This window comes from Callospermophilus lateralis, chromosome 13 (genome assembly GCF_048772815.1).
Source record: "Callospermophilus lateralis isolate mCalLat2 chromosome 13, mCalLat2.hap1, whole genome shotgun sequence".
In the NCBI taxonomy this organism is placed as follows: Eukaryota; Metazoa; Chordata; class Mammalia; order Rodentia; family Sciuridae; genus Callospermophilus; species Callospermophilus lateralis.
Window position 1 is genome coordinate 1792737 of NC_135317.1, and position 72089 is coordinate 1864825.

Below are 72089 nucleotides of genomic sequence, written 5' to 3' on the forward strand. Positions count from 1 at the left end.
CATGTCCTTGTAAAGTCTTCCATGCTCTAACTGCCTCTACAGCAATTTGTGCGTATATGCCAGGATCATATGCAATTTGTTGCTGCTGATCCTCATAAGGTCTCTTTTCTAACAACAAATCTAGATTTCTCGGAGGATAACCAGCTGCTGCATTTCTCCTAGCCGTCTCTTTGCAAAATTCCTCATTGGCAACCTTCCATAATAGGTACTGACCTCCATTTAGCACAGCTTTTCACATATTAGCCCAATCTGCTGGCGTCATGTTCAAGGTGTCAATGGATTCGACCAAGCTTACAATGAAGTGTGCTTGAGGACCATAGGTTGTTACAGCCTCTTTTAGCTGCTTCACTATTTTGAAATTTAAAGCATGGTGAATTCGCTGCCCTCCTACAGGGCATGTTAATACTTGAGATCCTGTCTCAAGATCCGAAATATCAACTGTGGGGGTCGGGGGCCTCCCAGCACATGGAGGTGGCCTTGTTAGTTGGACATTTACATCCTCTGGTGACAGAAAGGTGTTAGTAGCAGTCTCCTTTTTTAACTTTGCCCCTGATGGCTTTTTCTGCTCTAAACTTGGTTCCTCTATCTTTGTCTGAACTGAAGGCTTTGGACTAAGCAAACCAGATATGAACATCCACAATGGCAATGTGCCAACTGGCATAGTCCCTGGGCTGCTCTTTTCTAATCTTTTTAAATCTTCACCATGATGGTTCCATTGTGATATATTTAATGACTCCTCCTTCAAAAGCCATGGGCTACATTTTTGTATTGTATCAACAAATTCCCTGACTGTCCTTGATATTTCTGAGATGCCTCCTTTCTATAACAATTTATTTAACACTCTTTCAGTTTGTTTTTTACTAATTTCTGATCCCGTATTTCTATTATAATACAACCCAACAAGATGACGCCAAACAAAACTGAGACAGAATGAATTAAAAAGGGAACAACAAAAAGTCATTATAGTTTTTCTATCCTCCTGACATGTGCATCCGTCCTTTGTACCTATCTGTTCCTCAGACGTAAATAGTTTTTTCTCAGATGTGAGTGGTTTATCTTCCATCCCACTCATCTCCAGGGACAGGCAACTTAAAACAAAAGTGAAGCAAAACAAAGGAGTAATCTTAAAATGGCTACCCATCCTTTCACCTTGCCCACAGGGGCAAGCAGTTTACCTTATCACTCACCCTCAGTCGTTCCCCATGCGAGCCACCAAATGCTGCAGTCTGGCTGGGCATGACTCAGGAGGCACTTGTCAAAAAAAAAAAAAAAAAAAAAGAACTTTATTTTTAGAACCACACACGGCAAACAAAACAACTCCTCAGGAAAAACCCTCAGAGCCCAACTGCCACTACTGACTTCCTTATAAAGTCTCTCTCACACACATAAGCCTCTCCACCTGCCACAATCCTACTGCTCTTGAGGCCGAATGGCTGGGTCATGTGGGTGGAGCCAAAAAAGTCCCCCAAGGAGCAGCTCCATGGTCTGAAAGGGCAGGGAAACAGCCCAATGAGCATCACCACAGAGGAGCCAATCAGCTAGATGATGCTGGGGTCGCTGTGTGCCAATAATCAGCCGGCAGCTGGAAATTTGCTGGCAGCTGGAAGTTTGCTGGGGCCCCTTCAGCTGTGGCTCTCAACAAATTCCTGTCTCCTTTCTCTGCAGCCTATTCAGCACATGTATTTTTATATGCACATATAGTATTCTATCTGTTATCACATGTACATTTTTGTGAGGTGGCTGACTTGGCAGATAAAAATTATGAGAAGAGATCACTCCTCCTAAACGTTGTTGGAACTGAAAATTCAAAATATGGATGAGCTTCCTAGTAGAACAACATTATAAATAAATCCATTTTCAGTGAAATAAATATTTTTGCATCTGTGGATTACATATATATTTCATGATGAATTTTGATTGGCATACATATTGCTAGTTTTTAATGTCTTTTTTTGTATATATATATATATATATATATATATATATATACACACACACACACTCTACAAATTTTTCAAAATATGAAATATATGAGTCTTATTATACACTCCTTAAAATCATTCATATTTATGTATGTGAATTTATGATCAACTTTTCACAAGATAAGTCTCAGAAATATTCATCAACCTGAAATACATATTTGTTACCTAGTACTGAAAGCTAACTTCAGTGGATGGCGCATACAAATCCTAATATTTCTACAGTAATACCCAGTTTAATATCAATGCAAGTAGTTTCCTATGGGACATGATGTGTATTTTCCGGTTCATTTTTATTCAACAGTGGTACATTACTATTTCCTCAGTTATGCACATCATAGGAAATATATTTCATCCACAAGTTCACAAATTTATACGCATTTGTTTCAATTTCAATCACTTCCTACTTCAGAACACATATATTCCTCCAGATTTTTTGACTGGTCTTTTCATGAGACTTCTTTTCAAACACATTATTTTCGATTTCCAAAATCAATTTTGAAGCAAAACTCACACACTCTTCTTGATAAACCATAACCCTAATGTTACCGTTAGGTTTATGACTGGTTGTAATGAATGTATGTAAATCAATTTAAGATTTCCTTTACATTTTCAGATATTAATTAAATCAATTATTTAAAGGTGGAACCAGTTATATTATTTGTTCACAGTATGGTCTATTCATGCATTATTTCTATATTCATAGACACATGGTACACCTCTTTGTTCCCCCAATACGAATTTATACGTCTTCAAAATATTGCTCCCAGTAATGGTGGAAGAAATACTCATGTCACTTGATCTACATATACATTTTATCACAGTAACATTCTGGACACAGAAAACAAAGGTCACTCTTATGATTGTACCAAAGCCTAAAAGGAAAGTGAGCATGCATTACTAAAAACATCCATGTCCAGGTTGCCTAATGCTCTCAAATGTAAATCCTATTGTTGACTATATATTTGTTTCTTCCTAAGATTATATATTCAATCTCAAGCCTGTTGAAAATATCTCATCCTTTCCCTCACTTTAAACTTTGCCTGATTTCTTAAAGTCTCTATTGACATCTGCTTTCCTACATATTTTCCCCAGTTCCCATTGTGACTGACTCTTCACATGTGATGATATTTACATTCACTTTCTACTTGAAAACCTGTTGCTAAAGAACTTTTGGTCCAAATCCTATACTCACTCTTGTTTCTAAACCTAGCAACTATCTTCCTAATCCTACGGACTTTCTTTTTTTAATTGGATGTTCTCTTCAACATTCAATCATCCAAGGTACAACGTCCTATGCCATTGAATATCGATTTATCTGAGACATCTGGGCAGGACATAACTCAAAGCTAAGTAACCCATTCAATGGCCCAATGCCCTTCTGGGCTTCAAATTGTACCTAGATTTTTGTTTTCATACTTGTATTTCACCTATATATTCTTGTAAATATCCCAGTATCCCAATACCATTATTCATCCTTCAGAATGATTCCTAACCGAAATCGAATATGTTATTAACCCTAACCATGGACTTTTCCCTCAATCTAACTTTACACGTGAGCATTGAGAGTGTGATCAGGAAAGTCTCAGTGGAGAAACCCTGCTTTGGGCCATTTGCTTACCTATTGTTCAGTTTCCCAGAATGTCAGGAAGTTCTTTGCCTCAGGTCACCCCTTTGTGAAGCCTGAAGAAAACTGTTTTCAAACGGAAATGAATGAGCATCACTTGTGGCTCTTTGGGTCAAATGAGTTCTTCAAGCCATGAAGAGGTGCTTGGGTTTTCTCATGACACCAAATCACATAACTAATCTATACCTATCAGTCAGTAGTAGTCAGTCAATATTGCTCCCAAAAATGGTGGAGAAATACTCATGTCACCTGATCCACATATATATATTTAATCACAGAAATATTCTGGACACAAAATTCAAAGTTCACATTTATGATTGTACCAAAGCCTAAATGGAAAGTGAACATGGATTACTAAAAATATCATGTCCAGGTTGCCTAATTCTCTCAAATGTCAATCCTATTGGTGACTACATATTTGTTTCTTCCTAAGATAATATATTCAACCTCAACCCTGTTGAAAATGTCTAATTTTATTACTCACTATATACTTTGCCTGATTACCTACTGTCTCTATTTATATCTGCTTTCCTACATATTTTTCCAGTTTCATCATTGTGACTGACTCTTCACATATGCTGACATTTAAATTCATTCTCTAACTGAAAACCTATTGCTAAAGAACTTTTGTTGCAAATTCTACACGCACTCTTCTTCCTAAACCTAACTACTATCTTTCTAACCCTACCGACTACCCCTTTTTGACTGGATGTTCTTTTCTACATTCAATCATCCAAGGTACAAGGTCATATGCCATTGTATATCGATTTATCTGAGACATCTGTTCAGAAGTTAATTCAATGCTAAGTATCCCAATCAAGGGCCCAATGCCCTTCTGGGATTCAAATCATACTAGGATTTCTGTTTTCATGCATACATTTCACCTCTATATTCTTATAAATATCGCAGGTTCCCAATACCATTATTCATCCAGCAAAATGATTCCTAACCCAAATCAAACCTGTTATTAACCCTAACCATACAGTGTTCCCTCAATCTTACTTTACAGAAGAGCAGGGAAAGAGTTGGTCTTATAATACTGGAATGTAATGGATCTTCCACCTGGTGATAACCTCAAATGTCCATGCAGAAATGATCCCTGGAGAAGATGTAGGCAGCTATGAAGGACCTGAGAGAGCAAAAGTCATCTTCCATGGCAAACAACTTGGTCAGGATAAAGGGTTGTGTCTGAATCAGCTTCAATTCTTAAAGCAGAAAAGATGAGCAAAACCAGGCCTGTGTGTAGATCTGTTCCTGGGAGATTATGGTTAATATATGATTCAAACTTGTTAAAGTGTCACAGGAAGTAGGGCCAGCCTCCATCTCATGGGAACCTTGAAAGCAACAGTTTGGACAAAGTGGTTGCCAAGACAGTGACCTCATTCAGTTCCTGAAGGAAGTGACCTCACCTCACTTCCTTGGTGATGGAACTCTCTGAACTTGGGATCCAGGATACCAGGCACCCATAGCCAGTCCCAGTCCCAGTCCCAGTGGTCTCACTTGTTTGGATTTACCAAGGACAGAGTCAGTCTTTCTTGGTACCTACAGATGGAGGAAGGCCAAATGCAAGAAAGCTCTGAAGCGGAGCTTTTCCTGAGAAAGCAAGTAGAGGCTCACCACTGGCTCCTGACAACATCACAGAGTTGGCCAAGGAGACCAGATCTAAGACAGGACAGGCCATTTCGAGAGAACATTATTGGCCCACAAGTCAGAGGACACTCCGGATAGTCACAGACCTACCTGGGCGAAGGAGGTGCCTTTTTGTTTGTGGTTATGGGTTTGTGGTCTTGTGTCATGTTCTTAGAAAAGGTAGAAAAGTCGGTTTGTTTGGTTTGGAGTGGACTGTTTCTAGTAAGTCGTTTGACAAGGCGAGTGTTTCTATGTCTGTGTATCCCATTGTGTCCGTGGTTGTAGACATTAAAAAAAATGCATCAATGGATGTGTCCTATCTAGTAGAAAGCTTCACAGCATTTATCCAGCCGAATTGATGAATGGACTGTAGCTTGCCTTATGGATGGGCAACACCTACTATCTTTCTAAGTTCCTGTTTTCTTCCTGAATTCTGGCCACTCTCAAGAATAAGCCCATGGTTTTGTATCCAAGATATGTACCCCCTCCTAACTCTGTAACATGGCCATGAACTGGAAAGCTGAAGTGAATGGCAAGCATCTCAGAAAACTCAGATATCAGTGTGACCAGGAAAGTCTCAGTGGAAAAACCCTGCTTTGGGCCTTTTGCTTACCTATTGTTCTGTTGACCTGAATGTCAGGAAGGTCTTTGACTCAGGCCACCCCTTTGTGAAGCCTGAAGAAAACAGTTTTCAAATGGAAATGAATGGGTATACCTGTGGCTCTTTGCTTAATTGCTTTGGAAAGGAATTGTCTGAATCAGCCCCTTGGCCCTGTGTGAGGCTGTGGCTTAGATTCTCAACACCTGATGGATTTAAAGAAATTTCCATGTGTGCATCCCAAACCAAAATGTCCAAAAGAGCAGTCTTTGGGATGAAGTCTCTCGCCTTCTTCTGTAAGGTTCCTGACCTCCATCAAGTGAGAATAGGGATTCTTTGGGTGAAATGAGTTCTTCAAACTTACAGAGGCTAGGCTATAGGTGCTTTGGTTTTCTTATGACTCCAATTCAAATAAAGATTCTAAACCCCACGGTCAGTCGGCCTCAAATTGGAGAAGTGGACCTGAATTAATGACAGGAGTATTTGATTACTCCAGGTTCACAGCAAGTGTCCAGGCCACCCTGACTTTAGGCAAATGAGAGGAAAGGGATCATATTTTGGACACTGTCTTGGTCTGCACCCCTCATGGAAACCTCCAGCCAGAGGTTATGATGAGTGTCTATATTAAAGAAGATGAGGGCCATATGGGAGTGTTTTGGTTTTATTTGTGGTCATTTGTGTGGTGGTTGGAAGAGATGACTGGGTCCACCTGGGCTTGAACTCTGGTATGATTCCCCTTAGAGACTGAGTTTTAGAACTGACCTCAGAGAAGTATTGCAATAAATAGTGTTGCGATTTTAGGAGGCAATGCATGAGAATCGCCCTTGGAAAATGAGATCTATTCCCAGTATGGCTTTCCACAGAGCTTGGGAAATCTAAGCCACGATATCCCAATATTTTATTCTTAAAGACTTTGCAGCCATAGTTGAGATTCCAAACACTCATGGACCTCACATTTTAGACCTCAATGGTCCTGGATTCATGTGACCTTTTGGCCACTCTTTGGAAAGGCTTGCCTGTGAGAGTTCTCCAGAGCTTTCATTTAAATGAGCTTCCTCACCATTTAATGGTTCCTGAATGAATTGAAACCCACAGTGCCTCGAATTTCATCCTTGAAAAATGGCGATATAAATACTATGAAACTTTTGAAATTCCCATGACCAGGTGGCACTGGAGAACCTGTGGATGTCCGGTCGCTGATCATGAGTGTACCAGACAGGGCCTTGATTGACTGGGTTTCGTGATAATGGTGTAGAACAGAGATGCCAATAAGTTGGAGACTATTGAGTAGTGAGTGTAGAGCAGTGGACTGTAGGTGAGTGAATAAATATTTTTGGTAGGACCACCTGGATCTGCCATTGGCTTCCAGAGACATGTGACTTACATGGTGCAGGCAGCAGATCCTTATATGTAAAGGCATCTTGTTATATGGAGAGGTTTCAGGGCAATGTTCAGAATCAGGTTGCTATAGTCAAGGGGAAAACTATTTGGAATAGAAGCATGGTTTGTACATTCTCTTGGAGACCTTGACAAACCACATGTGACAGAACTCCCTCCAGCATTTTGTCCCAGTTCAACTCCTTTTTTTCGTGAAGCCAATACCAGATTCCCAGTGCAGCAGTAAGAAACACCACGAAAAGTGGAGGATGACCAACTGACTTCACAGACAACACGGGGAGACACTTAGCTCCCAGTGGCCACAGTTTACCGACAAAGAGAGAATTCAGAACTGCTGTCTCAGGTTCATTAGGAAATAAGAAACCATGTCATCCAGGTCACATAAATGCAGACCCAGATTTCATGGGGTCACTACAAATGAAGCTAATTCTCCTAACAATTACATATATTTCATGTGCCCAACCTCAGAGGAAGTTTCTCAAGAAGTCTTTAGGCCAGCACAGCTCCATGTTTGTGGAGTGTTTACTCTCTCCCTTACTTTTGGAAACTGTTCTACCACCTCCAGTGTTGTGAACTCCTGAGCATTTTCCATTCCACATATGTATTCACATATTTTCTAACTCCTCTCAACTAATTGTGTCTTACTTGGAGCAATGGTTATGTCAAGGCTTCGTTCTGGATGAGAGTGGGAAGATTTTTGTGTAGCACATGTTTGCATACACATTAGATTCATTTTCCTATTTTCCATTTGAAATACTGAATCCCTGACACTAACCCATACCCTACTAGACTCTGACTACTAATCCTAATATAATAGAGAAAAAGAAACCTAACTAAATAGAAATACAGGCCTTTCATAGGAAGCATGGTGTATGCTTGGATTTGCCTTCTGCTTTATCAAGAGTATGTGTTATAAATCTAGTCAAGTTTTCATTGTAGTATTTCTCCATGAGCTTTTAAAGTTAACACATATGTAAATTCCTGTCTCTCTTTCTCTGTAGCCTATTAAGTACATGTATTTTTTTATGCATGTATAGTATCCTACCTGGTAACACACATATATTCTTGTGAGCTCACTGACTTTGGATATAAAAATTGTGAGAAAGGATTACTTTCCCTAAATACTGATGGAACTGAAAATTCAACCTATGGATGAGCTTCCTAGTGAAAAACATTATACATAAATACATGTTCAGTAAAATGAATATTTTTGGATATGTGGATGAATTATATTTCATGATGAATTTCGATTGGCATATATATTGCTAAATATTAATGTGTGTGTGTGTGTGTGTATATATATATATACATATATATATATGTATATATATATATATATATATATATATATATATATATATACTCTCCAGATTTTCCAAAATATGAAATAAGTGTGTCTTATTATACATTCCCTAAATTCATTCATGTTCCTGTATGAGTCAGTCTTTCTTGGTACCTACAGATGTGAGGAAGGCCAAATGCAAGAAAGCTCTGAAGCAGGGCTATTCCTGGGAAAGCAGGTAGTGGCTCCTTGCTGGCTCCTGACAACTTCACAGAGTTGGCCAAGGAGACCAGATCTGAGACAGGACAGGCCATTTTGGGGAACATAGAATGGCCCAAAAGTCAGAGGACACTCCGGATAGTAACAGACCTACTTGGGGGAAGGAGGTGCCTTTGTGGGTGTGGGTGTGGGTTTGTGGTTTTGTCTCATGTTCTGAGAATAGGTAAGAAAGGCGGTTTGTTTGGTTTGGAGTGAACTGATTCTAGTAAGTCGTTTGACACGGCGTGTGTTTCTAGGTCTGTGTATCCCACCATGTCCGTGGTTGTAGACATTAGAAAACAGAAAGCTTCAATTGATATGTCCTGTCTAGTAGAAAGCTTCCCAGCATTCATACTTCCCAATTTATGAATGGACTGCGGCTTGCCTTATCAATGAGCAACCCCTGATATCTTACTAAGTTTCTGTTTTTTTTCTGAATTCTGGCCACTCTCCAGAATAGGCTCATGGTATTGTGTCCAAGATATGTACCACCTCCAAACTCAGTGACATGGCCATGTACTTGATAGCTGAAGGGAATGGCGAGCATCCCAGAAAACTCAGATATCTGTGTGATCAGGAAAGTCTCAGTGGAGAAACACTGCTTTGGGCCTTTTGCTTACCTATTTTTCTGTTGCCCTGAATGTCAGGATGATCTTTGCATCAGGCCACCCATTGGGAAGCATAAAGAAAACAGTTTTCAAATGAAAATAATGGGCATCACATGTGGCTCTTTGCTTAATTGCTTCGGAAAGGAATGTGTCTGAATCAGGCTATAGGTCCTCTGTGAGGCTGTGGCTTATTCTCAGCACCTGATGGATCTAAAGAAAGATCCCATGTGTGCATCATAAACTACATTGGCTAAAAGAGCATTCATTGTGGAAGAATTCTCTCGCCTTTCTCTGTAAGGTTCCTGACCTCCATCAAGTAAGAATACGAACCTTTGGTTCAAATAAGATCCTCAAAGCCCTGCAGAAGCTAGCCCATAGGTGCTTGGGTTTTCAACTGAATCCAAATCACATGAAGAATCTATACCTGGTACTGGGGATGTGGCTCACGCCGTAGTGCGCTCGCCTGGCATGCGTGCGGCCCGGGTTCGATCCTCAGCACCACATACAGACAAAGATGTTGTGTCCGCCAAATACTAAAAAAGAAAAGTATTAAAATTCTCTCTCTCTCTCTCCATCTTTCTCACTCTCTCTCACTCTTTCTAAAAAAAAAAAAAAAAAAAAAAAAAAAGAATCTATACCTGACAGTCAGTAGGCCTCATATTGGAGAAGCAGAGCAGTATTAACAGCAGGCCTATTTGATCATTCCTGGTTCCCAAGACGGGTGTCCAGGCCACCAAGTCTTTATGCAAATTAGGGGAAAGGGAGGTTATTTTGGACACTGTCTTGGGCTGCACCCCTCATGGAAAACTCCAGCCAGAGGTTATGATGAGTGCCTGTATGGACGAAGATGAGGGCCATGTGGGAGTGTTTTGGTTTAAATTGTGGTCATTTGTGTGGCGGTTGGAACAGATGCCTGGGTCCACCTGGACTTGAACTCTGGTGTGATTCCCCTTAGAGAATGAGTTCTGGAACTGACCTCAGAGAAGTATTTCCATAGATTGTGTTGGGATTTTACGAGGCCACGCATGAGAGTCGCCCTTGGAAACTGAGATGTAGGCCCAGGGTGGCTTTTCCCAGAGCACTTGAAATCTCAGCCAGGATATCACATGATTTTATTCTGAAAAACTTGGCAGCCATAGTTGAGAGTGAAAACACACATGGACATCACATTGTAGACCTCAATAGGCCTGGATTCATGTGACCTTTTGGCCACTGTTTGGGAACCTTCCTGTGAGAGTTCTCCAGAGATTTCATTGAAATGAGCTTCCTCACCATTTAATGGTTCCAGAATAAATTGAAACCCACAGTGCCTCCAACTTCCTCCTTGAAAAATGGCTAGATAAATACCATGAAATTTTTAAAATTCCCATGACCAGGTGGCACTGGAGAATCTTTGGATATCCCGAGGATGATCATGAGTATACCAGTCAGTGCCTTGATTGCCTGGTTTTTCATGAAGATGGTGCCGAACAGAGATGCCAGGAAGTTGAAGCCTGCTGAGGAGTGGGCATAGAGCAGTGGTGGGCAGGTGTGTGATAAAACATCTGTGGTGGGGCCATGTGGATCTCCCATTGGCTTCCAAATGGCTTGTGACTGACATGGTGCAGCCAGCAGTCCCTTCTATGTAAAAGCATCTTGTTATATGGAGAGGTTTCAGGGCAATGTTTAGAATCAGGTTGCTATGGTCGTGGGGGCAAGCTATGTGGAATATAAGCCTGGTTGATGCATTCTCCTGCAGACCCTGACCTACCACACGTGACAGATCTCCCTCACGCACTGGGTAACAGTTGAATTCTTTGTATTTCGTGAAGCAAATACAAAAATTCCATTTCAGCAGCAAGAAACACCACAAAAAGTGAAGGATGCCCAAATGGCTTCACAGTCCACATGTGGATAGACTTAGCCCCCCGTGGCCACAGTTTACCCTAAAAGAGAGAATTCAACATTGCTGCCTCATGTTCATTGGAAAATAAGAAACCATGACCTCCAAGTCACATAGATGCAGACCCAGATTTGATGGTCTCACTACAAAGAAAGCTAAAATTCCCGACAACAACAAATATTTCAAGTGCCCAACGTCAGAGGCAGATTCTCAAGAAGTCTTTAGGCCAGCAGAGCTCCATGTTTGTGGAGTGTTAACCCTGTCCCTTACTTTTGGAATTTCCTCTACCACCTCCAAGGTTGTGAACTCCTGAGCATTTTCCTATCCAAATATTTATTCACAGATTTTCTAACTCTTCTCCTCTAATTTTGTCTTACTCTGGGTGATTGTAATGTCAAGGCATTGTTCTGGATGAGAGTGGAAAGATTATTTTGTACCACGTATTTATATACACATTGGATTTATTTTCCAATTTTTTATTCGAAATACTGAATACCTGAATCTAACACCTACCCTACTAGACTCTGACTACTAATCCTAATAAGATGGAGTAAAATAAGTCAAAAGAATAGAAATACAAGCAGTTTAGAGGAGGCATGGTGTATAGTTGGAATAGCCTTTTGCATTATATAGGGTAGGAGTTATGAATCTAGTCAATAATTTGTTGAAATAGTTCTCCATGTGTATTAAAGTTAACAAATATGTAAATTCCTGTCTCCCTTTCTCTGTAGCCTATTCAGCACATGTATTTTTATATGCAATTTTAGAATCTTACTTGATACCACACGTACATTCTTGTGAGTTGGCTGACTTGGCAGATACAAATTGTAAGAGATCACACCTCCTAAATGCTGTTGGAACTGAAAATTCAACCTCTGAGTGAACTTCCTAGTTGAACAACATTATACATAAATCCATGTTCAATAAAATAAATACTTTTGAATCTGTGGATGATATACATTTCATGGTGAATTTTAATTGGCATGTATTATGCTATTTTTAATGTCTGTGTGTGTGTTTGTTTGAGAGTGTGTGTATATATATACATATATATATATATATATATATATATATATATATATATATACTCTCCAGATTTTTCAAAATATGAAATATTCGTCTTATTATACTCTCCCTAAACTCTTTCATATTCAAGTATGTGGATTTATAATCATATTTTCACAAGATTATTCTCAAAAATATTCATTCACCTGAAATTCGTATTTGTTTCCTAGTACTGAAAACTAACTTCAGTGAATGGTGCATACAAATCCTAATATTTCTAGAGTAACTAACCCAGTTTAACAGCAATGCAAGTAGATTCCTATGGGACATGATGTGTATTTTGACGTTCATTTTTTTTTCAACACTGGAACATTACTATTTCTTCAGTTTATGCACATCATAGGATATATATTTCATCCACATTTATAGGCGTTTGTTTCACTTTCAATTACTTTCTTCTTCACAACACATGTATTCCTCCATGTTTTTGACTGCTCTTTTCATGAGACTTCTTTCCACACACTTTATTTTCATTTTCCATGATCACTTTTGAAGTAAAACTCACACAGCTTTCGTGATATACTGTAACCCTAATATTACCTTTAGATGTATTGCTGGTTGGAATTAATGATGGTATATCAATATAAGATTTCTTATAAGATTTGAGATATCCATTCAATCCATTATTTAAAGTGGGACCAGTTATATTATTTATTTAAAATGTAATCTATTCATTCATTATCTCTATATTCATACTCACAGGGTACACCTCTTTATACCACCGATACTAATTTATAGGACTTCAAAACATTGCTCCCAGAAATGCTGGAAGAAATACTCATGTCACCTGATCTATGCATACATTCTATCACAGTAATATTCTGGACAAAAAATGCAAAGGTTACACTTATGATTGTCCCAAAGCCTAAAAGGAAAGTGAACATGGATTAGTAAAGCATCCATGTCTAGGTTGCCTAATGCTCTCAAATGTCAGTCCTTTTGGTGACTACATATTTGTTTCTTCCTAAGAGTGTATATTCAAACTCAACCCTGTTCAAAATGTCTAATCCTATCAGTCACTTTATACTTTGCCTGATTTTGCAATGTCTCTATTATTATCTGCTTTCCTACATATTTTTCAAAGTTCATCATTGTGACTGAATCTTCATATGTGCTGACATTTACATTCACTCTCTAACTGAAACCCTATTGCTAAAGATCTTTTGGTCCAAATCCTATACTCACTCTTCTTCCTAATCCTACCAAATATCTTCCTAATCCTACCGAGTATCCCTTTTTGACTGGATGTTCTCTTCCTCATTCAATCATCCAATGTACAAGGTCCTATGCCATTGTGTATGGATTTATCTGAGAAATCTGTGCAGTACGTAATTCAACACTAATTATCCTAATCAAGGGCCCAATGCCCTTCTGGGCTTAAAATCCTAGATTTCTGTTTTCATACATATATTTCACCTATATAATCTTATAAATATCGCAGGTTCCCAATACCATAATTCATCCAGCCGAATGATTCGAAACACAAATCGAACATGTTATTAACCCTAACCATACACTCTTCCCTCTATGTAACTTTACAGAAGAGAAGAGATAGAGTTGGTCTTACAATACAGGAATGTAGGAGATCTTCCACTTGCTGAGAACCTCAAAGGTCCATGCAGAAATTATCCCTGGAGAAGATGTAGGCAGATATGAAGGACCTGATTGAGCAAAAGTTATCTCCCAGGGTAAACAAACTGGTCATGATGAAGGGTTATTTCGGAATAAGCCTCTCTCTTCTTAATGAAGAGAAGATGGACCAAACCAGGCCTCTGTGCAGAGCTGTTCCTGGGTTCCTGTGGTTGAAACACCATTCTAACTTGTGAAAATGTCAGAGCAAGGAGGTGCAGCCTCCATCTCATGGGACCCTTGGAAGCAACTGTTAGGACAAAGTGGTTGCAAAGGTAGTGACCTCATTCAGTTCCTGAAGGAAGTGAACTCGACTCACTTCCTTGGTGATGGAACTCTCTGAACGTGGGGTCCAGTAAGCCAGGCATCCAGAGCCAGTGCCAGTGTCCAAGTCCAAGTGGTCAAACTTGTTTGGATTTACCAAGGACAGAGTCAGTCTTTCTTGGTACCTACTGATGTGAGGATGGCCAAATGACAGGAAAGTCTGAAGAGGGGCCTTTCCTGAGAAAGCAGGTAGTGGCTCAACACTGGCTCCTGACAGCTTCACAGGGTTGGACACGGAGACCAGATCTGAGACAGCACAGCCCATTATGGGGGAATATATTATGGCCCACCAGTCAAAGGACACTCCGTTTTGTCACATTACTACTTGGGACTCTGTGGGTGTGGGTGTGGGTGTGGGTTTGTGGTTTTGTCTCATGTTCTGAGAATAGGTAGAAAAGTCGTTTTGTTTGGTTTGGTGTGAATTGTTTCTAGTAAGTCATTTGACAAGGCAAGTGTTTCTGTGTCTGTGTATCCCACTGTGTCCATGGTTGTAGAAATTAGAAAATAGAAAGCATCAATAGATGTGTCCTCTCTAGTAGAAATCTTCCCCGCATTCATCTTGTTCAATTTATGAATGGTCTGCAGCTTGCCTTATGGATGGGCAACACCTACTATCTTCCTAAGTTTCAGTTGTCTCCCTGAATTCTGGCCAATCTCCATAATAGGCTCATGATTTGTTTCCAAGATATGTACCACCTCCAAGCTATGTGACATGGCCATGTACTGGATAGCTGAAGGGAATGGAGAGTATCTCAGAAAACTCAGATATCAGTGTGACCAGGAAAGTCTCAGTGGAGGAACCCCTTTTTTGGGCCTTTTGCTTACCTATTCTTCTGTTGGCCTGAATGTCAGGAAGGTCTTTGCCTCAGGCCACCCCTTTGTGAAGCCTGAAGAAAACAGTTTTCAAATGAAAACGAATGGACATCAACTGTGGCTCTTTGCTTCATTGCGTTGGAAAGGGATTGTCTGAATCAGACTCTTGGCCCTGTGTGAGGCTGTGGCTTAGATTATCAGCACCTGATGGATCTAAAGAAAAATCCCATGTGTGCATCCAAAACCAAAATAGCCAAAAGAGCAGTAATAGTGGATGAAGTCTCTCACCTTCCTCTAAGGTTTCTGACCTCCATCTTTAAAAATAGGGATCCTTTGGGTCAAATGAGTTCTTCAAAGCCCTGCAGAGGCTAGACCATAGGTGCTTTCTAATGACTCCAACTAACATAAAGAATCTAAACCCCCCATCATTAGGCCTCAAAATGGAGAATGAGAGCAGATCCAGCTATGATGGTCTCACTACAAAGGAAGCTAATGCTCCTGACAACAACATAGATTTCATGTGCCCAAACTCAGTGGCTGTTTCTCAAGAAGTCTTTATTCCAGCAGAGCTCCATGTTTGTGCGTGTTTACGCTGGAAGCTCCTCTACCAACTCCAATGTTGTAAACTCCTGAGCATGTTCCATTCCAGATATATATTCACAGATTTTCAATCTCTTCTCCTCTAATTGTGTCTTACTTGTGGTAAAGGTTATGTCAAGGCATTGTTCTGGATGAGTGTGGGAGGATTTTTTGTAGCACATATTTGCCTACTCATTGGATTCATTTTCCAAATTTCCTTTTGAAATACTGAATCCCTGATACTACCCCATACCCTAGTAGACACTGACTACTAATCCTAATATGCTGGAGAAAAATTACCCAAACAGATTGGAAATTCAAGCAGTTCAGTGGAGGCATGAACTTGGACTTGCCTTTTGCATGATAAAGTGTAGCTGTTATAAATCTAGTCAATTTTTTGTTGAAATAGTTCTCCATGTGTTTTTAAAGTTATCAAATATATGAACTCCTGTCTCCCTTTCTCTTTAGCCTATTCAGCACATGTAACTTTATATGTACATATAGATTTCTTCCTGGTGTAACATGTACATTCTTTGAGGTGGCTGATTTGGCAGACACAAATTGTGAGGAGAAATCACTCCTACTAAAAGATTTTGGAACTGAAAATTCAAACTATGGGTGAATGTCCTAGTTGAAAACATTATACATAAATCCATGTTCAGTAAAATAAATATTTTTGGATCTGTGGATGATATGTATTTCACGATGAATTTCGATTGACATATATATTGCTACGTTTTATTGTCTATGTTATATATATATATATATATATATATATATATATATATATATATATACACTCTCTCTCCAGATTTTTCAAAATATGAAATATATGTGTCTTATTATACACTCTATAAATTCATTCATGTTCATGTATGTGGATTATTATAAACATTTCACAAGATTATTTAATCAGTTGTTTAATTTTTATGGATGCTTGCTCTATTAAAAATAAGACTTATTAAACACAAAGTATGGGTAAAGTTATGTTTTAAGAAATTTTTGTTTCTTCAACACAATGACTGATTTTTACAATCTGATACAGACTTTAGTACAAACTTATACAGACCTTAGTAAATCAATGAGGTATCAAACAAAAGGACTCATGAATGAGTAATCCCATATGAAATTTACTTTACTTATTTATCAAAATATTTGAAAAATGTATTGAACAGTGTAAACCATTTTTTTGTTGTTGAATTAAAATTCCTAGAACAAATGCATATTAGACCTTTTGTAGACATTAATATTTTATTAGATTTTTGAACACCTATAAAAACTTGTAAGCTTACATTTAAAGACATTTATTGTTATCTGTTTATCCAATTTAAAGTGAACCATTTAAATCACGTGAATTAAAGATCTTTGGATCCACTTTTTAAAATTTGTTTTTTTGAGCGTTCCTTTTTTTTTATGAGCACTCCTTATATATGTTAATTTGTATATCATATAAATGATATACGGATATATGTATATATAGACATACAACACATAACAAAAGTTTGCACACATAATAATAGTAAAGCCCTTGTAGCTTTTCACAGGTGAAATCTCCATTGCAACATTTCAAAAACTCCACTGTTGGTCAAAGGTAGTACTGATCTGAAAAATGTTAACCAAGGTCTCTAGGATCAAAATCATGAGCTCAAAAAAAACAATACAGAATCTAAGGAAAAAAATAAGAGTCCTAGAAAAAATGACTGGCCAGTAATTTGTAAATACCATACAATTAAACTTTTTTTACATCTTAGAAATCAGAGCAGTCTCTTACTGAGCTTGCAGGATACTTTCATTTGCATTTCAACATAAGTCCTGGCTGAGGTCTGGAAAGAGCAGGGAAAAACTACTATTCTGAGCAGACACCTCAGGCCTAACGCATTTTAACCATAATTTTCAGGTTCAGATGTTGAAAATTATGATACAATTTTAAGATACAATTCACAAACTTTTATATCTTTACATCTTGTTTTTTCAACAGATACCATACTATGATTTACTATCCTTGTCCAAATTAATGCACTGATACACACTGTGACATTTTCCCAGGCTACCCAATTAAAAATTGGTGAAAAAATTACTGAATGTTTGGGAAGTTACTTGCCAACTTGGAAGTAGAGTTCTTTAGTTTTCCATCCTAAGTATTTAAGTTCTCTGGCATGAATTATCTGAAATCATAAACTACACAATTACCTAAACCGGACTTTTAACTGCAAGATTGTTCAATGCTTCAAAAACCCATTCATATACCAGATTGTTACAATGAATCTCATCATTTAGACACACATTCAGCTAAGATCATTCCCATGAAACAATTTATAATATCAACACATTATTGTACATGTCTTAAGGGGCCAGAAACAAAGACACAAAACAGACAGAAAGGAGCTCCAGACTATGGCTGACAGGACAGAAGCCTTTAAAAAAGAGCAAATAAGAGAAAAATCTCCTACACCAGTGGCATGATAGATGTCCCCACAAGGGATCAGATGTTTTCACAGAGGGGCAACATGAAATGTAATATCAAGGGTCTCCATGGTGTCTTTACTGCATTTAGTGTCCCCTTTTTTTTTCCTCTTTTTTTAAGAAGACAGAGGTGGCATAATCCTTACAGTGCAGGGAAGGAAGGAGAAAATTCCCTGAAGCAACAGGGCTTCGGCCTCTGGTTCGGTTCCACCCCAAGCACGCTCTATCTCCTAACATTTCAGTAGTCAGCTTTCTCAAAGTTCCGGGGTCAGGGAGGGTATCAAAATTTGTAACTTAAATTCGTTTCTGACCTTGAAGCCACGTCTTCTTAAAAAAAAGGAAAAATAAGGGACATAATTGTTAAATGACCCACCATGGGAGACCTTGATATTACATTTCATGTTTGCCCCTCTGTGAAACAATCATGTCTGGGACATCTATCACTGGTGTAGGAGATTTTTCTCTTGCCATAAGGTTCTGTCTTGATCTGGAGAAACAAGGAGTTTTAAAAGAGTTTCACATGTTAACCTGGGAGATACTCAGTTCTTAGGTCCCCAGCAGGCATTGTCCTGGGCAGTGCGTGGGCTCCAGGCAGCCAGCTAGAGGCTTCTCTCATCCTGCTTAACAAACGGAGGTAAAGTTTATCGCAGTTCCTTAAAACACAGTCCAAAGGAATGTCAGGCTTACGTGCTTTATTACCCATTTTCACGTCGAATATCCTTAAGTTTATACCAAAGAAATCACACAACAAAACACACAAAAACAAACAAACAAAAAAACATATAGAACACAGAACTAAACACAAAGAAACAGAAACTTGGCCAAGAAACAGAAAAACGGAGGAGCAATGCAACGTCATGCTAAAGCTCTGGGTTAGGAGCTCCTGCGTGCCCATTGGCACCTCTCTACCCTTTCAGGGAATTCCCTACAGAACAGAACAGAGGACAAAAGGATTCTCGTTACTGTCCCTGTCAGAAGTATATGTGACCCTCCCCAGACCACCTCTCTGTTATCAGAAGAGATCTCCCTTAACCGGATATCAGATGTTATATAGGCGCCACTTACCTATGGAGGCCTCCTCCACCAGGTGCTTGCTAAAACTTTTAGTGAGATGGTTCACTGCAGTGTTCCCCAGACCGAAGTCTCACTCCAAGGCCTTGGAACTTGGATGTCCAGCCCGGAGTCCTGGAGGAAACGCCAGCTTCAGAATTTCCAGCAGTCTGGTCTGGTGATCTGGTTGGGTCATTTCACTGGGGAACTCCAAAATGTTAGACCAGGATGCAAAAAAAGACCACTGACTGCAAGTAAAATCAAATTGAGGCAAGCTTATTATTTCAACCGTCCGGGCTGCCTCTCCCTCTCAAAACGGCGAGAACAAGACAGCAAACCCACCTTTCCTACTGCCCAGCTTTATTGCCCAGAAAGTTCCACAAAAGGGGGGTTATAGAAAACATAACTTTGACAAGCATCACACTAATTGTAGTTTATTTTATTTTATTTTTTTGCTGGCCCCAACAGTAGAAATTATGAGGACCATTAGAGCCTCAGAGAGGATCGTTGTCTGGCCAAGAAAGGCCAATATTTATGAGGTGTCACTAAAGTTTCAGAGAGGGCTGAGTTCTGGTCAGAGAGCCAGGCATGGGTGAGTTCAATGCATGGGCAGGCATTCCAAGCAGGTTCACAATTTGCAGTAATTTATAGTAAACCCAAAATTACCTTTTCATGGCTTTGTGGAAAGATGGCTCGCAATTTTAATGAAAGATCATGTTGGGTGATCAACTCTGTCCCTTACTTTTGGAAACTCCTCTACCACCTCCAAGGTTATGAAATCCTGAGCATTTTCCATTCCAGATATGTATTCACAGATTTTCTAACTCTTCTCTTTTAATTGTGTCTTACTTGGTGCGAAGGTAATGTCAAGGCATTGTTCTGAATAAGAGTGGGAAGATTATTGTGTAGCACATATTTGCATAAACATTGGATATATTTTCCAATTTTTCATTCAAAATATTGAATCCCTGCCACTAACCCATACCCTACTAGACTCTAGTCAATTTTAATTGAAATAGTTCTACATGTGTCTTTAAAGTTAACAAATATGTGAATTAATGTCTTCCTTTCTCTGTAGCCTATTCAGCACATGTATTTTTATATGCACATATAGAATTCTACATGATATCACACGTACATTTTTGTGTGTATTGCCATGAATTGTGTTGGGATTTTAGAAGTCCATGCATGAGAGTAGCCATTGGAAACTAAGATCTTGGCCCAGCTTGTATTTCCACAGAGCACTGGGAAGCTCAGCCAGGATATCACATGATTTTATTCTGAAAGATTTGGCAGCCATAATTGAGAGTCAAAACACACATGGACCTCACATTGTAGACAACAATGGAACTGGCTCCATGTAACCATTTGGCCACTCATTGGGAAGCCTTGCCTCTGAGAGTTCTCCAGAGCTTTCTTTAAAATGAGCTTCCTCCACTTTGATGGATCCTGAATTAATTGAAACCCACAGTGCCTCCAACTTCATCCTTGAAAAATGGCTAGATAAATACCAAGAAATTTTTGAAATTTCCATCACCAGGTGTCACTGGAGAACATTTAAAATCCTGTAATTGATCATGAGTGTATCAGAAAGTGCCTTGTTTGACTGGTATTCATGAAAATGGTGTAGAACCGAGATTCCAGTAAGTTGGAACCTGCTGAGTAGTGGTACTAGAGCATTGGTGTGCAGGTGTGTGATAAAACATCTGTGGTGGGGTCATGTGGATCTGCCATTGGCTTCCAAATGGCTTGTGACTGACATGGTAACATTGTATGTAAAGGCATGTTGTTATATGGAGAGGTTTCACGGCAATGTTCAGAATCAGGTTGCTACAGTCAAGGGGGCAAGCTATGTGGAATAGAAGCCTGGTTGGTGCATTCTCTTGCAGACCCTGACCCACCTCATGTGACAAAACTCCATCCAGCCCTGTGTCCCAGTTGAACTCCTTGTATTTCTTGAAGCAATTACCAAACTCCCAGTGCATCAGCAAGATACTCCATGAAAAGAATAGGATGACCAAATGGCTTTACAGTCCACACCTGGAGACACCTAGCTTCCAGTGGGAACAGTTTACCTACAAAAAGGGAATTCTGTACTGCTGCCCCATGTTCATTGGAAAATAAGAAACCATGTCCTCCAGATCACATAGATTCAGACACAGCTTTGATGGTCTCTCTAGAAAGGAAGCTAAAGATCCTGACAACAACATATATTTCCAGTGCCCAAACTCAGAGGCAGTTTCTCCAGAAGTATTAGGCCGGCATAGCTCCATGTTTGTTGAGTTTTTAATCTGTCCCTTACTTATGGAAACTCCTCTACCACCTCCAAGGTTGTGAAATCCTGAGTATTTTCCATGCAAGATATGTTTTCACAGATTTTCTAACTCTTCTCCTATAATTGTGTCTTACTTGGAGTGAAGGTAATGTCAAGGCATTGTTCTGAATGAGAGTGGGAAGATTTTTGTGAAGCATATTTTCATACACATTGGATTCATTTTCAAATTTTTCCATTCAAAGTACAGAATCCCTGACCCTAACCCATACCCTACTAGACTCTGACTACTAATCCTAATATAATGGAGAAAAAGAACTGAAACAGAATTGAAATACAAGCAGTTCAGAGGAAGCAAGGTCTATAGTTGGACTTTCCTTTTGCATGATAAAGGGTAGGTGTTTTAAATCTAGTCAATTGTTAATTGAAATAGTTCTGCATGTGTTTTTAAAGTTAACAAATATGTGAATTCCTGTCTCCCTTTCTCTGTAGCCTATTCAGCACATGTATTTTTCTATGCACATATAGAATTCTACCTGGTAACACACGTACATTTTTGGAGGTGGATGACATGGCAGATACAAATTGTGAGAAGAGATCACTCCTCCTAAACACTGTTCAAACTAAAAATTCATCCTGTGGGTGAGCTTCCTAGTAAAACAACATTATACATAAATCCATGTTCTGAAAAATAAATATTTTTGCATCTGTGGATGATAAATATTTCATGATAAATTTTGATTGGCATATATATTGCTATTTTTAATGTTTGTGTGTGTGTTTAGTATATATATATATACACACTCTCCAGATTATTTGAAATATGATATATATGTGTCTTATATACACTCCCTAAATTAATTCATGTTCATATATGTGGATATATAATCAACTTTTCACAAGGTTATTCTCAGAAATATTCATTCACCTGAAATACATATTTGTTTCCTAGTACAGAAAACTAACTTCAGTGAATGGTGCATACAAATCCTAATATTTGTATAGTATCTGACTCAGTTTAACATCAATGCAAGTATATTCCTATTGGACAAGATATGAACTTTGACGTTCACTTTTATTCAACCCTAGTACATTAGTATTTCTTCAGTTTATGCACATCATAGGATATATATTTCATACACAATTATACAAATTTATAGGCTTTTTTTCACATTCAATCACTTCCTTCTTCAGAACACATGTATTCCTAAAGGTTTCTTGACTGGTCTTTTCATGAGACTTCTTTCCAAACACATTATTTTCGACTCGCATAATCACTTTTGAAGCAAAACTCACAACCCTTCATGATGAACCATAACCCCAATATTACAATTAGATGTATAACTGGTTGGAATGAATGATTTCATATCAATACAATATTTCTTATATATTTTAAGATATCAATTCAATCCATTACTTAAAGTGGAACCAAATATATTATTTATTCACAGTGTTGTCTATTCATGCATTATTTCTATATTCATAGACAGAGAGTACACCTCTTTGTTCCCTTTATACTAGTATACACGTCTTCAAAATATTGCTTCCAGAAGTGGTGGAAGAAATACTCATATCACCTGATCTACATATAAATTTTATCACAGTAAATTTCTGGACACAAAATGCAAAGGTCACACTGCTGTTTGTACCAAAGCCTAAATGGAAAGTGAACATGGATTACTAAAAACATTCTTGTCCAGGTTGCCTAATGCTCTCAAATGTCAATCCTATTGGTGACTGCATATTTGTTTCTTCCTGTAATAATATATTCAAACCCAACCCTGTTGAAAATGTCTAATCCTATCACTCACTTTATACTTTGCCTGACTTCATAATGTCTCTATTGATATCTGCTTTCCTACATCTTTTCCCCAGATCATCATTGTGACTGACTCTTCACATGTGCTGACATTTACATTCACTCTCTAATCAAAACTCTATTGGTAAAGAACATGTGGTTCAAATCCTATACTCACTCCTCTTCCTAAAACTACCGACTATCTTCCTAATTCTAATGACTACGTCTTTTTGACTGGATGTTCTCTTTGACATCCAATCATCCAAGGTACAAGGTCTTATGCAACTGTATATCAATTTAACTGAGACATCTGTGCAGAACGTAATTCAAAGCTAAGTATCCCAATCAAGGGCACAATGCCCTTCTGAGATTCAAATTTTACCTCTATATCTGTTTTTATACTTATATTTCACCTATATATTCTTTTAAATATCGCAGGTTCCCAATATCATTATTCATCTCACAGAATAATTCCTAACCGAAATCGAACCTGTTATTAACCTTAAACATACACTGTTCCCTCAATTTAACTTTACAGAAGAGCAAGGACAGAGTTGGTCTTACAATACAGGAAAGTAGGGGAACGTCCACCTGCTGATAAACTCAATGGTCCATGAAGAAATGATCCCTGGAGAAGATGTAGGCAGCTATGAAGGACCTGAGAGAGCAAAAGTCATTTTCCATGGCCTGAAAGACACAGTTTTCAAATGGAAATGAATGGGCATCACCTGTGGCTCTTTGCTTAATTGCTTTGGAAAAAGATGTGCCTGAATCATCCTCTTGGCCCTGTGTGAGTCTGTGGCTTAGATTGTCAGCACCTGATGGATCTAAAGAAACATCGCATGTGTGCATCCAAAACCAAAATGACAACAAGATCCTTCACAGTGCATGAAGTCTCTTGCAATCCTCTGTTATTTTCCTGACCTCCATCAAGTGAGAATTGGGATACTTTGGGTCAAATGAGTTTTTCAAAGCCCTGCAGACGCTAGCCCATAGGTGCTTGGGTTTTCTCATGACTCGAAATCACATAAAGAATCTATTCCTGACAGTTAGTAGTCCTCAAATTGGAGAACCAGATCATTATTACCGGCAGGCCTACTTGATCACTCCTGGTTCACAGGAAAGGTGTCCAGGCCACCCTGACTTTAGGCAAATGAGGGTCAAGGAAGCTTATTTTGGACACTGTCTTGGGCTGTGCCCCTCATGGAAACCTCCAGCAAAACGTTGTGATGAGTGTCTATATGGAAGAAGATGAGGGCCATGTGGGAGTGTTTTGGTTTTAATTGTGATCATTTGTGTGGAGGTTGGAAGAGATGACTGCATCCACCTGGGCTTGAACTCTGGTGTGATTCCCCTTAGAGACTGAGTTCTGGAACTGACCTCAGAGAAGTATTGCCATAAATTGTGCTGGGATTTTAGGAGGCCACGCATGAGTGTTGCCCTTGGAAACTGAGGTCTTTGCCCAGGGTGGCTTTCCACAGAGTCCTGAGAATCTCAGCCAGGATATCACATAGTTTTATTCTGAAAGAGTTAGCAGCCATAGTTGGAAGTCAAAACACACATGGACCTCAAATTGTAGACCTCAATGGGCCTTACTTTATGTAACCCTTTGGCCACTCTTTGTGAAGCCTTGTCTGTTAGTGTTCTCTGGAGCTTTCATTGAAATAAGCTTCCTCACCAGTTAACTGTTCCTGAGTGAATTGAAACCCCAAGTGCCTCCAACTTCATCCTTGAGAAATGGCTAGATTAATAACATGAAATTTTTGAAATTCCCATGACCAGGTTGCACTGGATATCTCTGGATGTCCTGTTGCCGATCATGAGTATATCAGACAGTGCCTTGATTGACTGGGATTATGAAAATGGTATAGAACAGTGATGCCAGTATGTTGGAGCTTGATGAGCAGTGCGCCTAGAGCAGTGGTGTTCAGGTTTGTGATAAAACATCTGTGTTGTGGACATGTGGATGCGCTATTGTCTTCCAAATGTCTTGTGACTGGCATGGTGTAGCCAGCAGTCCCGAATATGTAAAGGCATCTTGTTTTATGGAGAGGTTTCAGTGCTATGTGAGATAAAACCTTGTTGGTGCATTCTCCTGCGGACCCTGACCCACCACAAGTGACAGAACTCCCTTCAGCACTGTGCCCCACTTGAAACTCTTGTATTACATGAAGGAAATACCAAACACCCAGTGCAGCACCAAGAAACACCAAGAAAAGTGGAGGATAACCAAATAGCTTCACAGTCCACATGGCGAGACACATAGCCCCCACTTGCCACAGTTTATCTACAATGAGAGAAATCAGCTCTGTTACCTCATGTTCATTGGAGAATAAGAAACCATGTCCTCCAGGTCTCTAACCGAAACCAGTCAGAGGACACTCTGGATAGTCACAGACCAACATGGGGAAAGTTTGTGACTTTGTGGCTGTGGGTGAGGGTTTGTGCTTTTGTCTCATGTTCTGAGAACAGGTAGGAATGGCCGTTTGTTTGGTTTGGAGTGAACAGTTTCTAGTAAGTCCTTTGACAAGGCAAGTGTTGCCATGTCTGTGTATCCCACTGTGTCAGTGGTTGTAGACATTAGAAAAGAGAATGCATCAATGGATGTGTTCTGTCTAGTAGAGAGCTTTCCAGCATTCACCTGCACAATTTATGAGGGACTGCAGCTTGCCTTATCGATGGGCAATACCTGCTATCTTCCAAAGTTTCTGTTTTATTCCTGAATTCTGGCCACTCTCCAGAATAGGCTTATGGTTTTGTGTCCTAGATATGTACCCCCTCCAAGCTCTGTGTCATAGCTGTATACTGGATACCTGAAAGGAATGGCGGGCATCTCAGCAAACTCAAATATCAGTGTGACCAGTAAACTCTCAGTGGAGAAACCCTGCTTTAGGCCTTTTGATTACCTATTGTATTATTGCCCTGAATGTCAGGAAAGTCTTTGCCTCAGGCCACCACTTGTGAAGCCTGAAGAAAACAGTTTTCAATTGGAAATAAATGGGCATCACTTGTGACTCTTTGCTTAATTTGCTTTGGAAAGGGATGGGTCTGAATTAGCATCTTGGCCCTGTGTGAGGCTGTGGCTTAGATTCTCAGCATCTGATGGATCTAAAGAAAGTTTCCATGTGTGCATCCAAAACCAAAATGGCCAAAAGGGCAGTCATTGTACATGAAGTCTCTCGCATTCCTCTGAAAGGTTCCTGATCTCCATCAAGTGAGAATCTGGATCCTTTGGATCAAATAGTTCTTCAAACCCTGCAGAGGCTAGAACATAGATGCTTGGGTTTTTGATGACTCCAATTCACATAAAGAATCTTTACCCCACCGTCAGTGGCTTCACATTGGAGAAGCATAGCAGTATTAACCGTAGGCCTATTTGATCACTCCTGATTCACAGGGAACGCGTCCAGGACACCCTGAATTTAGGCAAATGAGGGTCAAGGGAGCTCATTTTGAACACTGTCTTGCGCTGCACCCCTTATTGAAACCTCCAGCCAGAGGTTATGATGATTGTCTATATCGAAGAAGATGAGGGCCATGAGGTACTGTTTTGGTTTTAATTGTGGTCATTTGTGTTGCGGTTGGAACAGATGACTGGGTCCACCTGGGCTTGAACTCTGTTGTGATTCCCCTTAGAGACTGAATTCTGGAATTGAGCTCAGAAAAGTATTGCCATGAATTGTGTTGGGATTTTAGTAGGCCACGCATGAGAGTCGCCCTTGGAAACTGAGATCTAGGCTCAGGGTGCCTTTCCACAAAGCCCTGGGAATATCAGCCAGGGTACCACATAATTTTATTCTTAAAGACAGGGCAGCCATAGTTGAGAGTCAAAACAAACATGGACCTCACATTGTAGACCTCACTGGGCCTGGCTTCTTGTGACCTTTTGGCCACTCTTTGGGAAGCCTTGCCTGTGAGAGTTCTCCAGAGCTTTGATTGAAATGAGCTTCCTCACCATTTAATGGTTCCAAAATGAATTGAAACCCACTGTGCCTCCAACTTCATTCTTGAAAAATGCCTAGATAAATACTAAGAAATTTTTGAATTTCCCATTACCAGGTCACACTGGGGAACTTTGGATGTCCTACGTCTGATCATGAGTATACCAGACAGTGCCTTGATTGGCTGGGATTTATGAAAATGGTGTAGAACAGAGATACCAGTAAGTTGGAGCCTGCTGAGTGGTGGGCCTAGATCATAGGTGGGCAGGTATATGATAAAACATCTGTGTGGGGCCACGTGGATCTGCCATTGTCTTCCAAATGGCTTGTGACTGACGTGGTGCAGCCAGCAGACCTTTCTATGCAAAGGCATATTGTTATATGAAGAGGTTTCAGGGCAAAGTTCAGAACCAGGTTGCTATGGACAAGGGGGCAAGCTATGTGGGATAGAGGCCTGGTTCGTTCATTCTCCTGAGAACCCTGACCCACCACAAGTGACAGAACTCCCTCCAGATTTGTGTCACAGTTGAACTATTTGTATTTCGTGAAGCATATACCAAACTCCCAGTGCAGCAGCAAGAAACACCAGGAAAAGTGGAGGATCACCAAATGGCTTCACAGTCCACACGGGAAGACACTTAGCCCCCAGTGGCCACAATTTACCTACAAAGAGAGAATTCAGCACTGCTGCCTCATGTTTATTGGAAAATAAGAAACCATGTCCTCCATGTCACATAGATGCAGACACAGCATTGATGGTCTCACTAGACAGGAAGCAAAATTCCTGACAACAACATATATTTTAAGTGCCCAACCTCAGAGGCAGTTTCTCAAGAAGTCTTTATGGCAGCAGAGCTCCATGTCTGCAGAATGTTTACCCTGGCCCTTACTTTGTGAAACTCCTCTACCACCTCCATGGTTGTGAACTTTTGAGTATTTTCCTTTCTAGATATGTATTCACAGAGTTTCTAACTCTTCTCCTCTAATTGCGTATTACTAGGGGCAGAGGTAATGTCAAGGCATTGTTCTGGATGAGAGTGGAAATATTTTTGTGTAGCACATATTTGCATACACATTGGATTCATTTTGAAATTTTCCATTCAAAATACTGAATCCCTGACACTAACCCATACCCTACTAGACTCTGACTACTAATCCTAATATGATGGAGAAATATAACCCAAACAGAATAGAAATGCAAGCATTTCAGAGGAGGTGTGGTGTATATTTGGGCTTGCCTTTTGCAATATATAGGGTAGGAGTTATAAATCTAGTCAATTTTTTTATTGAATAGTTCTCCGTGTGTTTTTAAAGTTAAAAAATATGTGATATCCTGTCTTCCTTCCTCTGTAGCCTATTTAGCACATGTATTTGTATATGCACATATAGAATCCTACCTGGCATCACATGTACATACTTGTGAGGTGGCTGACTTAGCAGATACAAATTGTTAGAAAAGATCACTCCTCCTAAACGCTGTTGGAACTGAAAGAAATGCCTATAAATTTGCTAACTTGTGGAAGAAGTATATAGCCTATGATGTGCATTAACTGAAGAAATAGTAACGTATCAGGTTTGAATAAAAATGAATGTCAAAATAGACATCATGGCCCATAGGAATCTACTTGCATTGATGTTAAACTGGGTCAGTTACTGTAGAAATATTAGTATTTGTATACACCATTCACTGAATTTAGTTTTCAGTACTAGGAAACAAATACGTAGTTCAGGTGGATGAATATTTCTGAGAATAGTCTTGTGAAATTTTGATTAGAAATTCAAATACATGAACATTAATGAATTTAGGGAGTTTATAAAAATATCCATATATGGGTTCTTCAAGGCCCTGCAGAGGGTAGCACATAGGTGGTTGGGTTTTCTCATGAATACAATTCACATAAAGAATCAAAAACCCACAGTCAGTAGGCCTAAAATTGGGGAAGCAGAGCAGTATTAATTGTAGGCCTATTTGATCACTCCTGGTTCACAGGAAGGGTGTCCGGGCTACCCTGACTTTAGGCAAATGAGGAGCAAGGGAGCTTATTTTGGACACTGTCTTCCGCTGCACCCCTCATGGAAACCTCCAGGCAGAGATTATGATGAGTGTCTATACGGAGAAGATGAGGGCGATGTGGGAGTGTTTTGGTTTCAATTGTGGTCATTTGTGTGGCAGTTAGAACAGATGACTGGGTCCACATGGCCTGAACTCTGGTGTGATTCTTCTTAGACACTGAGTTCTGGATCTGACCTCAGAGAAGTATTGCCATGAATTGTGTTGGGATTTTAGTAGGGCACGCATGAGAGTCGCCCTTGGAAACTGAGATATAGGCCCAGGTTGGCTTTCCACAGAGCACTGGGAAAATCAGCCAGGATATCACAAGATATTATTCTGAAACACTTGGCAGCCATAGTTGAGATCAAAACACTCATTGACGTCAATTGTAGACCTCAATGGGCCTGGCTTTATGTGACTTTTTGGACACACCTTGGGAAGACTTGCCTGTGAGATTTCTCCAGTGTTTTCTTTCAAATGAGCATTCTCACCATTTAATGGTTCCTGAATGAATTGAAACCGACAGTGCCTCCAACTTCATTCTTGAAAAATGGCTAGATAAATACCATAAAATTTTTGAAATTCCCATGACCAGGTGGCAGGCAGAACCTTTGGATGTCTTATTGCTTATCATGAGTGTACCAGACAGTGCCTTGATTGATTGGGTTTCATGAAATTGGTGTAGAACAGAGATGCCAGTAAGATGGAACCTGCTGAGTAGAGGGCCTAGAGCAGTGGTGGGCAGGTGTGTGATAAAACATCTGTGGTTGGGCCATGTAGATCTGCCATTGGATTCCAAATGTCTTGAGATGGACATGATACAGCCAGGAGACCACTATAAGTAAAGGCATCTTGTAATATGCACAGGTTTCAGGGTAATTTACAGATTCAGGTTGCTATGGTCAAAGAGGCAAGCTATGTGGTATTTAAGCCTGTTTGGTGCATGCTCATGCATACCCTGACACACCACACATGACAGAACTCCCTCCAGCAGTGTGTCCCAGTTGAACTCCTTGTATTTTGTGAAGAAAATTTTAAACTCCCAGTACAGCAGCAAGAAACACCAGGAAAAGTGGAGGATGAGCAAATGTCTTCACAGTCCACACGGGGAGACAGTTAGACCCCAGTGGCCACAGTTTACCTACAAAGAGTGAATTCAGCACTGCTGCCTCATGTTCATTGGAAAATCAGAAACCATGTCCTACAGGTCAAATACATGCAGACCAACTTTGATGGTCTCACTACAAAGGAATATAAATCTCATGACAACACCATATATTTCAAGTGCCCAAAACCAGAGGCAGTTTCTCAAGAAGTCTTTAGGCCAACAGAGCTCCATGTTTGTGGAGTGTGTACCCTGTCCCTTACTTTTGGAAACTCCTCTACCACCTCCATGGTTGTGAACTTCTGAGCATATTCCATTCCAGATATGTATTCACAGATTTTCTAACTCTTCTCATCTAATTGGGTCTTACTAGGGGCGACAGTAATGTCAAGGCATTATTCTGGATTCGAGTAGGAAGATTTTTGTGTAGCACATATGTAAAAACACATTGGATTTATTTTCCAATTTTCCAATTGAAATACTGAATCCCTGACACTAAACCCTACCCTACTAGACTCTGGTTATTATTCCTAATAAGATGGAGAAAAATTACCCAAACAGAATAGAAATACAAGCAGTTCAGAGGAGGCATGTTGTATAGTTTGACTTGCCTTTTGCATTATATAGGCTAGGAGTTATAAATTTTGTCAATATTTTGTTGAAATACTTCTCCATGTGTTTTTAAAGTTAACACATATGTAAATTCCTTTCTCCCTTTCTCTGTAGCCTATTCAGCACATGTATTTTTATATGCACATATATAATCCAACCTGGTATCACACTTACATTCTTCTGAGGTGGCTGAATTGGCAGATATAAATTGTGAGAAGAGATCACTCTTCAAAATGCTGTTGGAACTGAAAATTCAACCTATGTGTTAAACAATATTATACATAAATCAATATTCAGTAAAAAAGAATATTTGAATATTTTTGGATCTGTGAATTATATATATTTCACTGTGAATTTCAATTGGCATATATTGCTACTTTTTAATGTCTGTGTGTGTGTACCCACTCTCCTGATTTTTCAAAATATGAAATATATGTGTCCTATATACACTCCCTAAATTCTTTCTTATTCATGTATGTAGATTTATAATCAACTTTTCACAAGATTATTCTCAGAAATATTCATCCACCTAAAATGCATATTTTTTTCCTAGTATTGAAAACTAACTTCAGTGAATGGTGCACACAAATCCTAATATTTCTAACGTAACTGACCCAGTTTAACATCAATGCAAGTAGATTTCTATAGGACATGATGTGTATTTTGATGATCATTTTTATTTAACACTGGTACATTACAATTACTTTAGTTTATGGACATCATAGGATATATATTTCATACGCAAGTTCACAAATTTATAGGCATTTCCTTCTCTTTCAATCACTTCCTGCTTCAGAACTCATGTATTTCTTCATGTTTCTTGACTGGTCTTTTCATAAGATTTCTTTCTAAAAACATTATTTTTATTTTTTATAATCACTTTCGAAGCAAAACTCACACACCCTTCATGATAAACCATAACCCTAATATTACCATTAGATGTATAACTGATTGGAATGAATGATTGTAGACGTATAACTGATTGGAATGAATGAATGTATACCAATACAAGATTTCTTGTATATATATTCAGATATCATTCAATCCATTATTTAAAGTGGAACCAGTTATATTATTTATTCACAATTCATGCATTATCTCTATATTCGTAGACACAGGGTACACCACTTTTTACCCCCAATACTAATTTATAAATATTCAAAAAATTGCTCCCAGAAATGGTGGAACAAATACTCATGTCAACTGATCTACATATACATTTTATCACAGAAATATTCTGAACAAAATATGCAAAGTTCACACTTATGATTGTACCAAATCCTTATTGGAAAATAAACATGGATTAGTAAAAACATCCAATCCAAGTTGCCTAATGCTCTCAAATATAAATCGTATTGGTGACTACATATTTGTTTCTTCCTAAGATTATATATTCAAACTCAACCCTGTTGAAAATGTCTAATCCTATCACTCACTTTAGACTTTGCCTGATTTCCTAATTTCTCTTTTGGTATCTGCTTTCCTACATATTTTCCCCAGTTCGTCATTTTGACTGAATCTTCACATGTGCTGACATTTACATTCGCTTTCTAACAGAAACCCTATTGCTAATGAACTTTTGGTGCAAATCGTATACTCACTCTTCTTCCTAAACCTACTGACTATCTTCCTGATCCTACCGACTATCCTTGTTAGAGTGGATGTTCGTTTCTACATTCAATCATGCAAAGTACAAGGTCCTATGCAATTTTATATCAATTTAACTGAGACATCTGTGCACAACGTAATTCAATGCTAAGTATCCCAATTGAGGGCCCAATGTCATTCTGGGCTTCAAATATTTGTTAGATTTCTGTTTTCATACATATATTTCAGCTCTATATTCTTATAAATATGGTAGGATCCCAGTACCATTATTCACCCAGCAGAATGATTCGTAACATAAATCGTACATATTTTTAACCCTAACCATACACTGTTCCTTCAATCTAACTTTACAGAAGAGCAGGGACAGTGTTCGACTTACAATACAGGAATGTAGGGGATTTTCCACTGGTTGCGAACCTCAAAGTTCAATGCAGAAATGATCCCTGGAGAAGATGTAGGCATCTTTGAAGGAACTGAGAGAGCAAAAGTCATCTTCCTTGGCAAAAAACCTGGTCAGGATGAAGGTTTATGTCTGAATCAGCCTCTCTCTTCTTAATGTAGATAAAATGGACCAAACCAGGCCTATGTGAAGAGCTGTTCCTGGGTGCCTATGGTTAATATACCATTCTAACTTGTGAAAGTGTCTCAGATATTAGGGGCAGCTTCCATCTTATGGGACACTTGGAAGCAACTAGGACAAAGTGGTTGCCGAGGCAGTGACTTCATTCAGTTACTAACAGAAGTGACTTCGCCTCACTTCCTTGGTTATGGAACTCTCTGAACTTGGGAATCAGGAAGCCAGGCACCCAGAGCCAGTCCCAGTCCTAGTCTCAGTGGTCTCACTTGTTTGGACTTACCAAAGACAGAGTCAGTCTTTCTTGGAACCTACTGATGTGAGGATGGCCAAATGCCATGATAGCTCTGAAGAGGGGTCTTTCCTGAGAAAGCAGGTAGTGGCTCAATACTGGCTACTGACAACTTCACAGAGTTAACCAAGTAGACCAGATCTGAGACAGGACAGGCCATTTGGGGGAAATATAGCATGGCCCACTAGTCAGAGGACACTCTGGATAGTCACAGACCTAGTTGAGGGAAAGAGTTGCCTTTGTGGGTGTGGGTGTGGGTTTGTGGTTTTGTCGCACTTTCTGAGAATAGGTAGGAAAGGCGGTTTCTTTTATTTGGAGTGAACTGATTCTAGTAAGTCCTTTGACAATGCGAGTGTTTTTATGTCTGTTGATCCCACTGTGTTCGTGGTTGTAGACATTAGAAAAAAGAATGCATCAATGGATGTGTCCTGTCTAGTAAAAGTCTTCCGAGCATTCATGCTGTCCAATTTATGAATGGACTGTGTCTAGCCTTATCGATGGGCAACACCTGCTATCTTCATAAGTCCCTTTTTTCTTCCTGAAATCTGGCCACTCTCCAGAATAGGCTCATGGTTTTGTGTCCAAGAAATGTACCACATCCAAGCTCTGTGTCATAGCCATGTACTGCATAGCTGAAGGGAATGGTGAGCATCTCAGAAAACTAAGATATCAGTGTGACCAGGAAAGTCTCAGTGGAAAATCCCTGCTTTGGGCCTTGTGCTTTCATATTGTTCTGTTGCCCTGAATGCCACGAATTTGTTTACCTGAGGCCAAGCATTTGGGAAGCCTGAAGAAATCAGTTTTCTAATGGAAATCAAAGTGAATCACCAGTGGATTTTTGCTTAATTACTTTGAAAAGAGATGTTTCTGAATCAGCATCTAGGCCCTTTTTGAGCCTTTGGCTTAGATTCTCAGCACCTGATGGATCTAAAGTATGATCCCATGTGTGCATTCAAAACCAAAATGGCCAAAGAGCAGTCATTGTGGATGAGGTCTCTTGCCTTCCTCTTTAAGGTTCCTGACCTCCATCAATTGAGAATATGGATACATTGGGTCAAATGAGTTCTTCAGAGCCCTGCAGAGGCTAGCACATAGGTGCTTGGGTTTTCTCATGACTCCAATTCACATAAAAAATCTAAATCCCACAGTCAGTAGGCATCAAATTGGAGAAGTGGAACAGTATTAGTGGCAGGCCTATTTGATCACTCCTGGTTCACAGGAAGGGTGTCCAGGTCACCCTGACTTTAGGCAAATGAGGGGCAAGGGAGCTTATTTTGGACCCTGTCTTGGGCTACGTCCCTAATGGAAACCTCCATCCAGTGGATATATTGAGTGTCTATATGGAAGAAGATGAGGGCCATGTGGGAGTGTTTTGGTTTAATTGTGGTCATTTGTGTGTAGGTTGGAAGAGATGACTGGGTTCACCTGGGCTTGAACTCTGGTGTGATTCCCCTTAGAGCCTGCATTCTGGAACTGACCTCAGAGAAGTATTGCCATGAATTGTGTTGGGATTTTAGTAGGCGACACATGAGAGTCGCCTTTGGAAACTGAGATCTAGGCACAGGGTGGCTTTCTACAGAACACTGGGAATCTCAGCCAGGATATCACATTTTTTTTTTTATTCTTAAAGATTTGGCAGCCATAGTTGAGAGTCAAAACACACATGGACCTCACATTGTAGACCTCAAAGAGCTTGGCTTCATATGACGTTTTGGCCACTCTTTGGGAAGCCTTGCCTGCAAGTTCTCCAGAGCTTTCATGGAAATGAGCTTCCACAATACTTCATGGTTCCTGAATGTATTGAAACCCACAGTGCCTCCAACTTCATCCGTGAAAAATGACTAGATAAATACCATGAAATTTTTGAAATTCCCATGACCAGGTGGCACTGGAGAACCTTTGGATGTCCTGTTGCTTATCATGATGTATATTTTGATGTTAATTTTTATTCAACACTGGTACATTACTATTTCTTCAATTTATGCACATCATAGGGTATATATTTCATCCACAATTTATCAAATTTATAGCCATGTGTTTCACTTTCAATCACTTCCTGCTTCAGAACACATGTATTCCTCCATATTTCTTGACTAGTCTTTTCATGCGACTTCTTTCCAAATCATTATTTTCCATTTCCATAATCACTTTTGTAGCCAAACCCACAAATTCTTCATGATAAACCATAACCCTAATATTACCATTAGATAAATAACTCATTGAAATGAATGTATGTATATCAATATAAGTTTTTCTGTATTTTTTCAGATATCAATTCAATCCATTATTTAAAGTTGGAACTAGTTATATTATTTATTCACTATATGGTCTATTCATGCATTATCTCTATATTCATAGTCACATTTTACAACTATTTGTACTCCCAATTCTATTTTATACATCTTCAAAATATTGCTCTCAGAAATGGTGGAAGAAATACTCATGTCTCCTGATCTACATATACATTTTATCACAGTAATATTCTGGACACAAAAAGCAAAGGTCACACTTCTGATTGTACCAATGTTAAGGTCATTCGAGCGTCAGAGGAAGTGACCACCAAGAGACTGTCTCATGCAACAGCAAAGGGTTTTTTGGGGTCCAGCATGCTGGAGCTCAGAGTTCACTTGAAAAGAGAAGAGAGCCCTGAGAACAGCTTAAGCAGAGGTTATATACTTTCCTTAGAGAGGGCAGGGAGGGAAGTTTATTGATGGGTCAGGCGAGTAGGCGGTTTGCGTGCAACTGGGTGAGGGATTACATTCTACACTTTGGCATTTTGGGGACAGCACATTCTGGGAACAAGATTAGCAAAGAGTTCTCACGATTTCAACAGTGTTTTTTTAAGCATACAGAACAACAGGAAGTGACAAAAACCTATTTTATTAACCTTTCATTCCCCACTTCTTCTGGTTACTTTTAATCGTAAAAGTGATCATTGGGTGGTGTCATATTTTATGTCTGCTTGTGAGGTGTATTGTTGTCTGATTACCAAAAGTTTAACTTGTCCAATTTGAACTTGGAGAAATGAAACTTCACAATGGAGCAAACAGGGTCCTACAGTTAGCAATGAATGAGGATTATAAATGGACCGGCCAGGGCTGATAAAAGTGTAGTTAACCAGGGGGACTATGTGAATGAGGACTCAAAACACCCTTTTTGGACCTCTCTCTCTCGTTGACACTTTTCAAGGCGTCTTCTTAATTTACTCATAGATTCTTTTACAACAAGTATGGTCCGCATAAAAACAACATTCTTCCCTCAATGCAGCACAAACTCCCCCTTTTCTCATGAAGAGGAGGTCCAACCCTCACCTGTTCTGTAAAACAACTTCAGAGAGAGAGGTTAAAGATTCCTGTAAAGCTGTGATGGAGGTTTTGAATATATTTAAGCTTTTAATTGGGTCATTTGTTTTGTCCCATATACTAGGGTAGTGGTTCCTGTGCCCACCCCTGCAGCAACTTTTATTCCTAATAGGATTTCTAAAGTGAGGGATACAGGTTCCTGCAAGAACCGGGTTGTATGCCCCCCCTATTTGATCTTTAAATGATCCTGCACATTGATAGAGCACTCTGGGAACCATCTGCACCATTACATAATTAATCACATCTGTTGACCATTTTATGAAAACATAAACAATGTTTAAGTACATAGAATTATACTGTTGTAGGTATGGAAAGGCAAGGAACTTAAGATAGAATGTAAGACAGGGAAACAGTCCTATTTAGTTGCAACCTGATTTAGAAGGCATTGCTTCTGTTGTAATCAATAATTCCCATGAACCCCAAGTTTAGGTAGTTTCAGAATTTTGTACCCAACATGTAAAGTAAGGGGCTCAGAAGTTCACAGTCTTCAGAAGTTCACAAAAAGCAGTTTTTGTTTCTGTTTTTTTTTTACCTCTGTTCTGGGCAAGTTACATTTTTAAGGACACCTGGGTGGGGGAGAGCTTTTTTCTACTCTTTTTTTTCCTCCCTGCCAGCTGTTACCGTGGAGCCCAGTTGGTAACTTCTTTATCTTACAAATTTAGCAATCTCTGTGAAGCCCCAGCTCAAGCCAGGGGCCATGTTCACATATTTTGTGAAAAACTAGTAAGGGGGTGTCTAGCTTAGGAGTGCTGATTTTTCCAGCCAGTGGCCCAGTAAAACAGGCAACACGAAAAGAGAAAGTTTATCTACATTGAACTCATTTATAGGGATTCTTTTGCTGAAAGTATTAAAGTCAGCCATGGTGAAGACTTCTGGAGAAGGTCAGTTAAGACTTTTCTGGGGCCCTGGTATAGAGGGGGATGACGGGGAAGGTGTGGGGTGAAAGCAGCTCCATGGATATGAGTATGAGGAAGGAGAGATGTAAAAGAATAATGGAAAAGGGGTTTGGGATTTTCCTAGCAACAAAAACTTGAGCAGTAGAACAGATAGAGCTGAGGGGAAAATGGGAGTGTGTATCCCCAAAAGACTCTGAGGGACTTAAATTATAAGTAACCTGTTTTCAGTGATGACAAAACAACTTTAAAGACCATTTTCATTATATCTTGTATAAGGATCTCAGGGTTCTCCTCAGCTGGTTTGAGTTTTGGAATAGCTGGTAAGAGACCTGGTGGGACCCGGTATGGGCACTGACAGGAGAAGAGAAGAGTGAGTGGGTGGACGGGTGACTCAATACTTGCTACCTCAGCAAAGGGGGCAATGGTCTGAGAACCGGCGGAGGTTTGGGTTTTTCATCTAGTAATTGGAGGGGAGAAATCAGGTTGCTGAGATGGAAGTGACACCAGAGAGACTGAAGCAGAAGCCTGTGGGTGAGGATCTATTCGTGAAGCATAGTTCAGGATTTGAGCAAAGGAAGGAAAGGGCCTCCACATAGGGGAATCTCCATTCACCCTTTCGAGCACTTGCAGAAGTCAAAAAGGTCACACAGAATTTGAGGATCTAGAGACACCTCTGGGGGCCATTGGTTTTGGTTGTCTAATTGGTAATATGGCCAATGCTGTGTACTGAATTTGATGAGGAGTTTGGCACCCCTGTATGTTCACATCCCCATGACTTACAGAAGAAGTCAGGTTTTCCCCCACACAGCCATGGCTGTTTGTGGCTTTGATAGTCAGATGGACAAACATTGTAATCTAGGCTAGCCAACCTACATCTGGCTCGCGTGTCCCTACATAAATAATGTTTTTTTCCATTATCTATGGTACAGAAGGGATTTAATGGAATTTTAGTGGGATCCTCTTCATCAGGGATATTCCAATAGGAAAGACCTATAGCCAGCTGACAAATGTCTGGATGGAGAGATGGCCACCAGTTCCCTAAGGGGGCTGTATGTGAGATAGTCCATCATTCTTATCCAGTAAGATTTGTGATCAGCCATCACTGCAGAACGGGCTGATGAGTGTTAGGACTACTGGTGGCCAAAGAGAGAGTCTATAGCCTTATCCACATGGCAAATACGCAATTTGAAGGGGTTACACTCTTTTCCAGTTTCCAGCCAGAGTCTGGACTGGGCTCAGACTTTAGATAAGAAGCATGGATCCAGGAAGTGATTCCGTCTACTTTTACCACTGTAGGTGTTATAAGTAGCACCTGCTATGGTCCTTTCCAGCGGGGTTCCAGGCATGACTCCTGATGTCATCTTATGTAGATGAAGTCTCTTACTTGATATCGATGTGGAGTCTTCTCGTCCCAAGTTTGGTAGGGTGTGGCCAGCTGTTTCCACAGGTATCTCTGAGTTCTTTCAAGAGTTTTAAGTCTTTAAAGCAAGGGAGTGTTGAAGGAATTGTTAGGTCTTAGAGTTGGGGTTAGGACCCTTAGTGGAGGAGGGGCCCCATAGAGAATTTCATAGGGGGTGATTTTACACAAAGAAACAGAGGGAGTATTTCTTGCATAAAACAGTGCATAAGGCAGGAGCATAGTCTAATCTTTTATGCCGGTCTCTAAGCTTAATTTCTTTAAGGTCTCTTTAATGGTTCTATTTATTTTTTTTTTACCTGTCCTGAGCTCTGGGGTCAATAAGCACAATGTAACTTCCAATTAATCCCCAGGGTCCTGGATAACCCCTGACTTACCTGGGCCATGAACACTGGTCCATCATCAGACCCTATTACCTTAGGCAGGCCGTATCTTGGAAAAATATCTTTCAGGTTATTCTTGACCACCATTTGCGCTTCTGATTTTTATTTTGTGGAAAAGGCTTCAATCCATCCTGAAAATGTATCTACAAAGACTAGGAGATATTTAAGTCCATACCTTGCTGGCTTAATTTCAGTAAAGTCCACTTCCCAGAATTGTCCTGGTCTGGTTCCTCATAGGTGCTTTCCTGCAGGAAGCTTGGAAGGGTAAGCATTAACCAATTGACAGACCCTACAGGTTTTTGTTACCCTTTCAGATATTTCATTTCACTGTGAATAGGTTAGTCGAAAACTCTGTTCTTGATCCTTCAGGAATGCCTGCAGTTTCTTTGAACCAAGGTGAATGAGTTGATGTACATTTTAACGTAGTGTAGGGCTTTCTGTGATTGCAGGCTGGGCTCAGTCAAGTTGAGGAGTTAAGTGTCAGTGTCCTTAGATGTTATCAGAAGCTTGCTGGTGCTCAGGGGTCCATTGGAATTGGGCATCCTCATTTAACAGCGGGTATAACAGAGCAGCTAAGAACACAAACCCAGGTATCCATAACCTGTAAAAGCCAGCAGTTCCAAGAAACTCTCTGAGTTGTCTCCTGTTAGACGGGGGTGGTATCTGCACAACGGTTTGTTTTCTGGGCTCAGTGAGCCATCATTCCCGCCCCTAAGGTAATAACCCAGGAAGATTACTTCTTTCTGGCAAATTTGGGCCTTTTTGGTAGAAGCTCTATACCCGAATTGAGCAAGCTTGGATAATAGTGCTTGGGTCCCAGACTCACAGTTTTCCTTGGTGTTGGCTGCCAGTTGCAGGACATCCACATATTGAAGCAGGGTGACTTCAAGGTGCGTGGTTCTGACGTTTTTGAGATCTCTGTGGAGGGCTGCATCAAAGAGAGTGGGGGAGTTTTTGAACCCCTGTCAGAGTCTAGTCCAAGTTAGTTGACCAGATGTTCCGGTTTCTGGGTCTACCCACTCGAAAGCAAACAGCAACTGACTATCTTTATGCAGAGACAAGCAAAAGAAATCATCTTTAAAGGCCAGAACAATATACCATTTTCACTCAGCAACAGCAAAGGATTTATTGGGGGTCCAGCATGCTGGGGCTCAGAGCTCACTTGAATAGAGCAGAGAGCCCTGAGAACAGCTTAAGCAGAGCTTATATACTTTCCTTGGAGAGGGCAGGGAAGGAAATTTCCTGACACGTCAGAGTGAGTGGGCATTTTGATTGCAACCGAGTGAGGGAGTACATTCTGCAGTTTGGCAGTTGGGGACAGTGCATTTTGGGAACAAAATTAGAAAACAGTTCTCAAGATTTCAACAGTGTTTTGTTAAGCATACAGAAAAATAGGAAGTGACAAGTACCTATTTTATTAACCTTTCACCAAAGCAAAATGGAAAGTGAGCGTGGATAACTAAAAAAAAACATGCAGTGCCCTGATTGACTGGGTTTCATAAAAATGGTGTAGAACAGAGATACCAGTAGGTATCTGCTAAGAAGTGGGCCTAGAGCAGTGGTGTGCAGGTGTGTGATAAAATATCTGTGGTGGGTCGATGTGGATCTGCCATTGGCTTTCAAATGGCTTGTGACTGACATGGTACAGCCAGCAGACCCTTATATGTAAAGGAATCTTGTTGTATGGAGACGTATTAGGGCAATGTTCGAAATCAGGTTGCTATGCTCAAGGGGGCAATCTATGTGGGATAGAAGCCTGGTTGTTGCATTCTCCTGCAGACCCTGACACACTACAAGGGACAGAACTTCCTCCAGCACTTTGTCCAAGTTGAACTCTTTGTATTTCGTGAAGCAAATACCATACTTTCAGTGCAGCAGTAAGAAACACCATAAATAGTGGAGGATGACTAAATGGCTTCACATTCCACACGGGGAGACACTTAGGCCCCAGTGACCACACTTTACATACAAAGAGAGAATTCAGCACTGCTGCCTCATGTTCATTAGAAAATAAGTAACCACGTCTTCCAGGTCACATAGTTGCAGACTCAGCATTGATGGTCTCACTACAAAGGAAGATAAAGCCCCTGAAAACAACATACATTTCAAGTGCCCAACCTCAGAGGCAGTTTCTCAAATAGTCTTTAGGCCAGCATACCTCCGTGATTGTGGAGAGTTTACCATGTCCCTTACTTTTGAAAACTCCTCTACCACCTCTAAGAATTTTCCATTACATATGTGTATTCACAGATTTTCTAAGTCTTCTCCTCTAATTGTGTCTTATTGAAGCCAAGGTAATGTCAAGGCATTATTCTGGATGAGAGTGGAAAGTTTTTTTTTTTTTTTTTTTTTTTGTGCAGCACATATTTGTATACACATCAGATACCTTTTCCAATTTTTCATTTGAAATACTGAATTCCTGACACTAACTCATAAACTACTAGACTCTGACTACTAATACTAATATGATGGAGAAAAATAACCCAAACAGAATAGAAATACAAGCAGTTCAGGGGAGACATGGTGTATAGTTGGACTTGCTTTTTGCATTATATAGGGTAGGAGTTATAAATCTAGTCAATTGTTTGTTGAAATAGTTCTCCTTGTGTTTTTAAAGTTAACAAATATGTGTATTCCTGTCTCCCTTTGTCTGTAGCCTATTCAGCACATGTATTTTTATATGCACATATAGAATCCTACCTTGTACCACATGTACATTCTTGTGAGGTGGCTGAATTGGCAGACACAAATTGTGAGAGGAGATCATTCCTCCTAAACGCTAGTGGAACTGAAAATTCAACCTATGGGTGAGCTTCCTATTTGGACAACATTATACATAAATCCATGTTCAGTAAAATGAAAATTTTTCATCTGTGGATGATATACATTTCATCGTGAATTCCGATACATTGGGATATATTTTGCTACTTTTTAATGTCTGTGTGTGTGTGTTTATATATATATATATATATATATATATATATATATATATATATATATATATATATATATATTCTCTAGATTTTTCAAAATATGAAATATATGTGTCTTACATACACTCCCTAAATTTATTCATATTTATATATGTTCATATTATGTATGTGGATTTATAATCAACATTTCACAATATTATTCTCAGAAATATTCATCTTCCTGGAATACATATCTGTTTCCTAGTACTAAACACTAACTTCAGTGAATTGTGCATACAAATCCTAATATTTCTGCAGTAACTGACCCAGTTTAAAATCAATGCAAGTAGATTCCTATAGGACATGATGTGTATTTTAATGTTTATTTTTATTCAACACTGGTACATTAATATTTCTTCAGGTTATGCACATCATAGGATATATATTTCATCCACATGTTCGCAAATATATAGGCATTTGTTTCATTTTCAATCACTTCCTCTTCCGAACACATGTATTCCTCTATATTTCTTGACTGGTATTTTCATGAGACTTCTTACCAAACACATTATTTTCGATGTCCATAGTCACTTTTAAATCAAAACTCACACCGTTCATGATAAACCATAACCGTATTATTACCATTAGATGTATAACTGGTTGGAATGAATGATTTTATATCAATATAAGATTTCTTATATTTTCAGATATCAATTCAATCCATTCCTTAAAGTGGAACCTGTTATATTATTTATTCACAGTATGGTCTATTCATGCATTATCTCTATATTCATAGACACAGTGTGTGTACCTCTTTGTATCCCCAATACTAATTTATACTTTTTCAAAATATTGCTCCCTGAAATTGGTGGAAGAAAAACTCCTGTCACCTGATCTACATATACATTTTATCACAGTAATATTCTGGACACAAAACGCAAAGTTCACATTAATGAATGTACCAAAGTGGAAATTGAAAGCGAACATGGATTACTAGAAACACCAATGTCCAAGTTGCCTAATGCTCTCAAATGTCAATCCTATTGGTGACTACATATTAGTTTTTTCCAAAGATTATATATTCAACCTCAACCATGTTGAAAATGTCTAATCCTATCACTCACTTTATACTTTGCCTGATTTCCTAATGTCCCTATTGATATCTGCTTTCTTACATATATTCCCCAGTTCATCATTGTGACTGACTCTTCACATGTTATGATATTTACGTTCACTCTCTACCCGAAACCCTATTGCTAAAGACCTTTTTTTTTTCCAAATTCTATACTCACTGTTCTTCCTAAACCTAATGACTATTTGCCTAATCCTTCCGACTTTTTCTTTCTGACTGCATGTTCTCTTTGAATTTCAAAAATCCAAGGTACAAGGTCCTATTCCATTGTATATCAATTTATCTGAGACATTTCTGCAGAACGTAATTCAATGTTAAGTATCCCAATGATGGGCCCAATGCCCTTCTGGGCTTCAAATCTTACCTAGATTTCTGCTTTCATACTTACATTTCACTTATGTGTTCTTATAAAGATCACACGTTCCCAATACCATTATTCATCCAGCAGAATGATTCGGAACCCAAATCGAACATGTTATTAACCCTAACCATACACTGTTCCTTCAATCTAACTTTAAGAAGAGCAGGCACAGAGTTGGTCTTACAATAAAGAAATATAGGGGATCTTCCACCTGCTGAGAACAACAAAGGTCGATGCAGAAATGATCCCTGTAGAAGAGTTAGGCAGCTATGAAGGACCTGAGAGAGCAAAAGTCATCTTCCATGGCAAATAACCTGGTCAGGATGAAGGGATGTGTCTGAATCAGCCACTCTGCTCTTAATATAAAGAAGATGGACCAAACCAGCCATGTGTGGAAAGCTTTTCCTAGGTGCCTATGGTTTATATACCATTCTAACTTGTGAAAGTGTAACAGGAAGTAGGGGCAGCCTCCATCTTCTGGACCCCCTGGAAGCAACTGTTAGGACAAAATGGTTGCCAAGGAAGTGATCTCATTCAGTTCCTGAAAGAATTGACCTACCTCACTCATTCCGTGATGGAACTCTCTGAACTTGGGATCCAGGAAGCCAGGCACAAAGAGCCAGTAAAAGTCCCAGGCCCAGTGGGTCCACTTCTTTGGGTTTACCAAGACAGAGTCTGTCTTTCTTGGAACCTACTGATGTGAGGATGTAAAATGCGAGGAGAGATCTGAAGAGGGGCCTTCCCTGAGAAAGCAGGTCGTGGTCAGCACAGGCTCCTGACAACTTCACAGATTTGGACAAGGAGACCAGATCTGAGACAGGACAGGCCATTTCGGGGGAACATAGTATGGCCCACCAGTCAGAGAAAATTCTGGATAGCCACAGACTTACTTGGGGGAAGATGGTGCCTTTTGGGTGTGGATGTGAGTTTGTGGTTTTGTCTTATGTTATGAGAATAGATAGAAAAGGCGGTTAGTTCAGTTTGGAGTGGACTGTTTCTAATAAGTCGTTTGACAAGGTGAGTGTTTCTGTGTCTGTGTATCCCACTGTGTCAGTGGTTGTAAACATTAGAAAAGAGAATGCATCAATGGATGTGTCCTGTCTAGTAGAAAGTTTCCCAGCATTCATCCTGCCCATTTTAGGAATGAACTGCAGGATGCCTTATCGATGGGCAACACCTACTATCTTCCTAAGTTCCATTTTTCTTCATGAATTCTGGCCATGCTCCAGAATTGGCTCATGGTTTTGTGTCCAAGATATGTACCACCTCCAATCTCTGTGACATGGCCATGTACTGGATAGCTGAAGGGAATGGCGACCATCTCAGAAAACTCAGATATCAGTGTGAACAGAAAAGTCTCAGTGGAGAACCCTGCTTTGGACCTTTTGCTAACCTACTGTTCTGTTGCCCTGAATGTCAGGAAGGTCTTTGTCTCAGGCCACCCCTTTGTGAGTCCTAAAAAAAAAAAACAGTTTTCAAATGGAAATGAATGGGCATCACCTGTGGCCCTTTGCTTAATTGCTTTGGAAATGGATGTTTATGAGTGAGCCTCTTGGCTGTGTGTGAGGCTGTGGCTTAGATTCTCAGCACCTGATAGATCTAAAGAAAGATCCAATGTGTGCATCCAAAACCAAAATTGCAAAAAGGTCAGTCATTGTGGATGAAGTTTCTCGCCTTCCTCTGTTAGGTTCCTGACCTCCATCAAGTGAGAATAGGGATCCTTTGTGTCAAAAGCATTCTTCCAAGCCCTGCAGAGGTGCTTGGGTTTCGTCATGACTCCAAATCACATAAGGAATCTATACCTGACAGTAAGTAGCCCTCAAATTGGAGAAGCAGAGCAGTATTAACGGCAGACCTATGTGATCAATCCTGGTTCACAGGAAGGGTGTCCAGGGCACCATGGGGTTAGGCAAATGAGAGGCAAGGGAGATTATTTTGGACACTCTCTTGTGCTGTGCCATTCATGGAAACCTCCAGCCAGAAGTAATGATGAGTGTATACACGGAAGAAGGTGAGGGCCATGTGGGAGTGTTTTGGTTTTAATTGTGGTCATTTTTCTGGTGGTTGGAAGACATGACTAGGTCCACCTGGGCGTGAACACTGGTGTGATTCCCCTCAGAGACAGAGTTCTGTAACTGACCTCAAAGTAGTAATTTCTATGGAAAGGGATGTGTCTTAATCAGCCTCTTGGCTCTATGTGAGGGTGTGGCTTACATTATCAGCACCTTATGAATCTAAAGAAAGATCCCATGTGTGCATCCAAAACCAAAATGGCCAAAAGTGCAGTCATTGTTGATGAAGTCTCTCTCCTTCCTCTGTAAGGTTCTGAAAGAATAAAAGAATTAGAAATTGAAACTTAAAGAACCAGGTTTTGTAAAGTTTCCAAACTGCACTCGGAACCTGAAATTTCTGTGGCAGTTAATCAATTCCCGGATCTGCCCGTTAGATGTGTGTTGAAATCCTCCCTGACCCACTAGTTACTTAACAACCCCTTCCCAGACACAGTGCAGCTCAGCATGTATACATCTCAGGGCTTCAACTAATCAGTTTAAATGTATACCCCTTCTCAGGGCTGACCAATCACCCCCTGCCCTACCTGTTCCCCCCAATGAATGTGCTAATCATGTTTTAGAGTTTTTATTTGATTTTCCCACAGTATATGATGATTTGCTAAAGGAGGCTATGATGTATGTAAAGTCCCTGCCCTCTCTAAAGAATGTATATATCCTCTGCTCAAGTTGTACTCAGGCCTCTTTGTTCTTTGCTAGTCTGAAGTGAGCTCTGAGCCCCAGCATGCTGAACCTTCAATAAACCATTTGCTGTTGCATGAGAAAGTCTCTTGGTGGTATTTTCCTCCGACGTTCGCCCCACCTTTTCATCTGGAGGCCCCAGGTGAAATATCCGGAAGCGTCGGACGAAAGACCCTATCGGGCTTCTCTCGGGGTAAGTATGGCGCCTCTATCTGGTTTCAGGTTTCAGGTTAGGGCTTGGCAAAGTGGCTGTCGGTGAAGAGCATTAGCTCTCTCCGACGGTGGCTGACAGACGTGTCACAGAGCCACAGGCCACGTCCCTGGGGGAAACTCCAGAGGACTAGGGAAATCAAGGAATAGTAGTTTCCTCAACTCGGTTATATTTTGCTTCAGGATTCGGTTTGCCATCCCATCAGGTTTTGCCGGCTACAGTTTTGTTCATTGTCAGGAACTCATGTTGAGTTTACTGCCTGTCTTTATTGTGTAACCCATCAGATTTTGCCAGTTACTCAGTTCTAATCTTTGTTTTTGACTCATGTTAAACATTTACTGTTTGTCTTTGTCTTTGTCACATTTGTGTCTTAACTGTCCCTGTTTGAGTAACTCCCATTATGGGACAAAGCACTTCGATGCCTCTGTCGCTGACCCTTGATCATTGAACTGATGTCCACTCAAGGGTCCAGAATCTTTCTTTTTCGGTAAAATGCCGGACCTGGCAGAGTCTCTGTGCTTCAGAATGGCCCATCCTCAAAGTCAGATGGCCCCCAGAAGGATCCTTCCGCTTCCCTCTAATCCGAGAATTCAGAGATATTTTCTTTCAGCCAGGACCACGTGGCCACCCAGATCAACATCCATATACACCTTCCGCCATGATTCTATTATTCAAACCTTCCACTCCTCCCCCTCTTCCCTCCATTCTCCTTGAGTCACAAGACTGGACACTCCTCCCCCTCTGTATCCTCTACCCTCGCTCCCCAACCCTAAAATGTTCCAGATGATCCTCCCGCCACTGACTCAGCCTCTCCACCGCTAGAGGCAATTGGGCCAGACCCAAGCCCTTCAGGGGACTTCCCCGCAGGAGCAGTAGCCCCTCCTCCCCTGGAGGATGCTGGGCCACCTAAAGGAACCCGCAGGCAACGGATAATAGAAAACTTGGAAGCCCCTGTGATGCTCCCTTTCCATCCCTACGGGCCCTTGAACTGACTCAACTGGGACCCCAACACCTTTGAAAGTAGGTAGCATCTGTCCACTTATCGCTGGGCTCTAACAGCGGGTCTCTGAGTGGCCGCCAGAGGGCCGACTAATTTGGCCAAGGTAAGAGAGATTATCCAAGGGCCTAATGAGTCTCCCTCTATGTTCCTGGAGAGAATTATGGAAGCATATAGGAAATATACTCCTTTTGATCCTCAGGCAGAGGACCAAAAGGCATCTGTTGCAATGGCCTTTATCAAGCAGGCTGCCCTAGATATTAAGAAAAACTTACAACGTCTAGATTTATTACAACATATGACCTTAAGAGATTTAGTCAGAAAAGCTGAGAGAGTTTATTATAAGAGAGAAACTGAGGAGGAGCAGGAACAGAGGAGAGAGTAGGAAAGGGAACAAAAGGAGGATGAAAGGAGCAAAAGGCAGACTAAAGCATTGGCTAAGGTTCTGGTCACAGCAGCAAATTGGCCAGAAGTTAAAAAGAAGGGAGACAGGATGGGATACCTGGGCCCACGCCAAAGGCTGCCCCAGGCCTCAGATCAAAGTGCCTATTGTAAAGAAAAAGGACACTGGGCCAAAGAGTGCCCCCAAAAGAAGCAGCCACGCCAGCCCACTGTGCTGACTCTAGAAGAGGACTAGGAAAGTCGGGGCTCGGATCCCCTCCCCGAGCTCAGGGTGACATTTGAAGTTGAGGGGACCCCAGTGAGCTTTGAAGTGGATACAGGAGCAGTATACGCAGCCCTTAAGACAACACTGGGCCCCCTATCAAATAAATGATCCCTAGTTCAAGGGGCTAATGGCAGTAGATATCAGGCTTGGACAACTAAGATGACTATGGTCCTAGGAAAGGGAAAAGTCCACCACTCTTTCCTAGTAATCCCAGAATGCCCAGCCCCATTGATGGGCAGGGATCTGATTACCAAACTCCGGGCTAGAATAACCTTTAACCCTAATGGTCCCCAAGTGTAGATTCTAAATCCTTCAGTAAAAACTCCCATGGTCACACCTTTGACTATGTCAGTAGAAGATGATCATCAACTCTTCACGCCCCATAGGACTGATCAAACAGTCAAACTACCCCAGAAATAGATAAAAGATTATCCTAATGCCTGGGCAGAAACTGCTGGGTTAGGTCTACCCATAAAACAACCTCCAATAGTAGTAGTATTAAAAGCATCTCTCTCTCCAATCAGTGTTAAACAATATCCTCTAAGCAAAGATGCTAAGGATGGAATAAGGCCGCATATTCAGAAATACCTGGCTCTTGGGGTCCTAAAGCCCTGTCAATCGGCCTGGAATACCCACTCTGCTACCAGAAAGAAATCCAGAAACTGGGGACTACCATCCTGTTCTCTCTCTCCAATCAGTGTTAAACAATATCCTCTAAGCAAAGATGCTAAGGATGGAATAAGGCCGCATATTCAGAAATACCTGGCTCTTGGGGTACTAAAGCCCTGTCAATTGGCCTGGAATACCCACTCTGCTACCAGAAAGAAATCCAGAAACTGGGGACTACCATCCTGTTCAAGACTTAAGAGAGATCAACAACAGAGTGCAGGACATTCACCCCACGGTACCCAATCCATATAATTTGCTTAGCACTCTGAATCCTGAGCGGGAATGGTACACTGTGCTGGACTTAAAAGATGCTTACTTCTGCTTGCCCCTACATAAGGACAGTCAGTTGCTGTTTGCTTTCAAGTGGATAGACCCGGAAACAGGAACATCTTGCCAACTAACCTGGACTAGACTCCCACAGGAGTTCAAAAACTCCCCCAATCTTTTTGATGAAGACCTCCACAGGAACTTCAATGACTTTAGAACTGCACACCCCAAAGTCACCCTACTCCAATATGGGGATGATCTGCTACTGGCAGCCGACACCAAGGAGAACTATGAGTCTGGGACCCAAACACTATTATCACATAAGGAATCTTTACCTGACAGTCAGTAGGCCTCAAATTGGAGAAGCAGAGCAGTATTAACGGCCGGGCTATTTGATCACTGCTGGTTCAAAGGAAGGGTGTACAGGCCACCCTGACTTTTGGCAAATGAGGGTCAAGGGAGCTTATTTTGGACACTGTCTTGGCTTCGCCCCTCATGGAAATTTCCAGCCAGAGGTTATGATGAGTGTCTATGGAAGAAGATGAGGCCCATGTGGGAGTGTTTTGGTTTTAATTGTGGTTATTTGTGTGGCTGTTGGAAGAGATGACTGGGTCCACCTGGGCCCTAACTCTGGTGTGATTCCCCTTAGAGGCTGAGTTATGGAACTTATCTCAGAGAAGTCTTGCCCATTAAATGTGTTGAGATTTTAGGAGGCCACGCATGAGATTTGCCCTTGGAAACTGAGATCAGAATCACTTTCCACAGAGCACTGGGAATCTCAACCAGGATATCACATGATTTTATACTTAAAGACTTCGAAACCATAATTGAGAGTCAAAACACACATGGACCTCACATGTAGACCTCAACGGGACTGGCTTCATATGAACTTTTGGCCACTCTTTGGGAAGCCTTGCCTGTGAGAGTACTCCAGAGCTTTCATTGAAATGAGTTTCCTCAACATTTAATGACTCCTCAATGAATTGAAACTCACAGTGACTCCAACTTCATCCTTAAAAATGGCTAGATCAATACCATCTAATTCTTGAAATTCCCATCACCAGGTGGCACTGAAGAACCTTTGGATGTCCTGTTGCTGATCATGAGTATACCACACAGTGCCTTGATTGACTGGGTTTCATGAAAATGGTGTAGAACAGAGATGCCAGTATGTTGGAGCCTGCTGATTAGTTGGCCTAGAGCAGTGGTGGGCAAGTTTTTTATGAAAAATCTGTGTTGGCGCAATGTGGATCTGCCATTGGTTTCCAAATGGCTTGTGACTGACATGGTAGAGCCAGCAGACCCTTAAATGAAAAGGCATCTTCTTATATGGAGCTGTTTCAGGGCTATGTTCAGGATCAGGTTGCTATTGTCAACAGGGCAAGCAATGTGGGATAGAAGCATGGTTGGTGCATTCTCCTGCAGACCCTGACACCCCACACATGACAGAACTCTCTCTAGCACTGTGTCCTAGTTGCACTTTTTGTATTTCGTGAAGAAAATACCAAACTCCCAGTGCAGCAGCAAAAAACACCAGGAAATATGGAGAATGACCAAAGGGCTTCAAAGTCCACACGGGGAGAAGCTTACACCCCAGGGGCCACAGTTTAACTACAATGAGAGAATTAAGTCATGCTGCCTCATGTTCATTGGAAAATAAGTAACCAGTCCTCCAGGTCACATAGATGCAGACCCAGATTTGATGGTCTCACTGCATAGGAAGCTAATGCTCTGACAACAACATATATTTCAAGTGCCCTAACTCAGAGGGAGTTTCTCAAGAAGTCTTTAGGCCAGCAGAGCTCCATGTTTGTGGAGAGTTTACACTCTCCCTTACTTTTGGAAACTCCTCTACCACCTCCAAGTTTGTGAACTCCTGAGCATTTTCCATTCCAGATATGAATTCACAGATTTTCTAACTTTTCTCCTCTAATTGTGTCTTACTTGGGGCAAAGTTAATGTCATGGCATTGTTCTGAATGAGACAGGGAGGATTTTTTTTTGTACCACATATTTGCATACACATTGGATTTATTTTCCAATTATTCTTTCGAATTACTGAATCCCTCATACTAACCCATTCCCTACTAGACTCTGACTACTAATTCTAACATAATGGAGAAAAATAACCCAAACAGAATAGAAATAAATGTAGTTCAGAGGAGGCATGGTGTACATTTGGACTTGCGTTTTGCATTGTATAATGTAGGAGTTATGAATCTAGTCAATTTTTTGTTGAAATACTTCTCCATGTGTTTTTAAAGTTAACAAATATGTGAATTCCTGTCTCCCTTTCTCTGTAGCCTATTCGGCACTTGTATTATTATATGCACATATAGAATCCTACCTGGTACCACACGTACATTCTTGTGAGGTGTCTGACTTGGCAGATACAGTTTGTGAGAAGAGATCACTCCTGTTAAACGCTGTTTTAACTGAAAATTCAACATATGAGTGATGATCCTAGCTGAACAACATTATACATAAATCCGTGTTCAGTAAAATGAATATTTTTGGATCTGTGTATGATATATATTTCATGATGAATTTCGTGTGGCTTGCATATTGCTACTTTTTAATTTCTGTGTGTGTATTTTAATGTCTGTTTTGTGTGTATATATATATATATATATATATATATATATATATACACACTCTCTCCATATTTTTCAAAATATGAAATATATGTGTATTATTATACATTCCCTAAATACATACATATTTATGTTTGTATTTATAATCAACATTTTTTTTAAATTAATTTATATTGCTGGTTGTTCAAAACATTACATAGTTCTTGATATATCATATTTCACACTTTGATTCGAGTGGGATATGAACTCCCATTTTTACCCCGTATACAGATTGCAGAATCACATCAGTTGGACAACCATTGATTTACATATTGCCATTCTGGTGTCTTTTGTATTCTGCTGCCTTTCCTATCCTCTACTATCCCCCCTCCCCCCTCCCCTCCCCTCTTCACTCTCTACCCCCTCTATTGTAATTCATTTCTCCCCCTTATATTTTTCCCCCTTTCCCCTCACTTCCTCTTGTATGTAATTTTGTATACCCCTGAGGGTCTCCTTCCATTTACATGCAATTTCCCTTCTCTCTCCCTTTCCCTCCCACCTCTCATCCCTATTTAATGTTCATCTTCTTCTCATGCTCTTCATCCCTACTCTGTTCTTAGTTACTCTCCTTATATCAAAGAAGACATTTGGCATTTGTTTTTATGGGATTGGCTAGCTTCACTTAGCATAATCTGCTCTAATGCCATCCATTTCCCTCCAAATTTATTATTTTGTCATTTTTTAATGCAGAGTAATACTCCATTGTGTATAAATCCCACATTTTTTTTTCATTCGTCTATTGAAGGGCATCTAGGTTGGTTCCACAGTCTTGCTATTGTGAATTGTGCTGCTATAAACATGGATGTAGCAGTGTCCCCATAGTGTGCTCTTTTTAGGTCTTTAGGGAATAGACCGAGTAGGGGAATAGCTGGATCAAATGGTGGTTCCATTCCGAGCTTTCCAAGAAATCTCCATACTGCTTTCTAAACTGGCCGCACCAATTTGCAGTCCCACCAGCAATGTACAAGAGTACCCTTTTCCCCACATCCTCACCAGCACTTGTTGTTGTTTGACTTCCTAATGGCTGTCAATCTTACTGGAGTGAGATGGTATCTTAGGGTGGTTTTGATTTGAATTTCTCTGACTGCTAGAGATGGTGAGAATTTTTTCATGTACTTGCTGATTGATTGTATGTCCTCCTCTGAGAAATTTCTGTTCAGGTCCTTGGCCCATTTGTTGATTGGGTTATTTGTTATCTTATTGTCTATTTTTTTAAGTTCTTTGTATATTCTGGATATTAGGGCTCTGTCTGAAGTGTGAGGAGTGAAGATTTGTTCCCAGGACATAGGCTCCCTATTTACCTCTCTTATTGATTCTTTTGCTGAGAAAAAACTTTTTAGATTGAGTAAGTCCCATTTGTTGATTCTAGTTATTAAAACTTGTGCTATGGGTGTCCTATTGAGGAATTTGGAGCCTGACCCCGCAGTATGTAGATCATAGTCAACTTTTTCTTCTTTCATACGCCATGTCTCTGATTTGATATCAAGTTCCTTGAACCACTTTGAGTTAACTTTTGTGCTTGGCGAGAGAAAGGGATTCAGTTTCATTTTGTTGCATATAGATTTCCAGTTTTCCCAACACCATTTGTTGAGGATGCTATCCTTCCTCCATTGCATGCTTTTAGCCCCTTTATCAAATATAAGATAGTTGTAATTTTGTGGATTGGTTTCTGTGTCCTCTATTCTGTACCATTGGTCCACCCGCATATATTGGTACCAGTACCATGCTGTTTTTGTTACTATTGCTCTGTAGTATAGTTTTAAGTCTGGTATAGCTGATTCACACTTCCTGCTTAGTATTGTTTTAGCTACTCTGGGTCTTTTATTTTTCCAAATGAATTTCATGATTGCTTTATCTATTTCTACAAGAAATGCCATTGGGATTTTGATTGGCATTGCATTGAACCTATAGAGAACTTTTGGTAATATCGCCATTTTGATGATGTTAGTTCTACCTATCAATGAACAGGATATATTTTTCCATCTTCTAAGATCTTCTTCTATTTCTCTCTTTAGGGTTCTGTAGTTTTTATTGTATAAGTCTTTCACCTCTTTTGTTAGATTGATTCCCAAGTATTTTATTTTTTATTTTTTGGATATTGTGAATGGGGTGGTTGTCCTCATTTCCATTTCAGAGCATTTGTCACTGATATACAGGAATGCCTTTGATTTATGCGTGTTGATTTTATATCCTGCCACTTTGCTGAATTCATTTATTAGCTCTAATAGTTTCTTTGTAGACCCTTTTGGGTCTGCTAGGTATAGAATCATGTCATCTGCAAATAATGATAATTTGAGTTCTTCTTTTCCTATTTTTATGCCCTTAATTTCTTTTGTCTGTCTAATTGCTCTGGCCAATGATTTGAGAACTATGTTGAACAGAAGTGGTGAGAGAGGGTATCCCTGTCTTGTTCCAGATTTTCGAGGGAATGCCTTCAGTTTTTCTCTGTTCAGAATGATGCTAGCCTGAGGCTTAACATAGATTGCTTTCACAATATTGAGGTATGTTCCTGTTATCCCTAGTTTTTCTAGAGTTTTGAACATAAAGGGATGCTGTACTTTGTCAAATGCTTTTTCCGCATCTATTAAGATGATCATATGGTTCTTATTTTTAAGCCTATTGATGTGGTGAATAACATTTATTGATTTCCGTATATTGAACCAACCTTGCATCCCAGGGATAAATCCTACCTGATCATGGTGCACAATTTTTTTGATATGTTTTTGTATCCGTTTAACCAGAAGTTTATTGAGGATTTCTGCATCTAGGTTCATTAGAGATATTGGTCTGTAGTTTTCTTTCTTTGAAGTGTCTTTGTCTGGTTTAGGAATCAGGGTGATGTTGGCCTCATAAAATGAATTTGGAAGTTCTCGCTCTTTTTCTATTTCCTGAAATAGCTTGAAAATTATTGGTATTAGTTCCTCTTTAAAGGTTTTGTAAAACTCTGCTGTATACCCATCCAGTCCTGGGCTTTTCTTAGTTGGTAGTCTTTTGATGGTTTCTCTATTTCCTCAATTGATATTGATCTGTTTAGGTTGTCAATATCCTCCTGACTCAATCTGGGCAGATCATATGACTTAAGAAATTTATCGATGCCTTCACTATCTTCTATTTTATTGGAGTATAAGGATTCAAAATAATTTCTGACAATCTTCTGTATTTCTGAAGTGTCTGTTGTGATATTGCCTTTTTCATCCCGTATGCTAGTAATTTGAGTTCTCTCTCTTCTTCTCTTCGTTAGCGTGGCTAAGGGTCTGTCGATTTTATTTATTTTTTCAAAGAACCAACTTTTAGTTTTGTCAATTTTTTCAATTGTTTCTTTTGTTTCGATTTCATTAATTTCAGCTCTGATTTTAATTATTTCTTGTCTTCTACTTCTTTTGCTGTTGTTTTGCTCTTCTTTTTCTAGGATTTTGAGTTAAAGTATTAGATCATTTATTTGTTGGGTTTTTTCTTTTTTTAAGGAATGAACTCCAAGCAATAAAGTTTCCTCTTACAACTGCTTTCAATGTGTCCCATAGATTCCGATATGTTGTGTCTGTTTTTTCATTTATCTCTAAGAATTTTTTAGTTTCCTCCTTGATGTCTTCTATAACCCATTCATCATTCAGTAACCTATTGTTCATTCTCCAAGTGATGCATGATTTTTCCTTACTTCTTTTATCGTTGATTTTGAATTTCATTCCATTATGATCAGATAAGATGCATGGTATTATCTCTACTCCTTTATATTGTCTAAGACTTGCCCTTTGACATAATATACAATCTATTTTTTGAGAAGGAACCATGTGATGCTGAGAAAAAAAGTGTAACTGCTTGAAGTTTGGTGGTATATTCTATATATATCAATTAAGTCTAGGTTATTAATTATGTTATTGAGTTCTATTGTTTCCTTATTCAACTTTTGTTTGGAAGATCTGTCCAGTGGTGAGAGAGGTGTGTTGAAGTCTCCCATGATTATTGTATGGTGGTCTATTAGATCTTGAACTTGAGAAGAGTTTGTTTGATGAACATAGCTGCACCATTGTTTGGGGCATATATATTTATGATTGTTATGTCTCGTTGGTGTATGGTTCCCTTGAGCAGTATGTAGTGTCCCTCTTTATCCCTTTTGATTAACTTTGGCTTTAAATCTATTTTATTTGATATGAGTATGGACACTCCTGCTTGTTTCCGAAGTCCATATGAGTGATATGATTTTTCCCAACCTTTCACCTTCAGTCTATGTATGTCTTTTCCTATCAAATGCGTCTCCTGAAGGCAGCATATTGTTGGGTCTTGTTTTGTGATCCATTCTACTAGCCTGTGTCTCTTAATTGGTGAGTTTAAGCCATTACCATTAGGGTTATTATTGACATATGGGTTGTTCTTCCAGCCATATTTGTTTATTTATGTTACTAAACATGGTTTGTTTTTCTCTTTGATTATCCCCTTCCCTTTACTGTACTACCTCCCGCTGTTGGTTTTCATTGATATTTTCTATTTCCTCTTCCTATAATATTCTGCCGAGGATGTTTTGAAGAGTTGGTTTTTTAGCTGCAAATTCTTTTAACATTTGTTTATCATGGAAGGTTTTAATTTCATCTTCCATCCTGAAGCTTAATTTTGCTGGATACACAATTCTTGGTTGGAACCCATTTTCTTTCAGTGTTTGAAATATGTTATTCCAGGATCTTCTAGCTTTCAGAGTCTGTATTGAAAGATCAACTGTTATCCTGATTGGTTTACCCCTAAATGTAATCTGCTTCCTTTCTCTTGTAGCTTTTAAAATTCTCTCCTTTTTCTGTATGTTGGGCATCTCCATTAAAATGTGTCTAGGTGTGGATCTCTTATGATTTTTTCACATTCGGCATCCTGTAGGCTTCTAGGATTTGGGATTCTGTCTCACTCTTTAAGTCTGGGAAGTTTTCTCATATTATTTCATTGAATAGATTGCTCATTCCTTTGGTTTGGACCTGTATACCTTCCTGTATCCCAATGACTTTTGGTCTCTTTATGTTATCCCATATTTCTTGAATGTTCTGCTCATGGTTTCTTAACAGCTTTGCTGAGCTGTCTCTGTTCTTCTCCAGTTGAAATACTTTGTCTTCATTGTCTGATGTTCTGTCTTCTAAGTGTTCTACTCTGCTGGTAGTATTCTCAATTGAGTTTTTAAGTTAGTTCATTGCTTCCTGCATTTCCAGGATTTCTGTTTGTTTGATTTTTATAACCTCTATCTCCCTGTATAATTGATCTTTTGCTTCTTGAATTTGTTTATGTAATTCATTGTTGAAGTGGTTGAAGTGGTCTTACATTGTCTGATTTTGCTGTCTAAAGTCTTCCTTGAGACTCTAGATCATCTGAAGCATGTATATCCTGAATTCTTAATCTGACATTCCATCTGCTGCAGATATTACCTCTTCTAAAGTTGAGTTGACCTGCATTGCTTGTGGTCCTTTCTTTCCTTGTCTTTTCATACTGATCGCGTTTCTTTCTGCTTGGTGAAACTGTTGTGTTATTGATTTTCCCCCTATATATTTATATTGCTCTTGTATAGTTGCAAAGTCTCCCTAGCAGGCTTTGGCGGTGGTTCTGCCCCTCCTCCAATTGGGGCAATGTGCCTACCATGTCGGCAGGCTGCTGGGCCTATACTTTCGGTGGGCCTGTTCTTTCGGTGGTCACAGGTCCGCCTACCTTGGTGGCGTGAGCAGCGGCTCTGTTTCTCCACTGGCCGCTAGGCCTGTTCTGTCAGTCGGTTGCAGGTCCGACTACCTAGCAGGAGCTGGTGGCAGCTCTGCCCCTCCCCCAACCTGGGCGATGTGTCTGGTGGGCCACTGGGCCTGTTTTGTCAGTGGTCATGGTTGTGCCTACATTGCAGGCGTGTGGGGCAGCCGTGCCCCTCCGCAGGTTGCTGGGCCTGACCTGCAGGTGGGTCACAGGTCTGCCTACCTTGCAGGCTTGGTGGGTGGCTCTGACGCTCTGTGGATTGCTGTGCCTGTTCTGCTGGTGGGTCGCGGGTCCGCCTACTTTGCAAGCGCCCAGCGGCTCTGCCCCTCCCCCAACCTGGGCGATGTGTCTGGCGGGCCACTGGGCCTGTTTTGTCACAGGTCACGGTTCCGCCTACCTTGCATGCGCGTGGAGCAGCTGTTTTCCACCGAGAGTTGCTGGGCCTGACCTGTCGGTTGGTGGCAGGTACACCTCCCTTGCCGGCGCGGGGGTGGCTCTGCCACTCCGCGGGACGCTGGGCCTGATCTCTATAATCAAGTTTTTACAAGATTATTCTCAGAAATATTCATCCTCCTGAAATACATATTTGTTTCCTAGTACTGAAAACTAACTTCAGTGAATGGTACATACAAATCCTAATATTTCTACAATATCTGACCCAGTATATCATCAATGCAAGTAGATTTCTATGGGACATGATGTGTATTTTACGTTCATTTTTATTCAACAGTGGTACATTACTATTTCTTCAGTTTATACACATCATAGGATATATATTTCATCAACAAGTTCACAAGTTTATAGGCATTTTTTTCACATTCAATCACTTTTGCTTCAGAACACATGTATTCCTCCCGGTCTCTTGACTGGTCTTTTCTTGAGACTTCTTTCCAAACACATAATTTTCAATTTCCATCATCACTTTTGAGGAAAAACTCAAAAACTCTTTATGATAAACCATAACCCTAATATTACTATTAGCTGTATAACTGTTTGAAATGAATGTATGTATATCAATATAAGATATCCTGTATATTTTCAGATATCGATTCAATTCATTACTTAATGTTGGAACCCGTTATATTATTCATTCACAATATGGTCGATTCATGCATTATCTCTATATTCATAGACTCAGGGTACACCTAATTGTACCCCCAATACTAACTATTATGTATTCAAAATATTGCTCGAAGAAATGGTGGAAGAAATACTCAGGTCACCTGATCTACATATACATTCTATCACAGTAATATTGTGGACACAAAATGCAAAGTTCACACTTATGATTGTACCAAATCATAAATGGAAATTCAGCATGAATTATGAAAAACATCCATGTCCAGGATGCCTAATGCTCTCAAATGTCAATCCTATTGGTGACTACATATATATTTTTTCCTGTAATAATATGGTCAAACCCAACACTGTTGAAAATATCTAATCCTATCACTCACATTATACTTTGGCTGATTTCATAATATCTCTATTGATATCGGCTTTCCTACATATTTCCCCCAGTTTATCATTGTGACTGACTCTCCACATGTGTTGACATTTACATTCACTCTCTACCCGAAAACCTATTGCTAAAGAACTTTTGTTCCAAATCCTACAATCACTCTTCTTCCTAAACATACTGACAATCTTCCTAATCCTACTGACTATCCCTATTTGACTAGATGTTCTCTTCGCCATTCAATCATCCAAGGTAGAAGGTCCTAGCCATTGTATATCCATTTATCTGAGACATAATTGCAGAACATAATTCTAAGCTAAGTATCCCAATCAAGGGCCCAATGTCCTTCTGGACTTCAAATCTTACCTGGATTTCTGTTTTCATACTTATATTTCACCTGTATATACTTGTAAATATGGCAGGTTCCCAATACCATTATTCATCCCACAGAATAATTTCTAATCCAAATCGAACCTGTTATTAACCTTAACCATTCACTGTTCCCTCAATCTAACTTTACAGAAGAGCAGGGACATTGTTGGTCTTACAATACAGGAATGTAGGGAATTTTCCACCTGCTGAGGAAATGATCCCTGAAGAAGATGTAGGCAGCTATGAAGGGCCTGAGAGAGCAAAAGTCATCTTTCATGTCAAAATACCTGGTCAGTATGAAGGGATATATCTGAATCAGCCTCTCTCTTCTTAATGTAGAGTAAATGGACCAAACTAGGCCTGTGTGGAGAGCTGTTCCCACGAGTCTATGGTTGATATACCATTCTAACTTTTGAAACTGTCACAGGAAGTAGGGGCAGCCTCCATCTCATGTGACACTTGGAAGATACTGTTAGGACAAAGGGGTTGCCAAGATGTGACCTCATTCAGTTCCTGAAAGAAGTGACCTACCTCACTTCCTTGGTGATGGAACTCTCTGATATTGGGATCCAGGAAGCCAGGCACCCAGAGCCAGTAACAGGCCCAGTCCCAGGGGTCTCAATTGTTTGGATTTACCAAGGACAGTGTCAGTCTTTCTTGGTACCTATGGATATGAGCATGGCCAAATGCCAGGAGAACTCTGAAGAGGGACCTTTAATGAGAAAGCAGGTAGTGGCTCAACCATGGCTCCTGTCAACTTCACAGAGTTGGCCAAGGAGAGTAGATCTGAGACAGGACAGGACATTTCGGGGGATCATACTGTGGCCCACCAGTCATAGGATACACAGGATAGTCACAGACATAATTGGGGGAAGGATGTGCCGTTCTGGGTGTCGGTGAGTTTGTAGTTTTGTCTCATGTTATGAGAATAGGTAGAAAAGACGGTTTGTTTGTTTGTACTGGACTGTTTCTAGAAAGTCGTTTGACAACGAGAGTGTTTCTATGTCTGTGTATCCCACTGTATCAGTGGTTGTAGACATTTGAAAAGCGAATGCATCAATGGTTGTGTCCTGTCTAGTAGAAAGCTTCCCAGCATTCATCCTGCCCAATTTATAAATGGAGAGCCTCTTGCCTTATGGATGGCAACACGTACTACCTTCCTAAGTTCCTGATATCTTTCTGAATACTGGAGACTCTCCAGAAATGCCTCATGGTTTTGTGTCCAAGATATGTACCACCTCCAAGCTCTGTGACATGGCCATATACTGGATAGCTGAAGGGAATCGGAGCATCTCAGAAAACTCAGATATCAGTGTGACCAGTGAACTCTCAGTGGAGAAACCCTGCTTTGGGCCTTTTGCTTACCTATTGTTCTGTTGCAAAAAGTTCCAGTGTCGGGGGGGGGTATCAAAATTTGTAACTTAATTTTCGGTTCCTGACCTTGAAACCAATTAATAATAGTTTAATAATGAGGACAGGGTTTGAGAATAATTAAAAGGGAGGTTCACTGCTTTGCTAATAAGGAGAAACACAGTGGACTCTGACAAAAGTTTTTGACTCTCTTGATCTGGAGGTACAAGGGGTTTCATAGGAGTTTCACGTGTTAATCTGGGAGATACTCAGTTTTTAGGTCCCCAGCAGGCATTGCCCTCTGCAGTGGGTGTGCTCCAGGCAACCAGCTAGGGGCTTCTTGCATCCTGCTTAACAAAGGGAGGTAAAGTTCATCGCAGTTTCTTAAAACACAGTCCAAAAGGGTGTCAGGCTTACTTGCTTTATTACCCATTTTCACTTCTAATATCCTTAAGTTTTTACCACAGAAATCACACAACAAAACACACAACAACAAACAAACAAAAAAAAACATAGAACACAGAACAAAACACACACAAAAAAACAAAAACCGGTGAAGAAACAGAAAAACAGAGGAGCAATGCAACGTCTTGCTAAAGCTCCGGGTAGGACCATGTGCATGCCAGTCGGCATCTATCTACCATTCCAGAGGAATTCCCTACAGAAAAGAAGACAGAATGATTCTCATTACTGTCTTGGACAGGAGTATATGTGACCCTCCCCAGGCCACCTCTCTGTCATCAGAAGAGATCTCCCTTAACCGGATATCAGATGTTATAAAGGCGCAATTTACCTTTGGAGGCCTCCTTCACCAGGTTCTTGCTAATAGTTTTAGTGCGATGGTTCACTGCAGTGCTCTCCGGACCGAAGGCTCACTCCAAAGCCTTGGAACTTGGCTTTCCAGCCCGGACTCCTGGAGGAAATGCCAGGTTCAGAATTTCCAGCAGTCTGGTCTTGTGATCTGGTCGGGTCATCTTGCTGGGGATCTCCAAAATGTCAGACCAGGACGCATGAAAAGACCACTGATTCCAAGTAAAATCAAATTGAGGCAAGCTTATTATTTCAATTGGCCAGGCTGCCTCTCCCTCTCAAAACGGCGAGAACAAGACAGCAAACCCACCTTTCCTACAGCCGGCCCAGCTTTATAGCCCAGGAAGTTCCACAAAAGGGGGGTTATAGAAAACAGAACTTTGACATGCATGACACTAATTGTAGTTTCCATTTTTTTGTGTGTGTGTGGGGCCCAGGATCAGAAATTATGAGGACCATTAGAGCCTCAGAGAGGGTAGTTGTCTGGCCAGGGAAGGCCAATTTTTATGAGGTGTCACTAATGTTTCAGAGAGGGCTGTTATCTTGTCAGAGAGCCAGGCATGGGTGAGTTCAAGGCATGGGAAGGTATTCCAAGCAGGTTCAGAATTACCAGTAATTTATAATAAAGCAAAAAATATCTTTTCATGGCTTTGTGGCAAGATGGCTTCGAATTTTAATGAAAGATCAGGTTGGGTGATCAACTCAGTCCGTTACTTTTGGAAACTCCTCTACCACCTCCAAGGTTATGAACTCCTGAGCTTTTTCAATTCCAGATATTTATTGACAGAATTTCTAACTCTTCTCCTCTATTTGTGTCTTACTTGGGACGAAGGTAATGTCAAGGCATTGTTCTGGATGAGAGTGGGAAGATTTTTGTGTAGCACATAGTTGCATACACATTGGATTAATTTTCCAATTTTCCATTCGAAATACTGAACCCCTGACAATTACCCATACCCTATATACCCTAATATGTTGGAGAAATATAACCCAAACAGAATTGAAATACAAGCAGTTCAGAGGATGCATGGTGTATATTGGACTTGCCTTTTGCAAGATAAAGGGTAGGTGTTATAAATCTTGTCATTTTTTAATTGAAATAGTTCTCGATGTGTTTTTAAAGTTAACAAATATGTGAAATCCTGTCTCCCTTTCTCTGTAGCCTATTCAGCACATGTATTTTTATATGCTTATATAGAATCCTACCGGATATCACACGTACATTTTTGTGAGGTGCAGGACTTTGCAGATACAAATTGTGAGAAGAGATCACTCCACTTAAATGTTGTTGGAACTGAAAATTCGACATATGGGTGAGCTTCCTAGTTGAACAGCATTATACATAAATCCATGTTCAGTAAATGAATGTTTTTGGATCTGTGAATGATACATATTTCATGGTGAATTTCGAATGGCATATATATTTATATTTTTAATGTCTGTGTTAGTTTGTGTGTGTGTGTGTGTGTGTGTGTGTGTGTGTGTGTATATATATATATATATATATATATATATATATATATATATATATATACCCTCCAGATTTTTCAAAATATGAAATATATGTGTCTTTTATACACTCCCTAATTTCATTCATGTTCATGAATGTGGATTAATAATCAACATTTTACAAGATTAATCTCAGAAATATTCATCCACCTGAAATACATATTTGTTTCCTAGTACTGAAAACTAACATCAGTGAAAGGTGCATACAAATCCTAATATTTCTACATTAACTGACCCAGTTTAACATCAATGCAAGTAGATTCCTATGGGACATGATATGTATTTTGACGTTCATTTATATTCAACACTGGTACATTACTATTTCTTCAGTTTATACACATCATAGGATATATATTTCATGCACTAGTTAGCAAATTTATAGGCATTTGTTTCACTTTCAATAATTTCCTGCTCCAGAAAACATGTATGTCTCTATGTTTCTTTACTGGTCTTTTCATGAGACTTTTTTCCAAATATATTATTTATATTTCCGTAATCAATTTTGAAGCAAAACTCACACATCCTTCATGATAAACCATAAACCTAAGATGACCATCAGATATAAAACTGGTTTGAATGAATGATTGTATATCAATCTAATATTTCTTATATATTTTCAGATATCAGTTCAATCCATTAATTAAAGTGGATCCAGTAATATTATTTATTCACAGTATGGTCTATTCACGCCTTATCTCAATATTCATAGACACAGGGTAACTCTATTTGTACCTTCATACTAATTATTACGTCTTCAAAATATTGCTCGAAGAAATGGTAGAAGAAATACTCTTGTCACTTGATCTACATATACATTTTATCACAGAAATATTCTGGACACAAAAAGCAAAGGTCACACTTATGATTTTACCAAAGCCTAAAAGGAAAGTGAGCATAGATTTCTAATAACATCCATGTCCATGTTGCCTAATGCTCTCAAATGTCAATCCTATTGGTGATTACATATTTGTTTCTTCTTAAGATTATATTTTGAAACTCAAGCCTTTTGAAAATGTCTAATCCTATAACTCAATTTATACTTTGTTTGATATCCTAATGTTTCTATTGATTTCTGCTTTCCTACATGTTTTCCCCACTTCATCATTGTGACTGACTCTTCACATGTGCTGACGTTAACATTCACTGTCGACCTGAAACCCTATTGCTAAAGAACATTTGGTCCAAATCCTATACTCACTCTTCTTTCTAACCCTACTGAGAATCTTCTTAATCCTACCGACTATCCGTTTTAACCGGATGTTCTCTGGAACATTCAATCATCCAAGGTACAAGGTCCTATGCCATTGTATATTGATTTATCTGAGACATCTGTGCAGCACATAACTCAAAGATAAGTATCCCACTCAATGATCCAATGCCCTTCTGGGCTTCAAATCTTACCTAGATTTCTGCTTTCATAATTATATTTCACCTATATACTCTTGTAAATATCGCATGTTTTCAATACCATTATTCATCCCTCAGAATGATTCGTAACCCAAATTGAACATGTTATTAACCCTAACGATACACTGTCCCCTCAATATAACTTACAGAAAAGAAGGGACAGAGTTGGTCTTACAATATAGGAATGTAGGTGATCTTCCACCTGCTGAGAACCTCAAAGATCCATGGAGAAATAATCCTTGGAGAAGATGTAGGCAGCTATGTAGGACCTGATGTTGCAATAGTCATCTTCCATGGCAAACAACCTGGTCAGGATGAAGTTATATGTCTGAATCAGCCTCTCTATTCTTATTATAGAGAAGATGGAGCAAACCAGGCCTGTATGGAGAGCTGTTCCTGGGTGCCTATGGTTGATATACCATTCTAACTTCTGAATGTGTCACAGGATGTTGGGGCAGCCTCCATCTCAGGGAAACCTTGGAAGCAACTGTTAGGACAAAGTGGTTACCAAGGCAGTGACCTCATTCAGTTCAGGAACGAAGTGACCTCACCTCACTTCCTTGGTGATGGAATTTTCTGAAATTGGAATCCAAGAAGCCAGCCACTCAGAGCCAGTCCCAGTCCCAGTCCCAGTGGTATAACTTGTTTGCTTTTCCCAAGGACAGAGTCAGTCTTTTTGGCACCTACTAATTTGAGGTTGGTCAAATGCCAGCAGAGCTCTGAAGAGGGGCCTTTCCTGAGAAAGCAGGTAGTGGCTCAGTGCTGCCTCCTGACAACTTCACAGAGTTGGCCAAGGAGACCAGAACTGAGAGAGGACAGGCCATTTTGGGGGAACAAAATATGGCCCACCAGTCAGAAGACACTCCGGATAGTCACAGACCTACTTGGGGGAAGGAGGTGCCTTTGCCATTGTGGGTGTGAGTTTGTGTTTCTTTCTCATGTTCTGAGAATAGGTAGGAAAGGCGGTTTGTTTGGTTTGGAGTGGACTGTTTTTAGTAAGTCATTTGACATGGTGAGTGATTCTATGTCTGTGTATTCCACTGTATCAGTGGTTGTAGATTTTAGAAAAGAGAATGCATCAATAGATGTGTTGTCTCTAGTATAAAGCTTCCCTGCAATCATACTGCCCAATTGATGAATGGACTGCAGTTTGCCTTTTGAATGGGCAACACCTACTATATTCTTAAGTTCCTGTTTTCTTCGTGAATACTGGCCACTCTCCACAATAGGCTCATAGCTTTGTGTCCCAGATATGTAACACCACAAGGCTCTGTGACAGGCCCATGTACTGGATAGCTGAAGGGAATGGGAGCATCTCAGAAAACTCAGATATCAGTGTGACCAGTAAAGTCTCAGTGGAGAAACCCTGCTTTGGTCCATTTGCTTACTTAGATTTCTATTACCCTGAATGTCAGGAAGGTCTTTGCCTCAGGACACCCCTTTGTGAAGCCTGAAGAAAACTGTTTTCATATGGAAATTAATGGGCATCACCTGTGGCTCTTTGATAAATTGCTTTGGAATGGGATGTGTCTGAATCAGCCTCTTGACCTTTTGTGAGTTTGTGGCTTAGATTCTCAGTACATGATGGATCTAAAGAAAGATCCCATGTGCTTCCAAAACAAAAATGTCCAAAAGAGCATTCATTTTGGATTAATTTGTTTTTCCTTCTTGTTTGAGGTTCCTGACTTCCATCAAGTGAGAATAGGGATCCATTGGGTCAAATGAGTTCTTCAAATTCCTGCAGAGGCTAGCCCATATATGCTTGGGTTTTCTCATGATTCCAACTCAAATAAAGAATCTATACTTGACAGCCAGTAGGCCTCAAATTGGAGAAGCAGAACACTTTTACAGCAGGAATATTTGATCACTCCTGGTTCACAGGAAGAGTTTCCAGGCCACCATGTTTTTAGGCAAATGAGCGGCAAGTGAGCCTATTTTGGACACTTTCTTGGGCTGTGCCACTCACAGAAACCTCCAGCCAGAGTTATGATGAGTGTCTATATGAAAGAAGATGAGGACACTGTGTGAGTGTTTTGAATTGAAACCCACAGTGCCTCCAACTTCATCCTTGAAAAATTGCTAGATAAATACCATGAAACTTTTGAAATTCTCATTACCAGGTGGCACTGGAGAAACTTTGGATATCCTGTTGCTGATCATATGTATACCAGACAGTGCCTTGTTTGACTGGGTTTCATGAAAATGGTGTAGAACAGAGATGACAGTAATTTGGAGCCTGCTGAGTAGTGGGCCTAGAGCAGTGGTGGGCAGGTGTGTGATAAAACATCATGGTGGGGCAATGTGAATCTGCCATTGGCTTCCAAATGGTTTGTATCTGACATCGTACAGACATCAGACCCTTATTTGTAAAGGCATCTTGTTATAAGGAGAGGTTTCAGGGCAATGTTCAGAATCAGGTTGCTATGCTTGTTGGGGCAAGCTATGTGGGACAGAAGCCTTGTTGGTGCATTCTCCTGCAGACCCTGACCCACCACATGTGACAGAACTCCCGCCAGCACTGTATCCCAGTTGAACTTCTTGTATTTTGTGAAGCAAATACCAAATTCCCAGTGCAGCAGCAAGAAACACCAGGAAAATTGGAGGACGACCAAATGTCTTCACAGTCCCCACTGGGAGACACTTAGCCTACAGTGGCCACAGTTTAACTACAAAGAGAGAATTCAGCACTTCTGCCTCATGGTCATTGGAATTTAAGAAACAATGTCTTCCAGGTCACATAGATGCAGACCCTGCTTTGATGGTCTCACCACAAATGAAGCTAAAGCTCCTGAAAACAACATATATTTTAAGTGCCCAACCTCAGAGGCAGTTTCCCAAGAAGTCTTAGGCCAGCAGAGCTCCATGTTTCTGGAGTGTTTACCCTGTCCTTTACTTTTGGAAACTCCTCTACCACCTCCAAGGTTGTGAACTCCCGAGCATATTCCATTCCAGATATGTATTCACAGATTTTCTAACTCTTCTCCTCTAATTGTGTCTTACTTGTGGCGAAGGTAATTTCAAGGCATTGTTCTTAATGTGAGTGGGAAGATTTTTGTGTAGCACATATTTACATACACATTGAATTTATTTTCCAATTTTCCATTTGAAATACTGAATCCCTGACACTATACGATACCCTACTAGACTCTGACTACTTATCCTAATATGATGGTGAAAAATAACCAAAACAAAATAGAAATACAAGCAGTTCAGATGAGGCATGGTGTATAGTTGGAATTGCCTTTTGCATTATATAGTGTAGGAGTTATAAATCTAGACAATTTTTTGTTGAAATAGTTCTACTTGTGTTTTTAAAATTAACAAATATGTGAATTCCTGTCTCCCTTTCTATGTAGCCTATTCAGCACATGTATTTTTATATGCACATATAAACTCATACCTGATTTCAAACTTACATACTTGTGAGGTGGCTGAATTGGCAGATGCAAATTGTGAGAATTAGTCACTCCTCGTATACACTGTTGGAACTGAAAATTCAACCTATGGGTGAGCTTCCTAGTTGAACAACATTATACATAAATCCATGTTCAGTAAATTGAATATTTTTCGATCTGTGGATGATATATATTTCATGATGAATTTTGATTGGCATATATATTGCTACTTTTTTTATTGGTTGCTCACAACATTACAAAGCTCTTGACATATCATATTTCATTCATTAGATTCAAGTGGGTTATGAACTACCATTTTTACCACAAATACAGATTGAAGAATCACATTAGTTACACATCCACATTTTTACATAATGCCCTATTAGTTACTGTTGTATTCTGCTACATTTCCTATACTCTACTATCCTCCCTCCACTTCCTTCCCATCTTCTCTCTCTACCCCCATCTACTGTAATTCATTATTCTCCTTGTTTATTTCCCTATTCCCCTCACAACTTCTTATATGTAATTTTGTGTAACAATGAGGGTCTCCCTCCATTACCAAGCATTTTCCCTTTTCTCTCCCTTTCCCTCCCACCTCATGTCTCTGTTTAATGTTAATCTTTTCTTCCTGGTCTTCCTCCCTGCTCTGTTCTTAGTTGCTTTCATTATATCAAAGAAGACATTTTGTATTTGTTTTTTAATGATTGGATAGCTTCACCAAGCATAATCTGCTCTAGTGCCATCCATTTCCCTGCAAATTCCATGATTTTGTCATTTTTTAGTGCTGCGTAATACTCCATGGTGTAAATGCCACATTTTTTTTTTATCCATTCATCTATTGAAAGGCATCTGGGTTGGTTCCACAGTGTAGCAATTGTGAATTGTGCTGCTATGTACATCGATTTGGCAGTATCCCTGTAGTACGCTCTTTTAAAGTCTTCAGGGAATAGTCTGAGAAGGGCAATAGCTGGGTCAAATGGTGGTTCCATTCCCCGCTTTCCCAAGAATCTCCATACCGCTTTCCAAATTGGCCGCACCAGTTTGCAGTCCCACCAGCAATGTACAAGTGTACCCTTTTCCCCGCATCCTCGCCAGCACTTGTTGTTGTTTGACTTCATAATGGCTGCCAATCTTACTGGAGTGAGATGGTATCTTAGCATGGTTTTGATTTGCATTTCTCTGACTGCTAGAAATTGTGAGCATTTTTTCATGTACTTGTTGATTGATTGTATGTCCTCCTCTGAGAAATGTCTGTCCAGGACCTTGGCCCATTTGTTGATTGGGTTATTTGTTATCTTATTGTCTAAGTTTTTGAGTTCTTTTTATACTCTAGATATTAGGGCTCTATCTGAAGTGTGGGGAGTAAAAATTTGTTCCCATGAGGTAGCCTCCCTATTTGCCTCTCTTATTGTTTCTCTTGCTGAGAAAAAAAAACTTTTCAGTTTAAGTAAGTCCTATTTGTTGATTCTTGTTATTAACTCTTGTGCTATGGGAGTCCTATTAAGGAATTTGGAGCTCGACACCACAATATGTAGAACAGAGGCAAATTTTTCTTCTATCAGACGCAAAGTCTCTGATTTGATATCTAGCTCCTTGATCCACGTTGAGTTAACTCTTGTGTATGGCGAGAGGAGTGGATTCAGTTTCATTTTGTTGCATATGAATTTCCAGTTTTCCCAACACCATTTGTTGAAGATGCTATCCTTCCTTCATTGCATGCTTTTAGCTCCTTTATCAAAATAAGGTAGTTGAAGCTTTTTGGATTAGTCTCTGTGACTTCCATTCTGTACCATTGATCCACCTGCCTGTTTTGGTACCAGTACCATGCTGTTTTTGTTACTATTGCTCTGTAATATAGTTTGAAATCTGGTATCGCTATACCACCTGATTCAAAAATTCTTCCTGCTTAGAATTTCTTTTGCTATTCAGGGTATTTTATTATTCCATATGAATTTCATGATTGCTTTATCTATTTCTACAAGAAATGCCTTTGGGATTTTGATTGGCATTGCATTAAACCTATAGAGAACTTTTAGTAATATCACCATTTTGATGATGTTAGTTCTGCCTATTCATGAACTGAGTATATTTTTCAATCTTCTGAGATCTTATTCTACTTCTCTTTTTAGGGTTCTGTAGTTTTCTTTTTTTTAAAGAGAGAGAGAAAGAGAGAGAGAGAGAGAGAGAGAGAGAGAGAGAGAGAGAGAGAATTTTTAATATTTATTTTTTAGTTTTCGGCAGACACAACATCTTTGTTTGTATGTGGTGTTGAGGATCGAACCTGGGCTGCACGCAATCCAGTCGAGTGCGCTACCACTTGAGCCACATCCCCAGCCCGTGGGTTCTGTAGTTTTCATTGTATAAATCTTTCACCTCTTTTGTTAGGTTGATTCCCAAGTATTTTTTTTTTGAGGATATTGTGAATGCAGTGTTTTTCCTCATTTCCGATTAGAAGTTTTGTCACTGATATACAGAAATGCCTTTAATTTATGCATGTTGATTTTATGTCCTGCCACATTGCTGAATTCATGTATTAGTTCTAGTAGTTTTTTCTGTAGACCATTTTGGGTCTTCTATGTATAGAATCATGTCATCTGCAAATAGTGATAATTTAAGTTATTCTTTTCCTATTTTTATGCCTTTAATTTCTTTCATCTGTCTAATTGCTCTGGCCAGTGTTTCGAGAAATATATTGAATAGAAGTGGTGATAGAAGGCATCCCTGTCTTGTTTCAGATTTTAGAGGGAATGCCTTCAATTTTTCTCCATTCAAAATGATGCTAGCCTGAGGCTTAACATAGATAGATTTTACAATGTTAAGGTAAGTTCCTGTTATCCCTAGTTTTTCTAATGTTTTGAACATAAAGGGATGCTCTACTTTGTCAAATGCTTTTTCTGCATCTTTCAAGATGATCATATCGTTCTTATCTTTAAGTCTATTGATGTTGGGAATAACATTTATTGATTTCCATATATTGAACCATCTTTGCATCCCAAGGATGAATCCTACTTGATCATGGTGCACAAATTTTTTGATGTGCCTTTGTATCTGATTCACCAGAATTTTATTGAGAATTTTCGCATCTAGGTTCATCAGAGATATTGGTCTGTAGTTTTCTTTTTTTGAGGTGTCTTTGTCTGGTTTCAGAATCAGGGTGATGTTGGCCTCAAAGAATGAATTTGGCAGAGCTCCCTCTTTTTCTATTTCCTGAAATAACTTGAAAAATATTGGTATTAATTTTTCTTTAAAGGTTTTGTAAAATTCCGCTGTATACCCATCCGGTCCTGGCCATTTCTTGGTTGGTAGTCTTTTGGTTGCTTCTTCTATTTCATCCACTCACATTGGTCTGTTTAATTTGTGTGTATCTTCTTAACTCAGTCTGGGCAGATCAAATGAGTTAAGGAATTTATCGATGTCTTCACTATTTTCTATTTTATTGGAATATAGGTTTTCAAAATAATTTCTAATTGTCTTCTGTATTTCTGTAGCATCTGTTGTGATATTGCCTTTTTCATCCTGTTTGTTAGTAATTTGAGTTCTGTCTCTTCCTCTCATCGTTCGCATGGCTAAGAGTCTGTCTATCTTATTTATTTTTTTGAAGAACCAACTTTTAGTTTTGTTAATTTTTTCAATAGTTTCTTTTGTTTCAATTTCGTTGATTTCCGCTCTGATCTTAATTATTTCTTGTCTTCTACTATATTAGCTGTTGTTTTGCTCTTCCTTTTCTAGGGCTTTGTGATGAAGTGTGAGCTCCTTTATTTGTTGGTTTTTCCTTTTTTGAGAAATGACCTCCAGGCGATGAATTTCCCTCTAAAACTACTTTCATTGTGTCCCATAGAATCTGATATGTTGTGTCTGTATTTTCATTTATCTCTAAGAATTTTTTTGATTTCCTCCTTTATGTCTTCTATAACCAATCGATCATTCAGTAACATATTGTTCATTTTCCATGTGATGTAGAATTTTTTCTTCTTTCTTTTATC